At 46.3% G+C, this 72,089-nt stretch overlaps 2 protein-coding genes across 2 annotated transcripts; one reads left to right on the top strand and one right to left on the bottom strand.

Annotated features, from left to right (window-relative positions):
* The first annotated feature begins 15,213 nt into the window (after positions 1–15,213).
* LOC119459947 (ribonuclease P/MRP protein subunit POP5) lies at positions 15,214–15,985 on the top strand. Its single transcript, XM_037721388.2, has one exon. The coding sequence runs from the start codon at positions 15,249–15,251 to the stop codon at positions 15,723–15,725; it is 477 nt and encodes a 158-aa protein (XP_037577316.1). The 5' UTR covers positions 15,214–15,248; the 3' UTR covers positions 15,726–15,985.
* A 1,304-nt stretch (positions 15,986–17,289) lies between these two features.
* LOC119459926 (cytosolic 5'-nucleotidase 3) lies at positions 17,290–37,156 on the bottom strand. Its single transcript, XM_037721386.2, has 8 exons — positions 36,797–37,156; positions 36,013–36,111; positions 35,749–35,818; positions 35,332–35,378; positions 35,078–35,253; positions 34,838–35,000; positions 28,368–28,568; positions 17,290–20,333 (listed from the first exon to the last, which is right to left on the bottom strand). The coding sequence occupies exons 1-8, from the start codon at positions 36,920–36,922 to the stop codon at positions 20,229–20,231; spliced, it is 987 nt and encodes a 328-aa protein (XP_037577314.1). The 5' UTR covers positions 36,923–37,156; the 3' UTR covers positions 17,290–20,228.
* Positions 37,157–72,089: the final 34,933 nt, after the last annotated feature.

Here is a 72,089-nt window from a genome sequence, read left to right as displayed (position 1 = left end):
CATCGCCCTGCTCCCTCATACGAGAGGGTTGCATTTCCTGCGGCAAGTGCATGGGCCGCTGTGTGCGAGCGTGCAGCCGTCATTTGCCTTTACGTCAACAGATTCAGAATTGTACAGAATATTTCACCGCACAGCATAGATATGGCATGTGTACGCATTTTAAGTAGTGCGTGCAACTCATTTCTGCTTCACTTACGCCAGTGCAAACAGGAAGCGGCCTTGTACCTCACAGAATGTCGACTGATTGGTGTACTAGTGATGCAGGAATGAACTCCGGTCTTGTTCAGTGCATAGTGCACATAATCAATTTCTCAGGATGCGTGAACTCCGACAAGAACTGTCAGCGCCTGCAACAAGAGTTCACTTACGCTGTACAGCAGTAATTCATGCATGCTTGTCGGCTGTCTGTTTCATGCATTCTGTTGCGAGTCGGTGAAAAGCACGTGCATCGTGCTTTTCAGCATTAAACAAGTGAAGCCTTTTTGCATGTGATAAGAGCATTCTACCTTGCTGGCTGAGTGTTTTGTGCAACTTTCATGCTCAACTCCGGCATGAACACTATATGGTGTAGTTGGCTGCCAATTCTGAGGAAGGATTGCTTTAGGACAAGTCAGAGTGTAACAGGGTACCATGTACGCATGGGGGGGAGGTGCCTTTAGCACATGAAGAGATGTCACATCAGCGTCGATCTAACAAATTTTTCTATTTCCATTTAAAGGGCCCCTAAACCACCCAGAGGTCGAAATTTAGTTGTGGTGTTGCAGTTGTGCACTAGTCTACAACAAACACGTAGCCGCGAGAATTTTTCGAAATGGAGCCGTAATAGCAGAGTTACAGGCGTTTGATGATCGAAACACGGCCCTCGCTCGTTTCGCTCTTTTCTTCGCTACTCTCCTTCTCGCCGAGTGCTCCTCCAAATGTCACGTGACATACGTCATCGCCAACGCGCTTCTCTAAACACTGTCCACTTCCGGTTAAGGCACGTCCACGCTAGCGGCAAATATGCCGATGGCAAACCGGCCTCCAATGCCGTAGAACGTCTGCCGCGCGAGAGGTGTCCAAAGTGGACGGCAGTTCGGCCAGCGCACCGCCCGCAGCACGATCAACGGGCCAATCAACGACCGCGAAGCTGCGCGCCTCCGCCACCGGCGACGCAAACATCGGCTGGAGCTTCTGTTGCAAGCAAAATAATTTCCGCCAGATAAAGTGATGCATAAATTGTGCATTTTATGAAAAAATGTACAATTACAGTGCCTTACAAAAAATGTAAGGCACTGTACGGGCACACACTTTCTTCTCACTCTGCCACCCTTTCCTATTCACGTCCATCATCAACACCCCCTAGACTAGAGAAGGCCGAAGGAAGGATGGAAATCAACTTTATTAAAGGTCCCGCAGGCCACGAGAGCTTTGGGGCTCTCATGGAGCGGGCGTCTCCCACGACGGAACCGGGAGGTTGAGTTTCCTGGCGGCGTCGTGGACCTGCTGGACGGCCCAGAGTTGGGGAGCGAGTTCTTCGCTCCGGATTGCTTCTTCAAACTTGCGCTTATTGTTCGGTTCGGAGTTTATGTGAGCTTGCGAGCACGGCCAGAGAGAGAGAGAGAGAGATAAACGAAGAGGGAAAGGTAGGGAGGTTAACCAAGTACGTGCCCGGTTTGCTACCCTACACTTGGGGAGGGGAAAGGGGAAGAATAGATAAGGAGAGAAAAGGAAAAAAAAATTGGAGTCAGTCATTCGCAGAGACAGTCAAAGAAGAATCTCCGCTGTCACAAGCGTTCGTAAAATCCAGTACTCTTCACGAACTGCAGAAGGGCTTTTGTGGCCTTTTGCATGCAAAAATGCATAGGAGTAAATGATAGACGTTAAGGGTTGTATTACAATTGGTGCAATAAGAATTGTAGAGCTCAGGCATGTAGTGGTGTAGTCTGTTTTGCGTGGGGTATGTGTCTGTTTGTAGCATTCTGAGAGTAACCGCTTGAGCTCGAGTGAGCATGCGGTGTGGCGTGCTAAACTCTCTACGTTGCAGGTAGTAGTGTTTAGTGATTTTATTGTTTGTAGTGGGGGCGTCCTTGTTCTCCGAGTGGTCGGGTGAAGCCGCGCGGTCTGTAAGCGCGCGCGCAGCCTCGTGTGCCGCATCGTTAAGGTTGGGGACGTCGCCGATCTTTGGTCCTAAGTGTGCCGGGAACCAGTATATGACGTGGTGCTTAATCTCTTTCTTTGTGACAATTCTTAGAGCCTGTGCGCAGACCGTGCCCTTTTGAAAAGCTCTAATAGCGGCTATGGAGTCGCTGTAGATGTGAGAAATATTGTCATTGGTCAGCGCAACGGCGATCGCAACCTGTTCAGCCTGTTCAGGCTTCCTTGAGATTACCGTGGCTGCATGTCTTATGGATCGAAGCGCTGCCTCTGGTTACGTGATGCGCGTCATCATACGGAGGCGGCCGTGCATGCGAACGCGGGCACAACGCCAATGGCGTCGATATCAGTTCTGCGCGTTGTTGTGAAGCAGCGTTCGCCGAACTTTTTTTTTTTTTTAGTCAGTCTTTGAATGTTTCTCACTGTGTTAGGATGCCGGAGGCGTCGATCCGTAGGGCTCCGTGTGGTTGTGCTATTTTTTGTCTGTTGCTGGATTTTCTGTGCCTAACGTGACTTGACTGCCGACCACGAGTAGCTGCAGCGATGGCATTGTGACAGCACGTTGCCGAATAATTAGTGTTGTGCACCCCGCTGTCGCGGAAACTACACGGCAAAGTGCAACACCCACGTGTTCAGGTTCCCGCGAGATAAGGAACTGTTCAAGAAATGGATTCGTGCAATACCACGACAGGACTTCTTCCCTACGGGGAACTCGAGGTGAGTAATCTCCATATTCTTGATTACTATTTCATTTTGTGGAATAATGAGTAAAAAGCTATTTCGTTGCCGTGCTAACTGAATAGACGCATTTGTGTGAGCGTGGAGCAGGCTTTGTTGTAAGTCTCCGCAAAATCGCATCCTGGTGTGATCGTGCTTACATGGGGTCTTTGTCCGCGGCGGCTCCACTTTAAAAACAGCGCTTATCTCGTACGTGATTCTGGTTCGTAGACAGATGTTGTCTTTAATCACATTTATTATGATAGGTATTACAACTATATCCATTAAGCAACGTACTGATATCCTTCCTCTGTACACAGAGGAAGGGTCTGCATTTTTATATGTCGCGAATAACGAAAATTTTAGGTTCATTTATCTTTACGTTTTATAACTATATCGTTGTATTGTATTTAGCTTATGGCCCCAAACCAACTTCTTGCCTGCAATGAGGGAAGAGTTAAGAAAAGTGTGATTTTAAAAAATACTCCACTGGATGAATTCGCGTTTATGGTGTATTAGAGAGAGGGAATTTACTCATGCGTGGTGATATGTTTCCTCAGGTATGCGAAGCACATTTCTCCCCAGAGGACATCCTGAGGGAAACTTCATACTTGGATGATGCTTCAGGGCAAACAGTCACGGATCATTTGCCCTACCCTCGCCTTCGAAAAAGCGCAGTGCCATCGAGATTTCCAGACTGTCCGTCGTATTTGTCGACTGAGAGCACCACACGGGACAGCCCTGATACCAAGCGGATCCGTCTAGACGCTTTAGCTATACGCAAAGAGCTTTTGCGGAATCCGCTGAGACATTTCCTCAAGAGGAAGCCGATAAAATTGCGCGAACTGAGGACATAGTTGCTCACATGAGACTAAAGAAATCCACCTTCTGGCACACTATTCAGAGCAATGAGCGGATAATTCTCCTGTACATCGTTGAAGACGAGGCTGCGTGGATTACGTATTCTGTGACCATCAAAGCGGACTTGGTTGTTACGTTTCACTTCATGAAGTGCTTGACCACGAAGCTTGGGTCTATCTCACGCGTTCCATGCACTACGGCAAAGAGTAAGAGGGAACTAGACGAATTTCTTGATGGCGTCCAAAAATGGGACAGCTAGCTTGAATCAACTACTAAGAAATCGGAAGAAATCCTCAAAGCCATTTCTTTCGATCCTGCTCGATAAGCTGAGCGACACAACAACAGAAGAAAGAGTTTAATTGCACCCTCCAATTCATTCGTGAGCTGTTGAAGTCGCTCCCAAAGAACAAGGTTCGGAGGCGTTATTCGGCTGAATGGTGTTCTGTTGCCTTTTCTGCACAATTTCGCCCCATGCCTACACGTATACGTGCGCAACTACGGGAATGTCATCTTGCCACACCCCATAACGATTAGATCTATATGCTCATCATACGGCACGAACCCTCAGCTGGAGCATGAAAATTCGGCGTTCCTGAAATACATGGCTACAAGGATTTCCGACTTGGATGACTACCAGCGTACTGTCACACTGATGGTGGATGAAATCCACATTAAAGCCTTTTTTTGATTACAAAGATGGCGGTATCACTGGCGTGTCCTACAATTCAACTGAAGCTGCTAACAGTGCACTCGTCTTTATGGTGCAGAGCCTAACGTGCAAGTTCAAAGAAGTGGCCCACGTAGTGCCCGTCCGTGGCGCTGACGCGAACTTCTTGCACGAGTTGCTGAAGGACGTCATGTGTGGGCTGGAGATAATTGGGCTACAAAATAATGTGTCGTAACCGATAACAACAAAGTTAATTGAAAGGCTATGGAAAAGTTCTACAACTCTGTGCCTTGCCTATAGGCGACAATCACCCAACTTTTCTTTACCCACATCCATGTTCGGCTGAGAGGCCATTGTTCTTCATTATAGACACTGTGCATTTGTTGAAATGCATTCGGAACAACTGGCTCCGCCAACGCAATGACCAACACTGCTTCTCGTTCCCGGATTTCCACGAAGGAATGACTCAGCAAAGGTGCATGCTCTCGGCGTCTTTCGACACCCTGAGGGATGTGTACGACATTGAGCTCGGCCAGCTGCTTAGGCATGCGTATACATTGTCCCGAAAATATCTTTTCCCATCAGACCTCGAGAAACAGAACGTAAAGCTTGCGTTGCAAGTATTTAACGACACCGTGCCCCCCGCCCTTCGAGTCATTGCAGCCAAATATACGTTGAATCATGTTGAAGGGACCGCCAGTTTCATAGAAATAGTTGTTAAATGGTGGAAAATTGTTGTGAGAACTCCGTGCAAAGGCACAAGACTGAACAATCCGTTTCAAGAGCCAGTGTTTTCCATGAACGATCCCAAGATAGTTTTAGGGGCGAAGCTCCTTAGGGTGTGGGTCTGTCCCTCCTCTGTAATATGTAGTAATAGTAGGTAGCCACGTCTACTTTTATGGAAAAAAAAATTCCGAAATTTGTGTCCGTGGCGCGGAATCGAGCCAGGGACCCCTCGCTTCCGAACGCGCGGCGCTAATCACTACGCCACAAAGCGCACATGGACACACGCACCACGATGACAATAAATACCCAACATTAACGAAAGACTGCGCGTTTCTAACGCGTTTGTGCTAGCGTGTTACGGCCCGTGTAAGAAGCTGGTGTAAGACGCTGTGGCCTCTCCGCCTTACCCCCGTATTCATAAACGCTCCTCGACTTGAACTTGACTTGCCACCGCCTTGGGCAGCGCGTTCGAAACGCGTTGAAGGCGGTGGCAAGTCAAGTTCAAGTCGAGGAGCGTTTATGAATACGGAGGTTATACTCTCTCAGCAGTCATGTGATGGCGTCGGCAAACGCGGTGCACGTTCCGGCATGTGTAAACGGCTGCGTAAGACGCTGTGGCCTCTCCCCCTTACTAGAGAGTACTGCACGTTTCTAACGCGTTTGTGCTAGCGTCCTCTTAAGCGGGAGATGGTGCAATTATAATGAAGGGCGCTGTTATAAAATAGGAATGACGTCACATATGGCGCGTGTCATTGGTGGAAGTCAATCGTTTGATTTAGTGCGGCGAGACTGGGCGAATTACACGGAAGATTCACGGTTTACCGATGATTCCCTCCGGAGCTTCGCCCACTCATCATCATTCACCCCGTGGATATGCGGTGTTTTTTTTTTTTTTTTTTTTTTTTTTTACAACTTTCTTAACTGGCGGGACGAATGGAAGGAAAAGACCAAATAAGATTATGACAGTGGTAAGCTTACCAAAGAAACTCATGGTGCTCTTCATCAGACGACCTATGGCCTCACTGAACTTGCCAGGTACTGTCTTGATGAGCTCAAGCTGTCTTACGTGCTCCTTGGAAAAATCAAACTGATAGCCTTGAGCATCGCTTTGGGAAGTACAGGCAGCTTGCTGGAGCTCAATATCACGTATCCATTCGGCAAGTTTATGAATGTGATAATAAGTTGCGCCTTCAGAACACTTTGCCGCTGGTGGACAGAAAACCTAGAGGCTGTGTTGACGAGGACCATCAGTGGGATGGCCTTGAAGAAGAAGGTGAAATGTCGCGGCCTAACTGCAATGTGGTAGTCTCTGAGCAGACACTTACCAAAATAAAGGACATCATCCCGTTTTGGTATATGTCGCGGGATATATGCCGTTTACGCCACGCTTAAAAAGCTCAAGTGTGAGAGTTGCCGAGCAGCCTTGACTGTGAGCAAGGAAATAACAGTCAGCGTGGAGGAGAAGCACTATGACCTTATTAGACAGATAGATCGAGGAGGTCTAATGCAACCAGCCATCTTTGTGGTAAATTCGGTTGCCCATAACAACGCAGTAGTTGAGCAGCTTTCAAAAAAGAGCGAATTCCTCAGCATGCCCGGCCAGCGCAAGGTATCTATAGTGACAGAGCTCACGATAGAGCTCCTCATGAAGGAAGAGAGCCAAGATTTCGACGCCTGTGACAACGGACACACGAGTGAACTGGAGCTGAATCATGTGCTATGGTGCAGCACCAACATACCACTGAAAAATGTTTGCTGTAGGATGAACGATAACATTGCTGGCACCCGCTCGAAATCAAAACAGAGGAAATTGAAAACGCTAAGCAGCAAGTAGCTGGTCGGACCTATACAAACGAATAAAGTTTCATGTTCGGATTGCTCTACATGTGTATTTTGCATACCGTTAACTGTTAACTACTGCGCGCAGCATGTAAGCATGGGCGATCAAATAAAAAAAAGTAGACAAGCTTCCCCATCAGGCAGATCAAGCTTAATAAGCACCGTTAATTTAGAGAGGCGCTGGGCGACGGGACAAGAAAACACAAAACGTAGGCGCACTCCCGTCTGGTCGCCTATAGCGCCTCTCGGAATGAACGGTACAACGTGCCAACAGGCCCAGTCTTCAACCCTTCAGCTTAATAAGCAGTACATGTCTTAGAAGTCCATAATATGCTTGTATTTCTTGCGTAACTATACTCGCGGACAACCTTCTGTGGCAATGAAGGGAAAGCTACGGAGGCAAAGCGCGCACAAGTGAGAGCGCTTCTGAAAAGTCTCGCGTTTTAATCCACGTTGGTTAAGGCTGGGGAAGAAAAACATAAACTGCTTATTAGCAACAGTTAAATAAGGCAGAACACACCACTGAGTGTAAAAGTTCACTTATTTTGCGGTTTTTCCCTTCCACGTCTGGGCAAACGCGAAACCGTCGCACGTGGAAGCTGCGTCGATTCAGCGTCTGTTTAATTAAAGCACTGTCAAACGCTGCCACACTACTTGGCGCGGTAACACATGTGCAGCATCCACGCGCACGCGTAGCTTTCCCCTTCATTGCCACGAAAAGTTGTCCGCGAGTATGGGTACAAATTTGTGCGCGCTGTAGTCATCTGCGCGCGTTCCGCCGGCACGCACCCGCCTCCACCATAGAGTAACATACAAGGATCCGTATGTTACTCTATGCCTCCATGGACCTCGTGATGTCACGGAGCGAGCGCTGCGGTCTTCTATAGTCTAGGACTCTAGGTACAGTGCTAGGGGTGTTGCTATCATGCGTCTCTCCTCCTCTCTTCGCACCAGTTCTCCCCTGCCAAGAGTTTTGCGTCGATTTTAACCGCGAAGACTGTTCAGCGCTCTGTTAAACGTTGCATCTGTATGGGTAGAACAGATGGCTATCCTGTGTGAGAGATTATTGGCAAGCATGCAGCAACCACGATCAGCATAGTCCGGATGGGTTCACGTAGAAAGATTCGCTTTAGAATGTACTGTTATGATCGGCTTGGAACTGCACCTGTGAAATGTGGGAATCAAGCTCGAGCGCCTTTCCCGTGACGAGATAATCCTCTTTCATCCCCGGGAGAGCGTCTGACCTCTACGGAGCAGACGAAAACAGCGAGCTACCAAGAAGGAAGACCCGTGGGAGAGGAGGTCGCCAACTTGACCGCCCGACAGAGGTCTGACACTTCCACAAGTTCCCCGAAGAGGTCATCGGCAGGTTATGCCTGGAATCTGTATCTCTCCAATGTGGGAAGCAAGCCCCAGCGCTTTTCCCGTGACGAGATAATCCCCTTCAGCCCCGAGAGAGCTCTCACCTCTACGGAGCAGACGAAAACGGCGAGCTACCAAGAAGGAGGACCCGAGGGCGAGGAGGTCGTCAACTTGACCACCGGAGAGAGGACTTCCCCGAAGGAAATGCCGGCCACCACGAGGGGATTTAAGGCCGTCCTGGCCCCCGTGTTAATTAGAACCGCTCGAGACTCGGATAGAGTCAAAACCATGTAGCAATGAAGTGAATACAATCTTTTCTATTTTTCATCATCACGATGCCCGCCTTCATCGTCGTCTCCTGATTCCTGCGGTGACGACCCACCTCACCCGGTCGAGATTATATCAGTACCATCGACAAAAAAAAAAAAAAAAAAAAAAAGTTGCGGAGGAAAGAAACAAAACAAGAGAGGCCCTGACGCATGGAGGAAGGAAACCTGCCCGAGCGAGAGCGGCGGATTGAGCTCGAAACTCGGATCGGCGAGTTGCTTGACAGGGAGGCCTGTGCCGAGGCCAACCTGGTAAAGCGAATAGCTGGCGAGCTACAAGAAGAACGGGAAAAGCGGGCCGTGCTGGAAGAGCGGGTGGAGCTGCGTCAGGCGGGCGGCGGGGACAGCGCGGAGTCTCAGGCAGAAGCATGCTATGAGAGCAGGGAGGGACACCTAGGGGCCGTAGAACAGCGGGCGAGAGCTGGCGGCAACACGGGGGCACCAGAACGCTACAGCAATGTAGCGCGGCAGGCTTCGGGTGGGACGGCACGAGCGGCAGGGAGCCCGTCGCTGCGTGTCAGTGGCGCACGGCGGGTGGGGAACCAGCTAGCGCTAACTGGAGGACAGCAATCGCAGGCGGGAGGCGAACGTGTAGAGCGAAGGGTCCTGGTGGTGGGGGACTCCAACGTAGCGAGGGTTGAGGAGGGCGTCCTTACAAAAGTGAAGGCAGACAGTCGGGTGAGGGTGGAAGCGCAGTCAAGAAGTGCATGGTAAAACCCCTATATTTATAAAAGTAGCGCCATCCACTTCCCTCCTCCTCCGTTCCACTATCGCGCTCGGCGCGACCAGCGCGATCGAGGCGCGATATCGACAGTGGCGCCGCCTGCGTCGGGCCTGCCGTGGCAGACGACAGCTAACGCGCTACCAGAGGAAATCCGAGGAAAACTTCGATCGCGCCCTGCGGAGACGTTTTTGAGGCGCGATTTTGCTTCGTCAGTCAGTAACTGGTCTTAATAATGCCGTTTTGGAAGTAGCAACGCGACGATGCGAGACGGCGCAAATATCAAGTGTGCAGCAAGCGTTTGCGCACGCCGGATGGTAAACAAAAAAAGCCTTTTGCCCTCGCCTTGTCGGTTGCGGTAACTTAAGGCGCAGCAGCATGCCATCACAACGAAGTTCTTGTCCCTAACACGTTTGATCCGTTTGTGCGTACAGGGGCCGTATTCTGAAACGATCGCCTAGGCGAAATTTCGCCTAGGCGAAATCAGCATGCGCGCTGATTGGCTGGTTGAGCAAATTGAATGACGTCGGGCTCAACCACCCAATCAGCTCAACTAATTTTGCTAAAACAGCCAATCGGCGCACGCCTGAAAGCGAAAAAAGAAATTTCGCCTAGGCGAACGTTTCAGAATACGACCCCAGCGCTTTCGTAGCACAGGCCCGAGAATGGCAGTCGGAGCGCGCTGGAAAGAAAAAAAATATACAAAAGCGCGACGCGAACTTCCACGTGACACGGATTGGCCAATGGGGGAGCGGAGGAGGCTGGGGCGACAGGAGGCGGCTAAGAGAGGGCGAGGAGTAAGCGCCGGGGTGAGCGCGGTGGCGGCAAGACCTAAGAATGGCGCTACTTTTATAAATATAGGGGCTTTAGTGCATGGTTGACGCAATGGCAAAATCTCAGAAGGTGTTATGGGACAACATGGAGCACGAAAATCTGGTCGTTATCCATGCTGGTCTCAACAATGTGCTGAAGGGAAGGAGCCAGAACCTAAAGAGACAGTTAGAGTTTGGGTTGCACAAACTCAGAGAAACCTCTGCGAAGGTGCATGTGACCATATGCACAATCCCAGAGGTCCAGGGCCAGGCTAGCGGGATGGAACAGAGCGTGGTTGAGGCTAACCGGGTCATTAGGGGTCTGAGCCGACCACTTGGGTATGGCGTAATGGATGTAAACCGGGACGTGTACGAGTGTGGCTCCCACCCTTTTGCACAGGATGGCATTCACTACAGTGGTGCCACGGGCGGGAGGATCGGTAGTAGGATAGGGCGCCAAGCTACGGCTTTTTTGGGGGGACCCAGAGCCCTGAGGCCACCAGTGTAGAACAAGACGGACCCAGAGAGGCCCCAAGATTCAAGAAACATAGAGTTAGTTGCTAGGAGAAGAAATAGACGTAAGCACCAGGGCCAAGGTTATTCTGACATAGGGTATATTAACATGCAAGGTGGCAGGAATATGCTGAAGTGGGAGGAGATAGACGAGCAACTAAGGCAGGAAAAGCTGATGGTATACGGGTTTGTGGAGACACATCTTAGGGACATGGAGCAACCACCCTGTAATACTGACTATGCATGGGAATATTGCAATAGAACAGAGGGCAGCAGAAAAGGGGGTGGAATTGGGGCATTCATTCATAAACGTATGAATTGGCAAAGGGTCAAACAGAAATGCAAGGAGCATTTATGGCTAAAAGGGAAAGTGGCAGGAGAGCAGACACTCCTTGGCTTTGTATACCTGTGGACAGGAGCAAATGCCAACGAGGAAAACAAAAAAATGCTAAAATGCATATCAAGTGACATGAATGAGCTAGGAAGAGTGTGCGAGATTACTATACTAGGAGATATGAATGCACACATAGAAGACATGGACGGGTACACAGACTCAACAGGCAGCATGATGCTGGATATGTGTGAAAGGCATGACTTAGTTGCATGCAACAGTACTGAGAAGTGGGAAGTGAGAAGTGTAACATGGGAGGCAGGGAGCCTGCAGTCGACGATAGATTATGCACTAATGTCACATAGGATGCATGATAGGCTAAAGGTAATGAACATAGATGAATATGACTCCAGAAGGCTAGGTAGTGATCACGAAAGTATTAAGTTGAGTTTTAGAAGAGAAATGAAAGTAGGTAGGAGGCAAGATGAACAGCCAGGTGGGATATTTTACTCGGAAAAGCAGCTGGAAAAAGCAACCCAACAAATTGAGGGAGTAATTTCAGAGGATACTAAAACAGAATGGAAATATGCAAATTTAACAGGGCTATTTGAGCTGGAGCTTGCAAAGGTACGAGTCAGGCCCAAAGGGAACAGAAGACTTAAACCCAAGAGCTGGTGGGATGAGGAGGTTAAGAAGGCCATAGAGAAACGTCAGGAAGCATCCAGGGAACACAGATATTCAAAGCAGAGGGGTGAACCAGAAGCTGATGTAGATAGAAAATGGGATAACTTCTTAAACTGTAGAAGGGAAGCATCCCATTTGATCAATGAGAAGATTAGAAGAAAGGGGACCCAATGGTTGTCAGAAGTAAACAAAAAGGATAGAAAAGCAGCGAAGAAATTTTGGAAACATCTCAACTCCTTGAGTAATAAAACTAGCCTAGAGCAGAGGTTCATAGTTACAGCTCAAGGTGTTCGGCTAGAAGGAGATGAGGCAATGGAACATATACGAACAATGATGACAGAAAAATTTAAAGAATGAAATGTAGCATGTGCTCAATCAGGTGAAGATAGACTGGTTAGTGCAGTGGCTCCACTTGAACAAAGCGAGTGGGAAATGGGCAGAGAAGAGGGTTCTTAGTAGCACGTCGACAGGTCCTGATGGCATCCCAATTATGTTGATAAAGACATTGGGCCCAAAATCTAAGAAAGCATTAAAAGAGGCAGTGAGCAAAACGATAATGGACGGTAAAGCCCCCGACGGGTGGAGACCGAGCAGGATGAGCATGATATATAAGGGAAAGGGGGACAAAGCCGACATAAACAACTACCATCCCATAACAGTGACGTCAGTGGTTTACAGAGTGGTGATGCAGATTATAAAGGACAGACTGCAGACATGGATGGAGGGCGAGGAGGTGCTGAGGGAACTACAAAATGGGTTCCGGAAACAAAGAAGTTTAGAAGATAAAAATTGTTCTCATTGACGCAGTGTATTGAAATAGCAGAAAAGGAACACAGGCCCCTATGGCTCGCATTTCTGGATATCAAGGGAGCCTATGACAGTGTAATCCAAAAGGATTTGTGGGACATACTGGGCACTCTAGATGTAGAAGATGGAGTAAGTAATCTTTTAAAAGATATCTATAAAAGTAACAAGGTGCTTATAAAATGGGAAAACAACGTATCTGAGCCTATAGAGATACAGCAGGGGCTTAGGCAGGGGTGCCCTCTGTCACCTTTGTTGTTCGTGCTGTATTTACAAGGATTAGAGAAAAAATGAGAGAGGAGTGCACTTGGCTTCAACCTTTCCTTTTTCAAGCAAGGAGAATGTATTAAACAGTCATTACCAGGACTGATGTACGCAGATGACATTGTACTTATGGCTGACAGCATGGAAGACTTGCAGGGGTTAATGGACATATGCAGTAAAGAGGGAGAAAGCTTAGGTTTGAAGTTTAGTAAAGAAAAATTGGCAGTCATGATTTTTAATGATAATCAGGGCAGCAAGCATAGGATACGGGAGGTTACGCTGGAGGTAGTAGATAAGTACAAATAACTTGAAGTGTGGATAAACAATGGGGCTGAGTATCTAATGGAACATGAAAAATATGTAACGGCTAAAGGTAGCAGGAATGCAGCTGTGATGAAAAATAGGGCACTGTGGAATTACAATAGGTATGAAGTGGTGAGAAGGATTTGGAAAGGGGTGATGGTCCCTAGTTCGACTTTCGGCGGATCAGAGGTTCGAGCAAGGTGGGAAGTTAAGCAGCGAGGGGTAGGTAGGCTTGCTTTGGGAGCACACGGAAATACACCAAATCAGCGGGTACTGGGTGACATGGGATGGACGTCATTTGAGGGCAGGGAAGCTAGCAGCAAGATAGAATTTGAGGAGCGATTGAGAGAAATGGCAGAAAAGCAGTGGGCAAGGAGAGTTTTCAGTTATGTGTACATGAGGAATGCTGGCACAAATGGAGGAAGCTGACCAGAAAATTGTCAATCAAATATTTGGACAGCAGGAGGGGTGCAAACCAGGAAACAGCGGTTAAGAAAAAGGTTAAAGAAACAGAGAGGGGTCTATGGAAAAGATGGATGCAGACAAAATCAGCACTGTGAACATACAGAACTTTCAAGCAAGAAATTGCCAAAGAAAATATCTACTATGATAATTCTAGGGGAAGCTCTTTGTTGTTTGAAGCCAGGACGGGAGTATTGCGGACTAAGATGTACCGAGTCAAGTACCAAGGTATAGACACGTTGTGCGCTGCATGTGGAGAGGAAGAGGAATCGGCTGGACACCTCATACTTTTCTGTAAAGGGCTTAATCCTACAGTGCAAAGCAACGGGGCTGATTTTTTCAAAGCATTGGGGTTTAGGGACAGTGAAGGCAAAATAGACTTTCAGCGGGTAGAAATAACCAAACGGAGGTCATCTGATTGGTGGCTAAAATCAAGGCAGGGGTGAAATTTCACCCACCACAAAGTACAAAATATGTTAATAGTCACGGCTAGGTGGCGTATGCCACCGCCCAATTTAAAGGGTTCAGCCTCATCCATCCATCCAGTAGAAGGGAAGGAGAAAGCACTCGCGAAAGCGTGAAGAGATGAGCTAGACCCACGGTATAGTGAACTAGAATATTCTAGTTTGGCGCTGAGCCGTGCTCCCTCAAGGGCTGCAGAAGATAGCGTCAACCTTTCCCTTTCCCCACGAACCACTTACTACTATTCTAGTTGGTCTTTATTCTATGGTACCCCCGGCGTCCGCGTCACACGGTTTGTCCCGAGCGAATGCATTGCGCGGCGGCGGAGTCGGCGCTTCTGTTTATCTTACTCCGTGCTCCAATACGTCCGTGCTGTCCGGGGCCTCTCCCGGGTTTCCTTCCTCCATGAAAACAGTTTACAAACCACGGGATCTCAGAAAACGCTAAATATCCGAGCAGCCTTTAAAAGTAACCAGTAAAACCGTACATCACAATGTTGTTCGCATACGCCAGTGAGGCTGCGGAGATATTTAGCTTTTTGTCAATCCCTTGGTCCGTAAACGTTTTTGGTCGATAGTACAGTTAATGCACCTTTGTAGAACAAACCACTTTGGTATCTACACCAATACACTTGTAAGCTAATATTAGCTTACAAGGCCAACATTGATAACCAATATAGGCTATCAGTGTATCGGGCATATTATTTTATAGTCCAGTAGGCATCCTATCAGTATTATTAGTGTATCAGGTCTATCGTTCCATAATCGAATACGATGAAAAATATTTCTATTAGAATCTTTCCTAGGGTAATGACCGTAGTGACTACCAAGTTTTGCCGCTGTCTGATTCCGCCTGAATGATACGTGGCTTCAAGCTGAATTTTCTTGTTTTAACATAGCTATGCAGCAGTTCCAAGTGCTCCAGCTGTTGTTGCTGCGGTTCCAGATTGCACGCGAACGGAATGCCAGTACATGTGGTAAGTAAAATAAATGCCTGTCCTTAGACCGCGGTGGAATTGCTTTTCTTAATATATATATATTTAAATTTTGGCGCCTCCAAACAGTCCTGAGGCATGCGATTCACGGGTGAGCATCGAACATATTCTTGATGTCACTTTACTCATGTCCTAGCAGCTTGAGTTTCACTGTCAGAGTATTTTTTGAAAAACGAAAACACTTATCTGCCGTATATATTATTTGCCCATGCTAAGCACCTGAGCTCATCGGCGTTCGGATCGTCATTGCAATCGCTGTCAATCATGGTGCGCCTCAAGCACCGGTACGTTTTGGTAGAGATATTGTGGAAAGACTGGCAAAATCCACATATTCTCGAGCTCCCCGTCGCAGAAAAAGACATTTACGCGTGCGTGAGAAAAGCTGTGCACTCCTTGCACGGAAACTTCGGCCTCGGCGTCACGAAGTTCAACCTCGCCATCAAGTTTTTCAACCCACACACACGTGTCTTTTTGCTGCGGACCCGGAGAGGCGCGCACACTTTGACTTTGTCCGCGCTTCCATTTGTGAAGAAGATCAAAGACGAAGTGGCGACTTTGAGAGTTCTGAAGCTCACAGGAACCATCAGGTCATGTTTAAAATATCTCAAAAAGTACGACTGTAGCGTCTTGCTTAGCGTCCTGAACAGGTGCCACAGCGTCGAAGCAAAACGTGGAGTCAAGAAAAAGATTGCCGAAGTGTACGAGTCGCTGCAGACTAAAGGAGGCGTGCGCCCAAGCTAAATACAGAATGTCAACTGCTGCCTTATGAAGCTGATTTTGATGTGAACGTGTTGCATCGCGTGTTCTGCTGCTGTATTTTTTTCTTATTTGTGCGTGCGTCACGATAGCCACGGCCATGTATGTTCACGATAGTTCAGAACTAGCAACAGGCTTGCAATTTTCAGAAATGTTATTAATAATGGCAATCTAGAATGGCAATCTAGTGATCATAGTGCAACATTTTGTTTATCACAAAAATATACGACCATTTTGTTCATTCATTTTGACCATTCTTTATTGTCTGTTGGTTTTGAGGTGCACATTTCGTCGAACAAAGCTTTTGCAACACAAAAGAAATGACAGCTTGAACTGTGCAAGCACATGTAACCCACAGCATGCGTAAAGAAAGACAGTCAAACAAAGCGCCACTGTACTTTCTTTACGTGCCGTATGCTATAGGTTGCATGTGCATGTGTTTGTGCCCTTCACACTGCAATTATGATGTACAAACTCGACCAGTAACAAGTTCTCCTAGACATAAAATTAACAGTGAAAACGGCATCATTAATTTCCCAGCCAATGCAACCAACCTAACCATCAAGCTAGTACAGCACTCAAATGTGTTCATGGCAGTATTCACTTGTGCGTTAATCTCAACCTTGTGCGGCCAGATGCACCTGTGCAATGTAATAATTATGCATACAGAAATGAAAAGCTGCTACTAGGATCAAATGCAAAAATTGAGAAATGCAGGCAAAACAAATCTGCTCATGACAGTGTTCACAAGTATGTTAACCTCAACCTTGTGTGGACAGATGCATGTGCGCGTTGTTGGGATAACTATGCATACAAAAACACAAAGCTGCTACTGGGAACAAATGAAAAATTGGAAATATGCAGGTAAAACAATATGTGAATGAAACTTTCATCCTTTGAAGAAACATTGACAGCATAAAAGCCACATAAAATTCACTTAGATACGAATGTAAAGCTGCTGGCTTGGCACAAGACTCAGCAGTGTGTGCAAAGCAAAACTGCCCACAGATCATGATCTACAGGCAGGGCATGGCTCTTAAGCATTGAGCTAAACTACCTTGTGTTCATAGAGTTGTATCACTGCAAGAAACACATTTTTTTTTTTACTAAATTACTAATTTTTGTGCTATCCTATAATTCACATTAAATTTTAACAGGTAAGCCACACCTATACTACATGCTTTCAGAGCCTACAAGCTTGACCAAGCCTTGAAAACGCATCAGTAAGGGCAGAGTAAAAATGTTCTTGCTTCAGCAAACAAGACAAATTACTTAGGCACATACCTAAACCACGGCAGTTGGATAAAAAAAAAGGTGCGGCCTGCCGCGGCCGTAGTTGCATTGTCGGCCACTTGGCTGTGCCGAACGGCGCTAGCTGAGGGGGATGGAACGCTTCGGCTTGCACGTGCGACGGCGTTCCAAGCGCGTTCCGACGCATTTGCTATGCTGATGCCAGACAACAGACCCCGGCGTGTGGCGCCGCGGCGGATCACAACGTTTTCGCTGCATGCGGAAGGCCGCACTTTTTTTTTTTATCCAGCGGCCGTGCCTAAACTGTGCAGCACTTACAGCATCAGTGCAAATCACTTGGTGCAGAACTAAACGGACCAACAAGCACAATCAGTATGTCTCAGCAATTTATGGTTCAAATTAACATGTTTCCATTTATTTTGGCAGAGCCCATCATAATACAAATGGTTAAAAAAATGGTAGATTTATGATAACAAGATTTATGATAACAAGTTAGCTAGAAAACCTTCAGTTATAGCTTTCAATACTTGAGTACCACCTAGTTGCACATTCTAGGTGGCTCAGCTGTAGTAATATGCATTACATTTTCAAGCACAAAAATATTTCACTTCTTTCTATTACCACTTTATTCCTTTCTTGATGTGTGGCATTGCCATCATGCGACATCTGGATAAAACTCCAATATCAGTGCAACATGGCAGATGTGTCATGAGCAGTGTTGCAAGTTTCGTTCGCACTCCAGATGCAGTAGGCACAGCTTGTCACAGTATTGTAATGCTCCATTGCTGTCACACTCAGTGACAGTTTCCAAAATGCTTGACAGATTGAACTCCACCAAAAGTTTTCAAATAAATTGCTACATACTTAGCGGCATTTTCCAATTGGCTTTAAGAACACTGACCTTAATTTCAGTTGTCAAAGCTTTTAAAAAACATTAACAACATTAACAAAGGCAATGAAACACAGGTAACACAAGGGAAAAAAGCGATCAGAAATGGACATGCTAATATGCAGTACATTAGCATGCCGACGGTACCTGTCGACTGTGCTGCAAGCACAAAATAAAGATGAAGCAAAATAGCATGCGGTCTCTTGCACACTCATTAGTAGCATGCCGCAACATCTTGAAATGCAGTTCAGGGAAAAAAAGGTTCACTACGAATAGTCGGTAAAACATTCAACAGCTTCTCAATAATGTATACAGCATGTGCATTGGACATGGAGCAGGCTGAAGTGTGTCCAAGGTTGTATTGCCATAGCACTAAACAAAAGAAAGTGAGAGTACCATAAGAACATTTGTGCGTGGTAGGCATAACTGCTGTAGCTCCATATCAAAAATGCTGTATCAAAAATGCTGTAGCTCCATATCATCCAATACAGACGGACACCATTTTTCATTCTAGGAGTGTGCTCCAGCATAAGCTTGACATGGCAGGTCATGAAGGTGCGGTAGAACATAATGTGAATAACCTGCTTTCCACTCTTCACAGTGAAGTCAGGCAGCCATGGTCGTACACTGTGCAATTGATTGGGCTTTATCCTATACTGGGCTCACAGTCTATAAAGAGGACAACTTTTCCTTTTCAATGAAGTCTCAGCAGATGCTCCTTGCACTGTTCTGCAGTGCTGCCACATAGCTGCCGCAGATATCTTTGCAAATTATTGTTTTTCTTCTTTCTGGAGTTTTATGTGCCAAAACCAGTTCTGATTATGAGGCACGCTGTAGTGGAGGGCTCCGGATTAATTTTGACCGCCTGGGGTTCTTTAACGTGCACTACAACGCAAGCACACGGGCGTTTTTTGCATTTCGCCTCCATCGAAATACGGCCGTGGCGGCAGGGATTTGATCCCGCGATCTCGTGCTCAGCAGCGCAACGCCGTAGCTGACTGAGCCACCGTGGCAGGTGCAAATTATTGTTATGCTTCCTTGTGCATGAAGAAACATACATGAACCTGGTCTTGCAATAGACAGTACAACTCAAAGGTAAATGACTGCACATGAACATATATGTGCAAGGATACAGTACCAAGTCTCATTCACAGAGAAAGCTGTGAATGATGTAGCTGATATGAAGCTTCTTTTGGAGATTTTTCAAATTTAGAACATTTGACCAAACAATAAAAATCTGTGGAACAAAACATCTTTCACCACGTGCCTCAACAGAGTTTGTAAAACACTCTATAAAATGCATGAGGCAGAAAATACCACCTGGCACCAAAACAGTCTTAATAAAACCCAGCATAAACAGCCTTAATAAAACCCAGCACTCATGAATGGAAAAGCACGGCGGCCGCATTTCGATGGGGGCGAAATGCGAAAACACCCGTGTACCTAGATTTAGTAGGTGCACGTTAAAGAACCCCAGGTGGTCCAAATTTCTGGAGTCCCCCACTACGGCGTGCCTCATAATCAGAACTGGTTTTGGCACGTAAAACCCTATAATTTTAAATGAATGGAAAAGAACAGACAAACTTTGTGCGTTCCTACTATAAAAGCACAATAACATACACCAAGACTTGCTAGTACTTGCATCCACAAGTTTCACTGCTGTAGCGGGCAGACAGTGGAAAATGCAGCTCCACCAGATTTCTTTCTTGCAACATAATATATAGGCAGTCATAAAGGAGCATCCATTCTAGCAAAGAAATGTGCGGTATGAATACTAAAAGATGTAAGTAGCCTAAAAGATTTAAAAAGGATCAGAAACAACATGCTCAGTTGCACGCCCATTAGAAAGTTTGATGCAAGCTCATAAAATGTGGGACTAGACGGCCAACGCACTTGTGCTCAGAATAAAGGGGGAATGGGAAGGTCTCACCAGGCTTACACAGACTAAGCAAATAATTTACAAGAGTTCCAAAGAAATTGCCAAACTAACTTAAATTTGGTGTTAACAACAAGTGCAGCTTGCAAAAATGTGATGACAAATCAAGTTATGAAACTGAAACATGGTGTGGAAGAGCCACAGTATAAAGTTTTGCCACACAGTGTGACCATTTACGTTCACAGCTCTTCACCACAGGTGCAATGCATGGTTCACATGCACTGTGCTGGCAGCAGCTACCACAGATGACAATTCATGTGTTTTTTGAATTACTGTTGCATGCATTTTTCAAACTTGTTTCATGTTCTGCTGTTGAAGCCTCTTCAGAAGCACTTTCCCTCTGCCTGACACCACGCTGAGAAAAGAGTAGCAGCCCTTTGCAGCTGTCTTGCTCTTGTCTGGAGATATTGTGCTAGTAGATAATCTTTCTTAGTATTCCATTTACAACATCCATCGTTTGATCGTCGAGAAGTACAATGTCGAAACTATTTAAATATTGTGGAAGGCGTTCTTCAATCTGTAACAGAAGTAACAAGTTGCAGATTAGTACAACCTATGAGCTGAAGCAAGTAATATAGCAAGCATTTATGCATAAACTGCAAAATAATTGCTCCTAATAACATCAACAAAAAAACCATAACATAGGGTACCATTACTCAATGACTGTGGTGGTACAGTCAGTCGGTACAGTGTAATCAATCAACAGGGCCACTTATGACTTCACTAGAATTTCAGCTGATTTCCCTGAGCAATGCCCTTTCTTCATCACATTTCCACATGATTTTGACATTACATGGTCATAAATGGTGACAACAAAATGCATGCACATCAAGGAAGTACTACTACTGTGACACAGCAGTTTAATGAACAAATGTGTGGCTCGTGCAGCTATTCACAGAATCTGAATGATAAAGGCAAGGAAGCAGATGAGGAGGGTAACACGAGAATGACCCAGTAGATTGATTGGAATACAGTACCCGTGTGAGATACGTGCATCTGCTGATGACAGCCTAGTGTGACACAAAGAAATTGTGGGTTTGATACCTGCCAGTCACATGCTGTCTTTTTCTCTACTTTCAACATGACCGTCTATGACCCGGACTGTGACACAGAGGCGAAAACTGTTACTACGTTGGTGATATCCACAGCTGACTTTCTCTTGTTCTCTTAATCTTTCCTTCCCTTTTTCCCTTCCCCCAGTGCGGGGTAGCCAACCGGGCGCAGTCCTGCTTAACCTCCCTGCCTTTCATTTATCCTTTTCTCTCTCTCTCTCTCTCTATGCACGGTTGTATTTCTTTGCTTTGTTTGCTTCAGTTCCTGCAAAGCAAGCACAGTGCTCTATGCAAAATTTTCCCCAAGCGGTGCACCTCTGAAAAACCGCACATCTAGCCAAGGGGCTACTTAGTTTCACACATCAGCTTAGTTTCACACTTCAGTTAGAACATTTCTCTGCATGTTTCTCAGTGTCAACAAAAATTGGTCAAAATACAACAAAAAGGGTATCACATTCAAAATTGTAAGACAAGGTCTTCATTAGAGATTGATTTTTGGTTCCTGGGTATCTGGCTGCCACTTTCTGATCACTTTTGTCAAAATAAGGCAATCTGAGGCTTTCTAGTGCGCGTAGGACAACGAAAAAGACTCGCCAAGTTAGCGTAGAGCTATGTATGGAGCAGTATTAATACGCAATTAGTGCAAAAAGACCAAAATTAAGCTCAGATGCACCCGTTCAAACTGCACACGTCTAAAAGCAAAACCGGAAGTGTATCTTTACTTAACGAAAAATATGCGCTGATACCAGAGATAGTGCAGTTTAAAAACGTGGGCTGATTCTCAAGGTAGTGCAGCCTTAACAAAACAAACCACATGATACACTAATGCGTCCAAGAAAACGTTGTCTTTCTTCGATGTCAGTCGCTGTTGATTTGCCTTATATGTGTGAATGACACGTTAGAGATCATGTGTTTATCTCGCAAGATGTGAATGTGTAATAGTATACAGCGCATCCTAAATTGCCACTGGAAAAACACACACACACACACAATGTTAAAAGGGATAACAACATAGTTGTTTCACATGCAGTTCTGGCATGCAAGATCTCAGTGCTTACAAAGCTTGTTTTTAAATTTAAGGCAGTAGAGTTACGAGTCGGAACTTCTGCACAGATTTCTTCCACCTTGCTCTAGAACTTGCATAGTAGCAGAAAGAGGAAAGGGTGTTCACTTACAACATCAAGAAGAAAGCGAATTCCTCCCCCTCTCCACTCCTTTTTCTATCTAATTTCTTGCATTACAGCCTTCTGTAGTTCAGTCACACTGTAGGTGTCTCAAGCAACAATAAAAGAGAGGCTGTTTTGTTGCAGGTTTCAAAAAGGCACAGAAGAGAATGACTTAATCAGGTTAAATTGGTAGATTATTTTTTGAAACTCCTTCTGCAATTATTTGTGGAAAATATGGCTTGCTAGCAGAAAAAAAGATGGCCAAGCATCCCTGTTTTAAAATTCTGTACTTGAAACAAGGCACCAATGTCCCTCAATGTGCTGTCTTGTTTCAATGTGGATTAATTTCTGTGCTTCAAAAGTTTGCTAAGATCACCAGGTTGACTTATCTTCAAATGCAATTTAACTATTTTATTAATAAATCGATAACTAACACTGCTACAACGTACAATGCCATGGTGAGTTGGTGTGGGAATTTCACTGTGTTGTATCTGATTATGTGTCTTGTATTTTATCTGTATCTGCACTGTGTTGTATCTGTATCTGCGTATTTACTTCTATGCCAATTCTTGGGCACAGAAATCCTCCATCTTGGTAAAAGTCAGGCGTTAGGTATTCCCAGAAGTGCAATGAGCCAATATACTCAGCATTTTTCCTTGTGGTCTCTTTGAATTGAACAGAGTTTGACTTTCTGAAGTGATATGCTTCCATTCCCAAAATTTTACAGGTCCTTCAAGGTTAACTTTAGTAAAAAGGCTACGCTATCTATGTAAATGCTGCTTGCATAGGTGGTCTATATGCTTTGGTGGACACAAAGTCAGCAAATCCATAATTAACAAAAATTGTAATAATTTTCTTAATTTTATAATTATTGTATGTTTATACTGGGTGACCAAAAAGTCCTTGCATCTGATTTTTACAAAGCGTAACTTTAGTCGCAGTTGTTGGATAATATTGCAACTTTGTGTGTTTGTTCTTTACAGCTTTCTTCTTGAATTGGTAAAATATCATATTGCTTACTTTCGCACTGTAACAGTTTCTAAATGCATTCCGACCAAGATCATTCTGCTTTCCACGTCTGGGACCTGGCACAAGAAAATTGTGGAAATCACTGGTGTTTTCGACATGACAATCCAATTTGCTTTCTGATTCATTCAGGACACTAATACAGTCAGGCATCGAGCCAGGAATGGAAAACCTTGTACTGCACCATTTCCTACGATGGTCAGAATTGTGAATTAGCGGACTAAGCAGAATATGAAGAGAAGCTTGAGGAAATTGTCAAAGGAGTTTGGCACGAGTCAAGGTTCGGTTAGAAACATCATAAAATGCTATCTGAGCTTGCGTTCTATCACAGTCCAGAAGACGCATGTTTTGGATGACCTTAAGAAGCCAACCACACTAAGAAGGGTCATACGCTTCTCAAGCGTTTCTTGCAGGGACGCCAAGGTACAGTGCCATTCACTGACGAGAAACAATTAGACATTGAACACGTTTCAGCTGCCAAAATGACAGAAGTGAGATTCCACTGGTGAAAGAAGCGAATTAATGTGGTGTAGGTCATGGTATGCCAAATAGGCCATGGTTGACTGGCCTACCAGGAAGTTAAAGTTCACAGTCAGAATTACCTGAACAACATTCTGAAGAAGACACGGCATTGCCCTGGAGCCAGTCTCACTTCAAAGGTTGACTGTAGACATGCAAGCAAGATTCCGCATCTGCCCAAAGGGCCAAGGTGGTTCAACAATGGCGCAGCACCCAGTTTCCCAACTTCATCAGTTCGCAAGAGTGGCCTTCTTGTTTACCTGACTTACTCAACCTTTGTGTGTTGCCTGTGCTCAGAGCAAAGCCTGCGTTACTCCCCACAATAATTCAAATTGCCTGCAGCATTCCCTTCTGAAGACGTGGCACAAAATCGACAACCAATACCTCCGTTGCACGATGAATGTATTCTCGAAGTGCTGCAAGGCCTGAGCTAAGGCTAAGGGAGGGCTTTTGGACTCTGACCATTGTCTTGTTGTTCTCAGTGTTGAAACAATTTGTTGGTTAAGTTTAAATTCATATCCTCCTCCTTGTTTTGACAATGAAAACACCAGGTGCAATAACTTTTAGCCAACCGGTATTAAAAACTTGAAGACTATCATATTCAAACAGAACTCTATTTTGCTTGATACTTCTAAAGTGCTTGTGTTCCAAGATATTTGTAATTAAATTTGACACTAAGTGTGCCAATATGAAGCTCCAAACTTGCACAAGAGCTCAAGAGAATAGACTGGTGGGCTAGTTGGTACTGCATAACTTGAGTTGTCCTACGTGCTCTCTTGCGTTTAACCTCAAGTTTTGCTGAAGAGGCCATACTTCTTCCACCTCTCAGGGGGCACAGAAAGACAACTAAATAAGATTTTGATTAACTGAAAACATAAAAGGAATGAGACATTAAACTCTATACAATACATAAATTTCATCTAGTTAGCTTTACTATTAATGAAAACAGATTTTGAGGCGCTTCTCCCCTTAAAAATGTGCCAATTCTGCGGCAGTGCTGCACTAATGTATGTATACATGTGTTGCATTAACGAAAAATGGTCACCATTCTTCATTTGCTTGCAGTAGAAACAGCTGCAGAATGTTCTGAAATTTGCTAAATCGATGCCCATGCACTAAGAAAACACTGCAGGTTTGACTTGAATCTGATATCTAAATTAGTTCCCAGTCATCATCATCAGCAGCAGCCTATATTTATGTCCACTGTAGGACGAAGGCCTCTCCCTGCAATCTCCAATTACCCCTGTCTTGCGCTAGCCGATTCCAACTTGCGCCTGCGAATTTCCTAACTTCATCACTCCACCTAATTTTCTGTCGTCCTTGACTGCGCTTCCCTTCTCTTGGTATCCATTCTGTAACTCTAATGGTCCACCAATTATCCATCCTACGCATTACATGGCCTGCCCAGCTCCACTTTTTTCACTTAATGTCAACTAGAATATCGGCTATCCCCGTTTGTTCTCTGATCCACACCGCTCTCTTCCACTCTCTTAACATTAGGCCTAACATGTCTCGTTGTGCTGCTCCAAATTTTCAGCTATAGTCTGCATCAACTGTGATTTCTATAACAACCGAAAAATACAAACAAAGTACAAACTGTAGTTTCTATAACAGCAAAAAACGCAAACAAAAAAATTGAAGGACGCTTAAGTTTTGCCTTTAAGAGTGGAACGCGATAGCATTATCGGTCCCAGTTCGCATCGCATTTTAGATGCGAAGCATCTTATGCTCGAGGCTATGTCACTCCCTACCTCCCCCTCTATCCATCCAACCGCCGTGCATCCACACCACTACTGCGCATGCGCATCGTCCTCCCCCTCCTCTCGTTGTCTCATCTCCTCTCCTCTCGGCATTCATGCGCATCCTCCTCCCCCTCCTCTCCTCTCCGGATTGCGCAACGAATGGCAACACCTGCGGCTCCGCGCGCGATAATGCGAAGCAGCTTAGGTTAGAGGCGCGACGGTAGGTGCCCCAGAGGCACCGGCAACAGTCACCAACGCCGCGCGCGTTCGGTGCGAACGCGGGCAAAACGCCAACGGCGTCGACAACAGTTCTGCGCATTGCTGGTGCTGCTGCATGTCCAAGTTTATACAGCTGATAAAACTACCTTGAGTCGACCCCATGGCTGCTTCGCATACTACTCAGGGTTCCCCTACGGGAAGATGGTGTAATTTTTTTTCTTTCAGTGGGCTTCACTGCAACACAGAATGTGGGAAAGTCAGCTTACAAAGACCAAGCTTACACCGATCCCCTTAAAGTCGGCTTCACTTTTAAACAGAAACGCATTGCTGAGAAGACGTTTTTCTAGGGGCAATACAAGTCGTTTTATATTAAAATGTGAATGCCCTAGCACCTTTCTTTATTATTTTGTGAATTGTTTGCTATTGCCCGATGCGCACGTGTCGAAAACACATTAGGCAGGCGAAGCCCCAATTTGACCTGCCGAGGATGCGAGCGCCATCTGGATAGCATTTTCGCAAGTAAACTACCCGAGCGCGCCGCTGTTGGTATGGTAGAAATGCTGGAAAAGGGGTTTGTGTTTGAGTTTTTGTTACTCTGTTACGAGTTTTCTCGTAACAGAATGATGTTTTCTCGTACATTCAAATTACAATCCGATGCCACCATGTCTGTAGGTTGTGGTTAAGTCGTACTTTACCATTTTTCTGATGAATTTTACTGTGAGAAATTCAATTTTTGTTCACCAGAACCTTGCACCACATGGAGGGCCTGCATGGTCGGGATGGTTCAGGATGATTTTCTCCTTCGCTAACACCTTGCGCTATGCGGAGGGCCTGCGCGGTTGGGGATGATTTTCTCCACCACGAATGCCGACATCCACGCCGACGCCGGATTTTCTGCGACACGGGGCCCTTAACGCTCTTGCATTAAAACAAAAATCAATAGAGTGGGATAGCTTCTATACACAAGGAAAAGTGAAGGTGCCGACTTAGAGATTAAGATGACTGCTTAGATATGTACATGTAAAACTGCATACAAAGAAGGACTGCATACAAAGAAGGACAAAATTTCAGGTATAAAAATTGATGGCTGCTTTTAGGATTAATAAGCAGAGAGCCCCCAATTGGGTCTTTTCTACAATACATCCAGAATTTGTGCTTTCCCAAGTAATTTTTACCAATGAAAGTCACTAACAATTACAAGCACTTGTCTTTTGTAGTCATTTTTTTTTTGCGCTCCCGTGTGTCACTTCGTGTCCACTTCATATTCAGTGTCCGTTTCGTCCCTGTCGCGTCCTACTGTACTTAGCACAAGAAAAAAAAAATGAATGCACTAGCCCAATTCATAGCTCTTCTAAATATCTTTTGTAGGGCACAATGTACTATTTCATTTTCATGGGGAAGTCATGAGCATTCTAACAAGTATTTCTCAGCTGCCATTTCTCTTTTTTATTTGTTTCTCACTGCTTTTGCCCACATACCTGGTCACTGATCCCAAAAGGTTTAGTCATCAAGCAAGTAGCTCAGGTAGCTTTCTTGAAATGGTTGCTAATTTTTATACGTAAACTAATTTACCTCTTGGTGCTAGACATTCTGCTAGACCTTTAGTATTGCCCCATTTGGGCACTACTTATGAAAGGCATCTTAAGAGGCAACCACGAGGTCACGACATTGATTGCGAAAACAAGTAGCGACAAATTTCCCCTTTTACCCGATTCAGTAAAACTATACGCCCATAAAAAAAATGCAAACGTACCACAACGCGAATGTTTTAACCAGTGTATACTACATCTAGTTTAAGTATGCTGTTATTGCCAGTGAAAAAAAAAAAAAAAAAAACGGTCCACATCACTAGCGTTCGATGCTGTGGTCATTTGAATCATCTGGTTATTTCAAATCACAACACTTGGGCAGCTTTCGCTTGAGCCTTAGGCCTATGACGTCAGAACAAACATTTGATAAAAAAAAAGAAATATCGCAAATTGTTTGTACTAAGCGTGAGATGAGACTAAGCAAAGCCTGATTTTGCCATTTATTTCTTGCTGACATGTTGGAGAGCAAGTAGCAATAGCGCATTCAGATTGAAGCGGGTGGCCTGGGTGCTGACATGTTGCCACTTGTTGCTGAAAGCCACTGCGCAGACTTACGAGCAACAAGCGAAATTTTCTGGCTGGCCAGAAACCGGCGACAGACTGCCCTTCGTGACGGCCAAACTTGTCACTCGTCGCAGTTGCTTGTTGCCGTCACTCAAAAATCGCGTGCATGTGGTTGCGGCTTCACTCGTACCATGGCACTATTCGATAACAGTTGTGAATAAGCCCTGCCTTAAACACCTTATGTAGATGTCATCGGGAGCTTGCCGAGATTATTTTATGCCATGGCACTATTCGATAACAGTTGTGAATAAGCCCTGCCTTAAACACCTTATGTAGATGTCATCGGGAGCTTGCCGAGATTATTTTATGTAGCATTATGTTGATAAGGTGGCCAAAGTGAGGCAGCGGCAAAATTATACCGTTCTGATGTCTTGTCTGTGTTTTGTCTGAAGCCCATCTCTGACAAAGGCATCAATAGACATTTATGTGCTTTCACTGTGTTAACGTGCCAGATGACAACAATGCTTACCGGAAGACACATTTAGGGGAGAAGACTGGTTCAACTCAATTTTCATCAAACCAGATCAGGGTGGCAAAAATCAGGAGAAATCAGGTTGTATCTGAAAGCAAAGGGCCCTACCCATATGCAACATCCAACTAAGCCTTCTTTGGTTCCCTATTAAGTATGAGTTGGTCTAGGTTTAACAATAACAGTAGCATTAATAGTTACATACTCTGCTGTTAAGGAAGCCAATGCGAAGAACCACTTCCTGCAGCTGACTACCAGCAAGCATGTCAAGGTCACCAAGAGAGTCTCCTAAGAGAAGGATGCTGGTCTTCTCCTTCACTGCCTGGTAGTACTCGGGACTGCTCACATGGCTCCGGTTCTTGTTGTACATGTGAATCAGCTCACCCTTAAAGCCAACGATGTTGCCCTAGAGGAAGGAAGAGCCAGATAAGCTCATTGTGTATTCCACATTGACAACTGAAAAGAGACAGCATGACCACATTCTGAATACAGCTCCTTCACTTATTCCACTGCCATTAATTAAACATGGTTAAATTTAATGTGGTCATTTCTATTTAAATAAACGCCATGAAACAAACCATAAAACTATGCCAGGAAGTGCCCTGAGCAGCAAGAACACAGCTAACATACTTCCATGAACGTATACGGGTCAGTAACGTCTCCACGTATAGGATCTCACACATAGATAAATACATACATGCACAAGTATGTTACCACACTGTGTCTGCCATGTATTATGGCACATTCAAGGCAATCCCCCACTGACACATGAGATAATGGCCCCTGCTTCAGGCTATGCTAGTCACAGTGCTCGTGGAAGTAATGTTGCACTACACAGGAGCAAGGTGTGGAACTAGCACTACCAGCATCATGTTGTCTGCTAGAGAGCAAGGTGCTTCCAAGTCCTGTCAGAGGGGGGCATGTGTTTGCTCACGTGCTGTGGCCAGTCACTTCGTAACCGCTAGAATCTGACAGAAAGTCTGCTGCAGACCAGCATTGTATAATAAATTGAACTGTCACTGATGTGACAAGCACATTGCTCTCTGTGGCAAGTCATGAAGAAACATGCTTTGTGGGAGACATTGTGGCTCAGTCAGAGCTGTTTCAGCTGTTCATACTTTTGCAGTGCATAGTGGCTGCTCCCGATATAGCTCCAATGGTTGGTGTGGCACAAGCATGAGCCACAACTTCAAATGTGTGCACACTATCAGTGGACCAGCCTTATCAGAGAACATGTAGCTGCTATGTTGTATGATGTGTGAAAGAAGTCTTTCAAGCTATTGCAATCGGTTGTAGATACATCTGAACAGCTTATATGCAAAGAAATATATATATATGTGCAGTGTGTTTCACCTAACACGGAGCAAGATAAGATAAGAAAAAAAGAATTGAAGCATCCGATATAGATGAAACTGACTGTTTTGTTAGCAGCCGCCCCCATAATTTGTGTTATCTTTAAGTATTTAATATGACTTTTTACTTATTAGCTTTGTGGCCAGAATGTAAATATAACAGATTTTTAGAGCACATTTGAAAACATGCACTTTGTGTTGACTTTTTACATAGACTTTTCTTATATAAAATGAAATCTTATGAATGTTTAAGAAAGATGACAGGGCTTGTTACTTGCACACCACAGGAACGCTGCTCTCAAACGCACCAATCTACCAGTGAAGTAGCCAAGTTGGCCCATACATGCGAAATGCTGCCTTTCTTCGAAGTGGCAAATTAAAAGCGTCTCCTGCTGATTCTTGATAACTTTCATTTCACAGACTGCTTAGTGCCATCTCAAGCAGTCAGATGCATTGACACAGGCTAGACGTGAGGCTCACCACTAGCAGGAACTTGGTGGCTACTTCAAGATGAAACGCTCTGTCAAATTGGTGCAAGGGCTCCATTACACATGGAATCTATTTAGTAACGTGTTTGAGAGCAGCACCGCTGTGGCATGCAAGTGTTAGGCTCTGTAAGCTTTAAAAAAAAGTCGCTTTCTTCCAAATGGAAAAAAAGTTATATATATATATATATATATAATGATCATATATAGCTATACATAAATACACAGTAAGTAAAACCTCGTTGACCTGAAGTTGTACACACCGGGACAAATTTCGAGATAAGCGAATGCGAATTCAGAAAAAAAAGCTACAAAGTGAATGAGCTATCAGGAACGCCACAGCGAAGATGTCAGTTTTAATTTTTACCATCCGGGGTTCTTTGACGTACACCAAAAGCACGGTACATGAGTGCTTTTACCGTCGCAATGCGGCCACCACAGGCTGAAATCTAACCCTCGACTTCGTGCTTCAGAAACAAAGCGCCATAGTCCCTGAACCCCACCATAGTGGGTATAAGCTCCAATACCCTCACAGATTTGACTAAGGTTTAAGCGCGAAGTACTTTAGGGGACCGGGCTGTCAGCGTCTGTCGCGTGATCACGCTCGAAAACAAGTGCTCACTTCAAAACATGGTCAAAACAAGTGCAGAATTGATCAAAACCGGTTCAAAATAAACTAACATAATTCAGAATTTAAAATACAGGAGTAATCAAGCATTAAGCACATTAATTAACAGAAATTCGTTAAAATCGCTTCTAACTATCATGAGCAAAGGCTTTGGCTCCATGTGTGTGGCGGTTTCCCACTAGTTGTGCCTTAGCACAGGTGTCAACGGATGATGAATTGCTAAACACAAGATAAACACAGGATAAACACAGGATAAAACAAGATAAACACAAGGGAAACACCGGCGAATCACTGCTCCGCACTTCCCCAGCTTTCACGTTGAGTGGAACTGCATGTTCTTTTGGTCCTGTTGGTGTGCCACTGATACACAGTGGTGGATGCGAAGTCATGTCCCATAAGTGCACAGTTATCGAGAGAAAAAAAAAAAAAATCACCGCCCAAGCACCCTGTACAGATGATTAACCAGCGAAGCTGAAACGTGCAGCCCCAGTGTTTATCACTGGGTTAATCCTGACACTTCATTAAAGTCTTTCTTAATTACTGCTGCTTGGCAGTGTTGTACGGAACGGTGTTCCTGGAACTAGTTCCTTTTGGGAGGAACGGAGAAATGCCACCGTTCCGTTAAGGGTCGGTGGAACTGTAACTGTAACTCGTTAGATTTACGATGGAACGGCAGAGGGAACGGCAATACTTTTGTAAACGTTCGACGGCATTGAACAGACACACGCACGTACGCAGCACATCATGTAGGGCAGATGGGCGACCGCATAAGGCGCGAAGAACTACCGCTTGCCTGTCACGCCACTATGGTGCATTTTTAAGCATGAAATGCTTTTAGCTCTCGTTGTCGGCGACCTTCAAGTGACCTTGAGCCAAAATCCAGAACCGTTACCCGAGTACTCAAACGAGAACATCTGGGCGTCGTTGCGAGAACAAAACGAGATCATCTGGACAACTATTCAAAAGTTAAGAAAATGCGGTCTGGCTCCCAACCCTTTGTACAGGACTGCATTACACATGCTAGTTAGTGCCTAAACAAGTTACAAAAAATATTGCTTCAGAGTTCTTCCTAATGTTTGTTCACAATATCACTCAAGCTGTAACTTCTAGTACGCTGAAGTTTTACAGTGAAGCTGTATATGGCTAGGCGAAACCAAAATTCATCCGTGCGATGTGCGCAGAAATGTGGACCAATGCTGGTGATAGTGCAGAAAGAGTCCAAACGCAATGGCACACAGCCCTGTAGACTCCGGGTGGTGGGCTCCGGGACCTGTAACGCGCCCTCGAACTACCGTATAAACCGGAATATAAGTCGAGATTTTTTCATTAAAAAATCAAGCTAAAGTCACCCCTCGTCTTATATAGCGGTGTTTAGCCGAATGTGAGTCGTCGTCTGGCAACATGTGGTGTGTGTGTTTGTCAAAGCCTCGTAAGGCCGTATCCAAAGCCAATACCGGTCATTCCTCCATGATTTTTTTTATCGTTGCCGTGTTCTTTGTGTGCTTTTGCGTCCGACCTGTCCCAACATTTCTGTTTGGATCAACGCTTCGTGCGATTTGTTTGCACGGACATCCAAGAGTGGATGTCCGGCGACAACTTGAAGACGCCGACGGGACGCCTGCAGAGACCTCCGCTTGGAACCGTCTGCGGCTGGGTGCTCTCCGCCTGGCGTTCTTTGCCAGACGTGATGGTGCAGAATGCATTTAAGAAATGCTGCATTAGTAACTCTCTCGATGGTACTGAAGACGACGCACTGTGGGAGGAGGCCAGCAACAAGCGGTCGTCTTCTGAGGATAGCGACACTTCCGATGAATGAGACGGCGGCTCCGATGGCGGGTGAGCGGTGCCGTTCGAGAATAAATGTATATCGGTGATTTTCGGTCGTTTCATTTTTTTTCTTCTTTTTTTCATCTAAACTTAGGGGGTCGACCTATATTCCCACTCGACCTATAATCCGGTTTATACGGTACCCTTGTCACACGTAAAGAGAAAGAGAGGCACGCCATTGGCTGCGCTGTCAATGACGTCGGTCTCTCCGTCGCAGCAGAGCGTGCGTACAGCAGTTTGTCTCCGACTTCAACAGGGGTATGCCACGCATCGTACGAACTCTCGAACAGCAGGCAGCTTACGAAGAATAGCGCCGACAGCAGCACCGCGAGAGAGCTCATGTTCACCGTGCCGATTTTGCAGTCCGGGCACAAGAACAGGCCCGGGTGGCTGAGCGCAAGCAGCAATAGCGTACCAAGGATCTGGCAGCCTACCAAGCAGTCGTTTAATGAACCGTAAGATTAACCTAGCGATAAACACCGGGGCCGCATGTTTCAGCTTCGCTGGTTAACCATCTGTACGGAGTGCTTGGGCGATGAATTTTTTTTCATTTGTCATTTCCAATAGCGACGTTCAAAAGGCAGTTACAGGCAACCTTAGACTTGATTGTCATCTTTTGGTGCTGAGACAGGGTTGCCTGTGCTCTTCTGAACGCCAGTGGTCCGTGAGACCTGCGGCGCGGGTTTTGCGTCGCCTTGAGATGGCGCCACGCCGCGTGATGCCTCCTTCAGGCGCTTTTCTTATTGTAGCTGGGCAGTGCGCTCTGTCTCTCTGGCGTCTTTCGCTGCCGGTCGTGTTGCCTTCAGCCGGTTTTCTTCTAGCTGGGCAGCATCTATATGGACCAGTGCACAGCATGGCGTGCTGCAGTGTGGTCCGGTGGGGTGTGTTGTTGCGAACATGCACTACACCCATTTTAAGATTGTGGCTAGTATCATCTCCAACCAATCTGCTTTGCCGGTGGCTATTTCATGCTTACATCTACTCTCGATTATGGGAGAGCCACTCCTGGGGCGGTATTCTGCAAGAGTCTACCTAGTGGACTGTCCATTTCGCCACTTCTACGACCGTTGATTCGCTGCAGCTTGACGTGCAGGAAGGTGCCAGCCAGTCTCCTTCCTGCACATCAAGCTGCAGTGAATCAACAGTCGCCGAAATGGACAGTCCACTAGGTAGACTCTTACAGAATACCGCCCCTGGTCCCTTGCCACTGTGCCTCAGCACAGTGGCAAGTACCGTACCTGTACCGTACCGTACCATCAGTACCGTCTCCTGTGGTGTATGATTCTGACCCTAGATGGAAACCGGACTCTACACTACATGGTGAATTAAAAACAATGTCATGAGTCCCAGTGTGGAGAAATGCACAATGGAACCTGCCTTCATGCCTGCTAGAATGAGATCAATTGTAACCTTGGCACCTTTCTTGGCATGTAGAACACCTTGTCTCTGACTCCAGGAGGGGCTTTGCTTAAGGAAAAAGCAGTGTGCTGAGTGCTTCTGGTGCAGGTGTCTTCTTGTCAAAGTCCTTCTTGGGTGATGTTAACTAGCTATGTCAAAATATGAAGACCTAGTCAAGCTGAAAGCATCATACTGCAATAAACATCACCTGCACTCTGCTCATGGTTGGCTTATATTGACTTGCAACCTAGAACGCGGGAAGTAAATTCGGCTTACTTCAACTCCTATTTTTCAAGGGAGATGTGCTTGTACAGATGTAGAACCTGTGAAATGTGGCACAGGAAACCTGGCCTTGGGATTTTTGGAAGCGTATCAATGAAGTACACAACCATATTTAGTGTCCCTTTAAGTGCTCACGAAATAAATGGAGTTTTACGGTAATTTTACATTTGCCAATGTGATTCAAGCCGCTCAAAACAATAGTACAGTAGACCGCCTCTGTGTTTACGAACAAAAGAGCTGCAACATCTCTGATACACGACTATGAAGGCAGGAGAAGCTGCTCATTTCGAACCCTACCAGTCACTAATTCTGGTGATGTCACTTAACTTAATAAATTGAATGTTTCTCTACTCAGACAGGAAGCCTCGTAAATTTTTTTTCCTTGTGTCATTGGTGTAAGCTAAAGTGACAAACACCATTAAATTATATATAATTAAAAGAGAATTGCATCCTACTGGCACTGCAAGGCTATCCATCACTAGCAGCAGGCAATGTCACCTGCACCACTCTCACAGCTTTGTCACATTACAGAGTGAAAGATTGTATGTGACACACAATGACTTTTCCATGCATTTTTCCACAATACTTTCCACGCAAATACCCAATTTGTGTCAGAAGTTATTCTTGTAACATTTTTTTTCCCCATGAAAGGGCTCATTCTAAAGCAGCTAGAAAAACTTTCAGAATAAAAGACAAAACTTGCCTCTTCATCAAACTGCATGTAATTGGAGATGAACTTCAGGTTGGGAAAGTGGCACTGGAAATGCCTCAATGCTTCTTCCAAAATGTCACCAAGGCCAGCAGAAAACACCAGAGTGGGTATCTGGTGCTCGTGCAGCATCTCAAAAAATGACTCGCAGCCATCCCTGCAAGAATGAGCAATTCAATCAAAATGGATACCAAAGCAGTACAAGCATGACCTTTAATAGTTATTATGTCTAACCTCAACATAATCGATGAGTCTGCCACAAGCTTAGGAAAATCATGCTTCTTCATGCCGCAGCTGACTAAAATGGCGTGCGACCGCGAGTACCATTCCACCATTTGAGGTATTTTCTCCTCTGTCGAAATATGAGGATTAATTTCGATTGGGTAGTACTTGTCGTGCAATTTCTGCGCCTGGAACAAGAAAAATGTTGCAAGAATGAGAATGAGACCAGCATACCAACTCGCTTGAACTGGCTACCTGCATCTTACCTGTAGGCGGTACTCCTCGTTGATGATTCGACTGGATTCAAGAACTCCTGCACATCATAAAATATAAATATCATGCACCTGTTCAAAGTGCAACTTGCAACACCCTTGCAATTTTTTAATAATATCACGCGAGCGTCAACCGCACAGCGTGGCAGTGGCCTTGTAGCGGCGAGGGGCACTCCTGAAGTGAACGTTGTAGCATATTATATTCGAACTGGAAATCGCCTTGCACGCCCGCGCGTACTGGCACCGATCCTGTTGCCCCTCACCGCTACAAGGCAACTGACACGCAGCGCGGTTGACGCTTGCGTGATATTAAAACATTGCAAGGGTGTACATTAATTTGCACGTTTGTTGGTGCAGTGTAAACACAGAAACACGATTCTTCATCAATGTAGAAGTCTACTGGCCACTTACCATGAGTTGAACAGCAAGGTTTTCCATTGAAATGTGACCTCGAAATTGTGTTGTCGAAATCTGTAACAACCTGAGCCACCGAAAATAAAATTAGCCTAACTGTGCGCAGCTATTTTCTCTCTTCAACCAGGCATATACTTCATGAGAAGAAAAGCAAAAATAATAATAAAAAAAATAATGGCAATAAGTGTGCAGATATTTGTGTGTAACAACATATTACCAACTGATTCATTTCATGTAGACTACAAGAAAGGATTCTTATACCTGGAGTTTCTTTGGGCCCCCTTTAATCAATTTGCAGACAAGTTCTTCAACACGCTCAGGGTCTTTCATTCGTACACAGGGCTTCTGGAGTTCCAATACCTAAATATCAAAATATCAAAATAAAGAGAGGTTCCCCTTATCCACTTACACACACTTAAAAAGTCACCTAAGAAAAAAAAAATTACGTTACGCACATTTTATTTTCTCCGATATTCATCAGTAAGACATATAGTAAAAAACTGCCTGTTGACTGCCTTAAGAAGCAAAATCAGGAATAGGTACACGATGTAATTCTGGTCTGTGTTGCTTTAGGACTTTGCTGGCAGCTCACACTTTCACCCAGTCAAGTCACGTACAACGATCGCAGCGCTCAGTGAAAACCGGCTTGTCAGTAGGGGATTTATTTGATGGTACCCTGACACCGTTAACTTCATCAGAACAACTAATAAAGCATAATTGTCAGTCCTGTCGTGAACGAAACAATCACCAACTAGAAACGAGACAATGCCCGCAATTTCGGTCGCAAATTGATCCTCTCTTCTGGAAAATTATAGGTCGATCCTACGCCATTTACTGCAACCAGGAGCAGTTGCAACCGCAGTAGTGACTTAGGGACTGCAGAAAGAAATGTACACACATATTAGTGTTCTTGGCCCTCGTGAAGGGCGTACAGTGCACCGGTCATTCTCCCGGGACAGTACTAGACGGGTGTGCCGGCTTTTTCATTTTTTTTTTGTACGAGAGCGCAGAGCAATGAATCACCTGGAATGAGTAACTCTCTTACCGTGTCTATCACTCGCTTCGCCTTCGCTCTCTTTCGCTTCCGTAAAAGTGCTGTTGTAGCAAAGGAAACCACGACGACAGTGCCGATACCTAATGCTGTCCACATCACGACAGTTTTCCGCGACATGTCCTCGCTTGGCTTCCACCACGCAGGCAGTAACTTTTGGAATTGCCTAGTGAATACAGAGTAACGTGGTGACGACCGTGGCGACGTGCTCGTTGAATCTTTTTCTTCTGTGTCTGGTGCCACCGTGGACTTCGCCGCTTTCGGTCACTTGTGCCCTGTGCCGTGCCGGTGCCTGTGCGAAGCTAATTTTGCGCGGATGCAGCGGCTTCCTGCCATTCAGTGTGACCCCCGAGACCCCCGCTTTAGTTTGCCTTGTTGCGACCTCTAGCAGCGCCGCACGCTGGCCCGCTCGCGCGTTCACAGCCGCCTAGATCGGCGCGCGCGCCAGGCGTCCAGGCGGCTACGGTGAGGCTATACTGAACAGGGTTGCCTGCCGGTTTATAACGAGACGCTGAATTTGAGCGCATGAACGCTGGCGACGTTGCGCACACGCACGCGTAGGCCTTCCTCCATGCGCTCATCACCCCCCTTCTTTTCAGCCTCCGCAAATGTTTTGAAGCCCCAGAGTAACTGAAACGCCCATGAACGAGAGAAGAGGAAGCCGCGGGGCCCGATTTGTATTAGTCGTCATATCATGAGAAGCCAACATGCATTTCGTCGCCAACTTTGGGAGTGAATATCTCGAAACTCTGCCATCCTGAAAATTCGTTCCAAGTAGTTGTGCCTTGCGAACTTACCGGCTACAATTGTTAAGTTACAATATGTACCGCAAAGTAAATAAAAAAAAAACGTAATCAGTGTTTTTTTTTTAATTTTGATGTTTCGCGCAAGTGATGTCCGCCTCTTTCAGTAATCCAGCTCAATCACTAAAATTAGGCTATCTGCCACAGGCAATTTTTAACAATTCTGTATGTCTGAAAAAAAAAAAAAAACGGTTATATATATATATATATATATATATATATATATATATATAGTAGTAACTGGATTTTTCAATGGGCCAAGCGTATTAAGGAAAATCAGAAGCACAACTTCGCGGTTATCTTAGGTTTATTATTTACCCAACAGTTTCGGCCGGTGGACCGACCTTTTTCAAGGGATACAGGAAATTTCCTCTATCCCTTGAAAAAGGTCGGTCCACCGACCGAAACTGTTGGGTAAATAATAAACCTAAGATAACCGCGAAGTTGTGTTTCTGATTTTCCATATATATATATATATATATATATATATATATATATATATATATATATGCACGGCTTTCCTGAGGCCTTCCTCGAGCGCGAATGCTCACGCCACCCCACCCCTCACGCCCAGTTGCGTTTCCACGTCAGAGCGCACGGTCGTGATGAGTGCTGTGGGTCGCCTATGTTTTCGCATTCTTTGCGGTTTGCTTTCTCCGCCGCCGCGCTCGCTAATCACGGCTCTTGCTGCTCGCGAGCCGGCACTGATTAGCCGTGGCATCCAAGGGAGCCTAGCCATTTGCCCACGTGTGACCTCGTGACGTCATGGAGCCACACAAAGGACGTAGGGAATTTAGGAAAGCCGTAAAAAAAAGGACAAGGAATTCTTCAAAGCGACAATGTATGTCCCCTGCCGCGTGCAGGCAAGCAGTACGGTTCAAGTGTTCATGACAGCACCGACTGTCGACTGGGTGAGAACGTTTCTCGCTTTTCTTGATAATAAACGCATCCATAAATATTGTTCTCTCATGGTTCTCAGTAGACTTGTTGTGACGGGAAACTAATTTCTGATTGAGCCTGTTCGGGATACTTCGTCGAAACAGGAACGTTAAAGTAATAAGAGTAATTTATTTACTTGTCAAAGCCACTTCAGCTATAGGGATGTTTCAGCACTCGATCTTTTATTTATATTTTACCAGGACCGCAGACTTAAAGAGACACTAAAAAAGGAACACTAAAGTTCGTTTACTATGATTAGGTATTGTTTAAAAGATTATATTTGCATTAATTTGGCGGGAAGGGTTAGTTAATAGAAGACAAGATGAAGGGCGAAGCCTTCTCTTTTGAATTTTGCGCCTGAACCGCAGCGCTGGATTCAAAGTACTTTTGCATGCTTCAGCCATTTTTATTTAACAAAAGTCTTCTAAAACTCACTAGGGTTGAGTTTTTGGTTCCTTTTTGTGATGTAGTGCTTGTTAATTGATAAAATATTCCCTAGCAGACGCTGTCCAAATGTGATAAAGCACTGGCGTAGTCAGATTTTTTTTTTTTTTTTCTTGGGGGGGGGGGGGGGGGGGGGGGGGGCTGGGCAGGCTGCATACAAGCAAAAATTTCGGGGAGGGAGGGGGGATGTCACGTGCCCGGTGTGCTACCCCTGGCTACGCCACTGTAATGTAGTCACGAGGAGTTAGCTCGTGAACTTCAAGCCTGTCCTAAAGAGACCGACAATCAATTTTTCCGGTACCTGTTTTCTTTTTTTTTTTTTTAGTGCAACGCAAAGCTTACGGTCAGAGTGTCCAATTCTGCAGTAGTAATGCGGAAAACATCGTGGAACATTTTTTATCAGAAATTTTCGATGTGCAGTAGCGATCGAGTTTATGAAGTACGCTGGAAACATGCACACATGGATTCTACGCCGGCACTGGTGGGAAGTAGACAAGTGCGGCCCCTAGCTATATTAAATAAATATTTTGTTTATGAAGCCGATGTTCCATGCAATGCCATTGCGTATTTCACAAGGAGGCCACAGAACTCGAGGTACTCACTCGCAAGCTCGCGCACGTACAAAAGCATTCAAGTGCGCCGCCATGCAACGAGGGACGCCACAGATCGTCATTGTTCTGCAGTTCCACTCGGTGCCACGAAGGCGGCGCCGCTTGATAACGTCAACTTATTTAAAGATCGCAATACGCACAGAATAAAGCACAAACGCCTGTATAAATGCTGCAATAATAAACAATTTGTATGGTGCAATTAATAACAGCCGACGTATACGTGCAGTAATCTGCGGGTACGTGGTTTGCATCTAGCTCTAGTGGCAAGGCTTCACCGCAAAGTGGCGCGGTGTAGCGTTTTGCGCGACTTTCGAAAACTTTCGAATACGAATCGAATACGAATACTTGGCTTCGAATATCGAATAATGATATGCCCATGCATGTATTAACAGGTTGGGTTAATTTGGTATGTTGGAACATTGCAATTACATTGTCAGTGTTAAAAAAGTCACAGGCCTGCGCGGCACACGCAGCACAGTCACAGCGTAAGCTGGTGCAGCGGCTCAATAAATAGTAGCTCCAATTTCGGAACCACGCCCAACAGGGTCTTCGCGACAAAGTCTCTTCGCCTCGTTTTGACGAGAACGATCTGACCTGTCCGCCCGGCGTCGACTGCGAACTGCGGCTTGTAATGCTTTCTGCACAGCAGTCTGCTGAGCCCGATGATGCCTGGTTGTGTAGCCGTGCACGTAGCTCTACGTTTGTAGGCGCCTTAACTAGATGGCGCCACCATACTGGCGGAGGCTCGGGATCGCGTTGATTGCGCGCCTCGTCTGAATCGCATTTCGTCGTCTGCTCCTGCGCGCCTGCCTAGGGCGCGTTTATAGGGCATTTTCCCGCTGCCTGATAGCAAGCGCTTGTGTGGCTCAGTGGTAGAGTATCTGACTCCCGCGCAGCGGGCCCGGGTTCGATCCCGGCGGAAACAGGGTACTTTTTTTCGTCTTTCCGGCGATAGCGGTTACGGTCACCGGACACCGTCGTCGGCGGTCACCATCGCGAACCGAAACGGCTATTGGAATGAGCCCATAACAGCTTACGCTGTAAAACTGGACTAGTAAGCCGTTATATTAAAACACTGTGTATTTGGCTCATGTTAACTTGGAAAATTCAGTAATTCCCACTAGCTGTCCTCGCCAGCCTGTCTGTGCCTAATTATACCGCATCAAATTCCCGTAAACTCGAAGGCATAGGCATTTGACCCTGTGCCAGTCGTCACTTATCGAACTTTCTGTCAAGCAATAAGCTCAGAATTGAGGGTGACACTGCAAAAAGAAAAAAATGTCGAACCTTTCATTCTGTGAAATGTTGAAATGTGCGGCACCCGTGTTTATCACTTGGTTAATCCCGATGGTTCATTAAAGTATTTCTCAATTATGAGGTTGTGTACACACACGTTCGGCTGCGACGGAGAGAACGACGCCACTGACGGTATGCCCGCCGTCCGTCGTTGTCGCTTGCGTTCGATGTCTCGAGTTTGCTCAGCGACGTGGTTAGCAGCTTTCGCCCGCCATTGCCACTTGTGATTCTTAGACATTAAATTGATTCAAAATTAAATCTGTCCGTTACGTAAGACAATGAATGGCTCATACCCCCTTAAGCAATGGCTCATACCCTCGTAACCGCGGCCTCCCCATTACGACGACAGAAGAGTAGTGAAATTCCACGCTGGAATGATGAGCGGCAACGCAGCCAGCTGTGGAAGCAGACGACAACCAACGCGGGAACAGTGGCACGAGCGCGTGCCGAGCATGAGCACGAGCGCAACCCGAGGGGCGCCAACGAGCCAGCTGCGGAAGAAGACGACGATGCTCGAGCCAATGCTGGTAATGATAGCTTTCTGTACACAGGCGATTTCGCCTAGCCGTATACGAGTTCGCCTAGACATATGAAGCTTCGCTTCAAAAAGTGCACCCTCGCTGTCCGCAAACCCGTGCCCCTTGCGACTGCGAGGCTGGCTTTCTCGCAAAGTTTAGACGTTAGTGGCTAAGTGGGCTTTACAGGCAAAATTTCGCTAGCAGCACGAAATGATTTCAAAATTCAGCACAAGGTCACCCCAGTATTCTTAGATTAGATAGAAGCAAATTCCAAAAACCGTGTTTGCTCCCGTACAGCCAGAAATATATTAGATTTGATTCAAATATTCGTACCAAATCGAATATTCAAACATTTGCGAATATTCATTTTTTGAATTGAATACGAATTTTAAAGATATAATATTCGGACTTTTCGAATATTCACACACACCTACTATAAAGCATGGTCTTTTCATACCTATAAATTTATAGGTATATGCCACGCCCTGCTATATGACATGCGGTATACGCGGGTTGTATTGCCACACCATTCTATCACTAAAGTTGCTCATACCTTGTCTTCCATTCTTGACAAAGTTATTTCTCGGAATTTTGAGAATGACAGCTCACAAACAAATGTCATGAAACAAAACACTGACAGCGCATGCCTTTTGTGTTAAATCTTCCCAGACCGAAATATTAAAAGTGCGAAACAACAGCGTAAACCTGGAAGTGATGTAATTTTTTTGCCGCGGCTGTGCACTATCCCCGGAATCGGCCCACGCAAGAGGCCGCGTTTCTACCAGAAAGCTCGCCTTCGTGCACAGCGTTCGCCGCCAGCATTTCCCGGCAAACATTACGGTTACATAAGCTGCAGTTGCAGGAACGCGTGAGAACCAGTCAGGGATCTTTGAACGCTATCGCGTTCCACTCTTAAAGGCAAAGCTTAAGCGTCCTCCAAGTTTTTGCTTGAGTTAGTGGCATGAAGCGGCTTCGATCGCGTTTGTATTGAATGTCGCTTCCCCACCTCCTTTGCACTCAGCAAACGCACGCCGTTTTCTTATGTTTGCGGGCGGGACATTTCAGTGCATCGGTTTGTGCCGCAAGCCGGCTCTCTCTACCCGCCAGGCATGTAGAAGCGTTTGTCAGCGCGCCGGTATGAGAGTCCAAGTGTTGCATGCTCGTGTGCGCTGCAGCGACTGAAAAAGTTGCTGAGAAGTGCAAGATTTTTTTCATTCCCAAAGGTGAAACTGCTTTTGAAGAAATGGAATCATGCTAATCTCTGCAAGAATTTGTAGTAAAAAAATTACAAAGCAAGGCACTGTGTTTTATCCCTATATTGAATAACAAGTAGTCAGATCACTCGACCAAACAAGTGTTTGAGAGAAAATAATGTGAACCGCTCAGTCTTGCGACATGAAGTGAACATTTGGTTCTCGCGCCAACAAAATTTTGTACAGCTAACATGATCCCAAAAGTCCGGACTCAAGGAATGAAAGCATACGAAACTTAATTCTTCTACAATAGAATTTAGTCATAAATATTGCGGCTCGGACTATACTTACCACATCGCAAGCTTTTCAAGGCTTTCTTGAATTAAAAGTACGTTCGAATAATGTACAACGATAATGCCACTTAGTTGTTCGTCTTGCTTAAGAGGTGGTTTTACCTCGGGAGCTAAACACATGGTAACGGATAAATCGTAATGCTCGGTACCAACTGCACTAAATTTGTGAGGTTTGCTGCAGTTAAATTAAAAACGTTAAACTATATACTGACAACAGGGAACAAATTCTTATTTAGGGCAAGAGTTGTTTAAGGTAGCAAAATTAGGGAAACTCAAGCATGAAATTTACAACTCTGTAACTCAGCACAAAAAAAGAAAAAGAAAACCTGGTATCACGATTTTGTAAACAGGAACTATTGAGGCAACTAAAGCGGACAAAATTTATGCATTATATGCTGCTGTGAAATCTACCACAAATTTGTGAGTTTGGCTTTTTCAAAGCCCTCATAAACGCTGTAAAAATTTCACCGAAGTCGTGACATCGCATTAAGATGCTCTAACAGGCGTATTTTAGAGAACTGTCATGTCCGCTTTTGGTGCAGAGTTAAGAATTTGCGAACCCGTGCTTCGTTTACTTTTAAACTTACCGATTCTTGACAATTTTCGTGAAAAGATATTGAAGCCTTAAAAAAAATTCTGTTTCATACAGTCCGCAGAATTCAGTCCACAGAATTTCTAAGTGCAGCAAATTTCATTTAAATCGGTTCGGTGGTTGTCTAGTAAATACATCTATGCGTATCAGATGTATTTGAGTAGGGCAATGCAAACACGTTCATTTCAATACACATTTTTTCTCTAACAAAGTGTACATCTACACGACGCGTGTTGCCCGTCACTTTCATCATTCGTAATACTTGCAACTCTAGAGGAACGTCGCTAAAGATGCCTATCCAGACATCGGACGGCCCCACAAAACGAGTTTGTTTTTTGACACACACACACACACACACACACACACACACACACACCACACACAACACACACACACACACACACCACACACACACACAACAGCACACGCACACACACACACACACACACACAAACACACACACACACACACACACACACACACACCACACACGAACACGCACGCAGCACACAACACCACACAGCACACACACACACACACACACACACGCACGCACGCACTCAACACACACACACACGCACGCACGCATCTCACACACACACACACGCACGCACATCACACACACACACACACACACACACACACACACACACACACACCACACACCACACACACACACACAACACACCACACCACACACACCCAACACACACAACGCACACACACACCACACACACACACACACACACACACAACCACACACACACACACACACACCACACACACAACACACACCACACACACACACACACGCACACGACACACACGCACACACGCACACACACACACACACACACACACGCACACACACACACACACACACACACACACACACACACACACACACACACACACACACACACACACACACACGCACGCACGCACGCACAAAAAAAAAGCCGTGGCCTAGTGGTAGAGCGTCCGCCTCGGCTGCGGGAGGTTGTGGGCTCGATTCCCACCGCCGGGCACCCACTGGTTCAAATTGGCACAAGCGTACCCTGGCATGGCGTATCACCCCTCAGGGGTGATACATTTGGGAAAGGAGCCTGCGCTCTAAATTCCACATCGAAACCCTCGTGAGCACAGAAAAAAGTGATGTTTGGGCCGCTCCCACGTGGCACCCCAAGCACCTATTGAGGTGGGGACGCCTTTGAGTTGAGGACAAACACCTCTTCCCAAGCGTTGAGGTCCCATAATGGCCGAGCACCAGGGCGGGAGCGCGCTTGTACCTATTTTACCGGTAGGTACCGGCGGCAGCACTTGCCTCCCACAGCCGCGGCGGATGCTCTTCAACAAGGCCGTCGGTGGTTGGACAAGAGGCGCCCAGAGACAAGTCCTGAGATCTCTATTGGGCCCTCTTTCGAGATGTGAACCCCTACGAGAGCCGAGCACCAGGCCAGAGAACATCTCTACCCATTAGAAAGAAACCGGTGGGTTCCAGGCGGCACCGCGGGATTTGGACTCGGTACCTTCCGCATACAAGGCGGATGCTCTACCGCTAGGCCACCGCTGCGGTGGCCTAGCGGTAGAGCATCGGTTACGGCAAACAAAACATGGCAGTACCGCTGCTTTGAAAGTAAATTCGTTTAAACTACAAAGAGAATGTATTCATTGGGTAATGTAAAAATGCGCTGAATGCTGCTGCAGCGTGTTTCCTTTTGCACGTTATAAAACGAGCACCATTTACAATTACATAAAGCTGTACATAATACTCGAGTTCAGAAAGCGACTCAGTTTTTGTTTACGCATATGCCGAAGTGCCGGTGTCCTTTTCTTCTTATTTTTTATAATCCCTAACAAATGCTTATTCAATGTGTTTACGCGCTAGCTATGTGGTGCGCCGTAGACAAGGGCTAGATAATTTACATCATATTGACTTTTTAATGTCGTCGGTTGTCGAGTGCACAGATGTTGAAATCAACCATTAAAGGTTGTGCAAAATGTTGTCGCCTGTCTCGTACGCGCGCTACTGCTTTTTGTCTTCATCGTGCTAAATTATGCAAATAAATATGTTCTTGTTCAACAACTGTGTGTTCTGTAATCAGCGGCTGCCTTTTCTGTCATATTACCCAAATGTCAGTAATATATATGTATGTTGCCTCCATATTGATGGTCGCATACGAAGAAAGCGAATGATCATTCTCTGCAAAGCAATAAAGCTTATAGACACGTTGCATTGCTGAGCTCGAGGTCGCGGGTCCGATACCGGCTGCGGCGACCGCATTTCGGTGGGGGCGAAATGCAAAAACACTCATGTACTTAAATTTAAGCGTGCGTTACAGAACCCCGGTTACAATTAATCCGGAGTCTCCCACTACGGCGTGCATAAGATTCTGATTCTGGCACCTAAGTTTATAATTTAATTTAAAGCTGGCGGAAGGAGCCAAGTAAACCGCGCTTGCAAGCGAGTGTGAAAGAGAAGCCGTGCGGAAAATGGTCAGGGGAAAAAGCGCAAAGGACTGCGGCTGGTGACGTACGTAGCTGACGCCACGTCACGTGATGTTCAAGCTTTGTCTTATTTAGGAGGCTGAGTCGGGTGCACGCGACATTGTACGACGCAACGAGCCATGTCGCGTTGCGTTTCCCCGCAAATGGGGGAATTACTCGCTATTTTCAGCCGGAGCTCTCTCTCCCGAAGACCGACCGAAGGGTGCCAAATACTAGCCTCGAACGATCAGCGTCCTTGTGGAGTTTATGCCGAGGCCAAAGAGCGCGGTATATAACGTTGCATGAATGATCGAGCGGCTAGACGAGCACGCGTTGGATGCCTGTGCCAACAAATAAATGCAGGCGTCCGTAAAGCTGGATGCCCACGCATTGTAAGAAATGTGGGTCTACGTCTGTTTTCGAGCATACGCTAGACCGTTACAAAAGAAGAAAGACGTTACTCAAGAGATACGTGGGAAGCCTTCCGTATTGCAAAAAAAAAAAAATTGCTTGCGTGAGCCTAGCATTTAAGGTGATTTGCGCATACCACCAAAATCATGCGCTGACCAAGCGTGGCGCAGGAATCCGCGCTGTATCAATCCCAATTTCATGCTTTTTTTTCTTTGCTTTTTACCATAAAATCAATTGATAGGTTGGCGCTCGTCGTTGTACGGTTGTATTTCCTTCGTGCATTGTGTTCGTCTATTGCCAAGCGTAATTTGTAGCGCGCGAAATTTTCTGCCGGACAGCGACTGGACGCTGCCTACGAGGCGAGGCGACTGCAGTGTAATGCAGACGCTGAACGTCGTTAGACCCCCCCCCCCCCCCCCCCTTTTTTTTTTTTGATTACCCCCAAGAAAAAGAAAAAGAAAGCAGTAATTGATGGAATATTGGCTGTGCTGTTCTTGTCTTGGTGTGTTAGGTAGTGTGATATTGTGATAACTATCAAGTGTATACACAATGCAGCAGGATGGCGGGGCGCGCGAGTTGTTTAAAACTCACCAGGAGTACTCTAAAGCGCTAAAATAGACACGAATAGACCATGATTGCCATTCCTTTTTACTGTTGCGCTTCAATGGAGCTCGTGATGTACACACAGCTTATATACCCCATCTTAGGGAGGATGATTCCACCCGAATGGCGTCGCCCTATAGACCAGTTCCAGGCCATGACGTCACACAGACAGCTACATGCCGTTGCCTATCCCGAACCTGCTGGTTCTGTTGGTCCTGAGCTTTTTTATCATCGTACAGGAAAACAAGATATAAGTCACAGATTACTGCGGCCAGCAATAAAGTGGCTCGAAGAAAGATCGCAAAAAGTGTTTCTTCTTTATTCTGCCCATGCGCCTGTGCGCTTAGCAGCGTCATAGGTTTCCTGTTTACATACATGAAGCTCAATTGTTTATACTGTAGGATCGTTCACGTCATCTTACTGTGAGTCTCGTGCTCCGTGCGTTCCGTACTTGCAGGGCTACGACGGTCAAACATCCGAAGTGTTATAATAACGATTCTCGCGCTTGGCGCGAACGCATTTTGGGCATCAGAATGTCGACTTCCGGTATCTGATAACGCGCCAGTGAATATCAATCGACACACTTACAAGACGGGCACGAGTCAAAAAGAGTGGCAGAAGTCGAAAAGTACGAGGAAGAGAACTTACCACAGGTTGCTTAAGCTGCCGTCCGAATCTTGCACGCATGGCGTACCCGGAGAGCCCGGGCCGTCCCAAGCTGTGGGTGCTGCTTGGTCGGGTTTCGACCTCCTCGCCCTCCTCTTCTAGGAACGAAGACAGGTCACTCGCTCGCCCGCGTCCGCGAGCCCCACGTGACCGAGTCACCATAGAGGTCTCGAGGTCGCCTCCCAACGGAGGCCGCCCGAGCGTTCCACGCATGGCTCACGCTTTCCCTGTGCTTTTCTCTCCGACCTCAGACGGCCCCGAGTGGTCTGTATGCTCGTGAGCTCGCAATTTTGATCATAGCTTAAACGGCTGACCTTCAAGCCTGTGGCCCATACCTGCTGTCGGGAATTGGCTATGAACCTGGCAGGTAATAGAAAATGATAGTATACAGTACATTACAAAATAAAATTCTATTATCGATAAAAATTGTGTGGTCTCTAAAAGGCTTGAAAAAGAATTGACGGCAAAGAAAGAAAAAAAAATTACCTTTGTTGGCAGGTTCAAGAATTTAGCAAACAATGTGGATTATTGCATTTTTCTTCGTACTTCCTGCTCCTGCATGACTATATACACGGACCTTTTACGCCTTTTGAGAGCAACTGCGAACAACGAGAATTCGTGGAAGAAGGCAACAAAGAAAAGGAAAGCAAGGGTTATATTGAAGGAAAGTGACGGGGCTGGTTGTTAAATTGTTTCCAATCCCACAAATAAATTATCCCTCGAGTGGATTCACTGAAATACTTGGCTCTCATATACGACGGCAAGCTTCACTGGCGCAGTCACATTGAGCACATTATAGGCTGTGGCGGCCATTAGGAAACATAATTACCTAGTCTCTAGACTGTAAATTCTGCATTGCCACGGCTCAGGCGTTTTAAAAACGTTGTTATTCCTCTCAGATACGATTACAATTAACGTGTATTATCCATGAGCCACCAGCGCTTTTTGGCGTGCGGTCGTGGCTACAGGTACATCACGATGAAGACAAGACGCACAGGAGTAGATGCGCGCAGCGCTGACTTATAACACATTTCAATATTAAAAAAAACGACCCCCCCCCCCCCCCCTCCCCACCCGACAACAACGACGGCGTGCAGCACAAATATTACACGCTCATGATCACACCGGGCTGCATGTAACAACCATGATGCGGCACCCCACAAAGATTAATCAGACTGCATGTGTAGACCCAAGTGTGCCGATAAAAGACCACGAACAGCTTGGGTCTACACATGCTGTCTGATGAATCTTTGTATGTTTCTGCGCCACGGTTGTGATATGCTGATGTGATTGACATGCTGCGCGCCGTTTTTAATCTGAAGCACTCTTTTCCGAGTCAACCCAGTTTTGTCTTGTATCTGACCTATTTCGCAAATCAATAAAAAGAAGGAAACCGCGGTTTACATAGTCATTGTAGACGACTACTTCCCGAATTAAATTAAAAGCTTTGTGTATCGGAAGAAAGTGCGTAGAAATGCTTAACTAACCATGACGTTAATGCGCATCTTGAGAAGATACTTTGCATCAAAGGCTGGACATTCTTACTCGCACCTTTAATATTGCGAAGGTCTGCTCGAGTTCGGTCACTCTCTGCACAAGTTGCTCTCAGAATGCTCTTGAGTACCAAAACTATTGTGGTTAAAACATGTGGGGCAGCTTATGCGTTTTATGTCGCGCAAATTGCTGTCCTGCCTAGAAAGTTTGCCGTTAAGTTGGCCTCTTTAATAGGAACATTATCTTGCAATATTTTTTCTTGAATAAAACGTGTTGAAAGTCAGCGCTGTGTGCGTCTACTGTCCGTCTTGTCTTCCTTGCGCTGCACCTATATTCTTAAACCACCAACATGCGGAACTTTCCACTCTCGATAGTGGTCGCCGTTATACACAGCGCTCAACTTATTTTTGTGCCACCACAATCCAAACTTTAAAATAAGAACAGCGCGAGAGACAGGGACAAACGAAGAAAGACACGCACAGCGCTGACTTCCAACAAATTTCAGTCAGCGCTGTGTATGTTTTTCTTCGTCTGTCTCCGTCTCCCGCGCCGTTCTTAGTTTAAACATGGACTTCTAACATGGCCAAGTCTCTACACTTCACAATTCGAACCGTTAAATTTGTGAATCTGTCGAGTCGCGCCTTCGGATGTTTTCTTGCCAACTCTCAAAATTAAGTTTGAATAAATATTTCCAGGTCATGCCCAGCATACATTTAAATGACATTTTACAAACCCGCCTAAAACACCTCGCTACTGACAACGTAATGGCTAGTGATGGTTCTTTGTGCAATGAGAAGGCAGGCGTGGATATCTTTCCTGAATTTCTTCAGTAGTCTTACCCTTTTTGCATTTATGACTTCACATTCATAGCTCAGGCAGGATTACTAGCTATTGTCTTAGTATTACGAAACCTTCCCTTGCTTTAATGATTAATTAGTGGTTAACAGCGGTCGAAAAAAAGATGGGGCTGCTAGGCATGAGGTTGCGGGATCAAATCCCGGCCACGGCGGCCGCATTTCAATGGGTGTGAAATGCAGAAAAACACCCATGTACTTAGATTTGGGTGCATGTTAAAGAACCTCAGGTGGTCCAAATTATTCCGGAGTCCCCCACTACGGCGTGCCTCATAATCAGATGGTGGTCTGGGCACGTAAAACTCCATAATTTAAAATTTAGCAAAAGATGTCGCTGGAGTCAACGTTTCGAGAAGGGGACTTGTGTTAGTCAGGGTCGAAGCTGCTTTCTTTAGATGCGTTTAAGTGCTCGATGCTCACTCTACTCCCCACCCCCCTCAATGGGAGAGGAGAAGGATACGCTGGTGCGCAGAGTAGGGTGAGGGTAGTCAAAGTGTACAAAAAAAAAAAAACAGAGAGAGAGAGAGAGAAAGAGAGAGAGAGCTGGAAGAAAAAAAAAGTTAGGCAGATGCAACGCACATTTTGGAATCTATGTGAAGCGAAGCTTTCGGGAAGCGGATAACAAAATGCTATAAATTTGCCCATTTCATTACCGCGTGTTTATTACCTTTATCCCCACTGCTGTTCTGCTTATATTTATAACCATTATGCAGCCGTATCCTACTAGAGCAAAACTTTCACGTCTTCAAACAGCCATCAAATGAGGTTCGTGTGTTGGCATATGCCGATGACCTTGCCTATTTATGCGTCGATAAAACTAGTGTGCAGGTTGCCCTTGCCATTACTCAGGCGTTTTGTAAAGTATACGGGGCCTGCATGCGTTAATTTTGATAAATGTTTAGGATTTTGGTTCGGCCAATGGTACACGATGCCAACTAGTTTCAGGAATTCAGTGGCAGCAGGACCTTCGGTATCGGGGGGTACCTATCTCAGTACCGTAATAGCAACTCACTTCTTAGCAGAAGTCAAAGAAATACGTCGCAAAAATATTTCATGGCAGGGGCGACACTCGTCCGTATTCAGCCGTGCTGAAGCTTGTAATACATTTCTTGTGAACCGACTCATATATGTCCTTCAAGTATTGCGTTGCCCACACCTGCGGTTGCAAGAGATAGAGTATTTGCTATGTTCGTTTGGAGCTCGCGATATGAATCTATGAGGCGGCATAACCATCTCATTCCGCTTGAACGTGTTGGCCTGGGACTTGCCCACCTCTTTGTTAGGCAACTTATTTCCCGCTTGTTTTTCTTTAGTGAAGTCCAAAACCCATTTTTGCGTGAAATGTTGCAACTTTGTTTACCTTCCAGACATTGTGTTGTCATCAACTCCCAGAGAGCTGTCGGCAGAACCTTGGGTTTTTCTCAAGGAAATGGTTGAAATAGTTAATTTTTGAAGGTGCGATTTAGCCCTGAGTTTACTTTCAGTGCTTCCCGCAAAGCAATCTCTGATGCATTTGTGGAAGTGTCAGGTTCCCTTATGTCGCCCACCTTGTGTTCCGTGTCGTTATCAGGATGTTTTTATGCGAGTCCGACTGATGTGCATTCCTCCTGGGACAAAAACATTCTTTTATAGCGCATCTCTTAGGCGACTGTTCCCGCGGCGAGCGTGGCGTCGGCGTTGTCCCTGGTAAACGAGTGAACGAACACAGCGAAGGATGAAAGTGAACGCGGAGCGCAGCGGGAGATGAAAGATGGTGACATCGAAGAGAGGGCGAGGAGGAAAGAGTAGGAGGAGGTTATGGTGAAAGCGTCAGAAGAAAAACGTAGTGCCGCGAAAGAACAGCTTTACGGCGACGATGGCTACGAGATGGCGCCAGAGTAGCGCGCGTAGTCTGTATAGAAACAAAGCGCTGCATTAGCGGAGGTCTGTCTGCAGCTGCTGCTGCGAATCGCGCTCACGCGTCACCCACGTGCCGCCTCTCACGATCTCCCGATTAGCGAGGCATTCTCGCCACACTTCGCTGCGTTTGCAACGTGCCGCAGGAGACAGATTGTCAGCGCCAGCCAACATATCGCGAAATGAAAACACGTTATACATCTGCGCTCAAATTTCGCATTAGGGAGTACAGTATCGTCGGCGAATTAAAAAAAAATCTACATTCAGCAACACTTCCAGTTAAAGTGGGGTTACAAGCAAATAACTGTTTTGTCCTATGGTCGACAAATTGACACATGTGTCCTTGGTCATGAAACAATTGATCACTGTTTTGTAGATAGTCAGGATGATGTGTTCTTTTGGGACGTACTACAGAGAACACCAATGAAAGATATAGCCATAACACAATACACAATTCGCTATCTGCTATTTATGAATCACGGTGACCTGCCTTGTGATATGATTGTACTCCTTGGCTTGCATAGCCTCTGGCGAAGCAGGATGTGTGATAGGCATGCTGAAAGCCCGATATCTACATGATCCTGAACAGAAAAGAAAGACTTGGTAAGAAAAGTAGGAAACGATAGGTCAGGCGCTACCAAGTCTTTCTTTCCTGTTCGCGCAACCATGCTTTCCTCAGATGTCGACCAACTCGCCCAGCAACAAGTTCTACTCTACTGATATTGAATTTCTGTTTGTGCTGTTTTCAAGTGTAGTTTCCCATGTAATAAAGGAAAAAAAAAACGATTGTGGTCTAATGGTTAAAGCATAGGGCTGCTATGCTGGGGAACCGAGGTTTGATCCCTGAATCAGGCACGCAATTCAATTTTTTTTTTTTACATATCCAGTCACCCAAGTTGGTCCGACGGTTGGTTTCAAAGTCCCATTACCTCAGCACAGCAGTCCAATACTCTACCCGTTCGCCCATGAACTACCTTGTGATTCAAGTTGTAATCAAGTGAGTCAAGTTGTAGCCTCATAATGAAATCGTGGTTTTGGCACGTAAAACCCCAGAATGCATTCAAGTTGTGGGCTATTTGGCAAGCCAGCAGCAGCACACAGCCACTGCTGTTGGTTCCTCCAAGTAACAGAGGTGAAATCTTGGAACAACAAACAGCAGTACCCCTACCTGTTGCGTCTCTATTGTGGGGAATTCCAATGGCCGATTCGTAGCAGCATACCGACTACACGCGCGAGCACTCTTTCCTCGGGCCGAGCAACGTCTCCTAATCGGCGATTGAAACACAACGCACGCCACCAGAGCATAGCGTGAGAGCGGAAGAAGTGCTCTATCACATCTAGAGTTATCCTGGATAATCAGCGTGTGGTCATCTGCTTCCGCTGTTCGCTGCCAGAGCAGGTGAAACATCCTGTCAAATGTCCGCTCGTAAGCGATGGCTTCATCGTCGCTGTCTGTGTCCGATTCGTCGCACGCATCAGAACTGTCCAAGTCAGAGCTGTCATTATCGAGCAGCAAAAAGCAACGCCGCGCGCCGCGACGAGTCGTCCATGGTGTCCGCCATTATTACGAGAACCGCGACTACCACGGCTCCACCAAGCGCGGCGAGCAGTAAAAGAACGAAAATGCACGCGTCAAGGGAGGAAATACGCCACGCAGAGTTCTGGTCCACCCCGCCGGTTCTCGTGGAGCAGCTTCGACTGCTCCGCGGTGTGGTCGCGGCTAGAAATATGCTTTCGGTCTCTCATTCCAACACGCGACTTCCGCCCTCACTTTGTCATTGGAACACACTTGCTCCAAAAAGAGTAGAAGTGGTTGTGCCGACTCCACTATTGAATTCACTATCATCAGCATCGGCCTATATTTATGCCCACTGCAGGACGAAGGCTTCTCCCTGCGATCTCCAATTACCCCTGTCTAGCGCTAACTGATTCCAAGTTGCGCCTGCAAATTTCCCAACTTCATCAACCCACCTAGTTTTCTGCCGTCCTCGACGGCGCTTCCCTTCTCTTGGTATCCATTCTGTAACTCTAATGGTCCACCCGTTATCCATCCTACGCATTAAATGGCCTGCCTAGCTGCATTTTTTCTTCTTAATGTCAACTAGAATATCGGCTATCCCCGTTTGCTCTCTGATCCACTCCGCTTTCTTTTTGTCTCTTAACGTTAGGCCTAACATTTTTTGTTCTATCGCTTTTTGTGTGGTCCTTAACTTGTTCTCGAGCGTTAAAGAACCCCAGGTGGTCCAAATTTCCGGAGTCCCCCACTACGGCGTGCCTCATAATCAGAACTGGTTTTGGCACGTAAAACCCCATAATTTCTTAAACTTGTTCTCGAGCTTCTTTGTTAACCTCGAAATTTCTGCCCCATAGGTTAGCACCGGTAGAATGCAATGATTGTACACTTTTCTTTTCAACGACAGTGATAAGCTCTCAGTTAGGATTTGGCAATGCCTGCCGTATGCTCTCCAACCCAATTTTATTCTTCTGTAGATTTCCTTCTCATGATCAGGGTCCCGTGTCAGTAATTGACCTAGATAGACGTACTCCTTTACATACCCTAGAGGCTGACTGGCGATCCTGAATTCTTGTTCCCTTGCGAGGCTATTGAACATTATCTTTGTCTTCTGCATAATAATCTTCAACCCCACTATTACACTTTCTCGGTTAAGGGCCTCAATCATTTATTGTAATTCGTCTCCATTGTTGCTGAATAGGACAATGTCATCTGCAAACCGAAGGTTCCTGAGATATTCGCCGTTGATTCTCACTCCCAAGCCTTCCCAGTCTAAGAGCTTAAATAATTCTAAGCAAGCAGTGAATATCATTGGAGAGATTGTGTCACCTTGCCTGACCCCTTTCTCGATAGTTAACTTTCTACTTTTCTTGTGGAGAAATAAGGTAGCTGTGGACTCCTTGTAGATATTTGCGAAGATAATCACGTAGGGCTAAAGTCAAGTGTTGCCCTAATTCTATAATGTCGAGTATAATGTTAGCGCTCTTCCAGCTTTCTGGTACACTTGAAATCGTGAGGCATTGCGTATAAAGGGCCGCAAGCTTTTCAACCATGATATCTCTACATTCACTATAAACAACTATAAATCAGTAGTAACGGGGACTCCTGATAGGTGACTCCAGCGACAGTTCTTGTTCTATGTCACTGTTAATCCCTTTAAGCCTCCATCTTGATGTGAACGTCTGTCTTGTTTGGATAATTACCGGTTAGTGTGACTGACTCTTTACACGTGCGCAGCACTATAGGCTTTGAATTTCACCATTTTGCTGGCACTATATGTTCATTGAGATTCCTCTACAGCTTATGCAAGCTAGCTTGCTTTGGGTACCGGGTCACCGTGGATTGTATTTAAATGATATGGAGGATTCGCTCGCTCGAACATCCCTCGGTCACAGAGGGAAACATGGCGCTTGTGTCTACGCGATCTGCAAGTATGGGTGTTCTCCTAGCATGGGAATGATGGGCGTAGTGTACATGGATTTGCCTAAACTTGGTCCTTATGGCTTCAAACGGCTTCAAACTGCTCGTGACTTTGCAGATTGATAATTTTTAACAAAATACTGCATTATAAATGCAACCATTCGCAATGGTTATGCATGTGCGCAGAAACTTATTGCCTTCCCGCGTTTAGAAAAAAAAATGATTTCTTGGAAATTTAGTAAGATGAAGTGTTATAAATAAGGTCACAACAACGACTGAAGCCACAAGCACAAATTTTAGACCAATCCATGTAATACACATTATTTCCATGGTAGCTGATCAATCCCAGCGCCAGAGTTTCCTCTAGCTTTACAGGAGACTTGTCTCTGTTCTGCCGACTTTGTCCTATCTGATCGCGGCTATAGGTACAATGGTTTGCCCCCGTCTCAACATTTCCAAGCCTACTGTCTTGTCGTTTCCGGACTTTCATCATGCGTGTTTCTCCTGGAATTGTTTGGTCTCTTTCAAGACCTTCTGATGTTTCACTTACAAAACCGCGCTTCTGGATTCCACCATAATATTTCTGTTTATTCAGGTATGGTCTGGTGGTGTCCCCTTTTTGTCGATCGCGCAATAACCCGAGTCTATTACGCATTTTGTTTTGTCCATTTTGCCGCAAATATATACAAACAAGAGCGTTGTCTAGAAGATCTGTTTCGCCAGCTAGGGCTTCCCCTAATGTCAGCCGTCATTTTCGCCATTGTTGCGTTTTCGCTGGGCACAAGCAATGGGAATGGTTGCACGAGTAGCGCTAAACTGACATGGGACGAAAGAAAGACACAATGCGACGGACAGAGCGTTGACTTTCAATTGAAAGATTTCATTATAAATAAGTTTATAATCCTTGAGTTGAATAAAAACCGTCAGTTGAAAGTCAGCACTTTGTCCTTCGTATTGTGTCTTTTTGAATTTATTCTCCCAATAATTACTTATCCTGACTCTCCTCACATAAGCATCTATTTAATATCTCACTAGCAACTGTGTGCACTCACACTTTAATATTTTAAGCTTTTATCTGAATAAGACTTTATTTACTATAAGATTTTATTTATGTAAATAATTTATAGCTGCCTGCTTGTTAGCAAATAGACCGCAGTGGTTAAACTGGAAACAAGCAAAATGCAGTGCTACTGTGAAGTGCAAGACGAGTGGGAAAGAAAGCGGATAAAGCGTTTCAAAGACAATTGCAACTGTAAAATAATTGAAAACACACATACAAACGCCAATATCCCTGACAAATTCTTTGAGCCGAACGCGCGCGCGCGCGCGCGCGCGCGCACACACACAACACACACACACACACACACACACACACACACACACACACACACACACTCACACACACACACACACACACACACACACACACACACCACACACACACACACACACACACACCACACACACACACACACACACACACACCACACACACACACCACACACACACACACACACACACACACACACACACACACACACACACACACACACACACACACACACACACACACACACCACACACACACACACACACACACACACACCACACACACACACACACACACACACACACACACACACACACACACACACACACACACACACACACACACACACACACACACACACACACACACACACACACACACACACACACACACACACACACACACACACACACACACACACACACACACACCACACACACACACACACACACACACACACACACACACACACACACACACACACACACACACACACACACACACACACACACACACACACACACACACACACACACACACACACACACACACCACACACACACACACACACACACACACACACACACACACACACACACACACACACACACACACACACACACACACACACACACACACACACACACACACACACACACACACACACACACACACACACACACACACACACACACACCACACACACACACACACACACACACACACACACACACACACACACACACACACACACACACACACACACACACACACACACACACACACACACACACACACACACACACACACACACACACACACAGTTTAAGGTCTCACCGAGGAAGTCATTCGGTGTGTCTTGACTCATCGGTGCGCTGGTTCGACGGACTGGCATCGGGCACTGGCGGCGACGGGTTTAGGACACACACATTTGAGGAGAGAAGTCATGTCCTCATCGCCGACCCACCGGCCGGGGACTGCACTCGGCACCGAGGCACCGAGCAGTCCTCCGTACCGATGGCGGCCAGTGGCTTTCTTCGAATGCTACAGTCACCCACCGACCACGCTTCGCACGTGCACTGCGGCCGTCGTCCCCGGATTCTTCTTCTTCCTTCAAGTTGTGGCACGTACCCACGAGGGGGGGGGGGGGGGGGGGATTGACCATGGTTTGCAATGGAAACATGATATGAAGTCCTTGCTTCCTGTTAACTCATTCATTATAAATTATTTTTCTTTTGCTTTCTTTTCTTGAAAAGGGTCGCGCCAATTTCGACGACGATGCTAGATTATGAAAATAATGCGATCTAGTCTTAATCAGGAAAAGGTGTTTCTCTTTAGACATGGCGGTAGCACGCGCACTCATCACGTTCTGTCCAACGTCACCGTCGTCTTTTTCTTTCGGATCGCAGCATGAAACATTTTCTCGCGCTGTTGACAACGAGCACAGGATTTAGAAATAATCTTTGGCTTTGGTTCAACTCCTGTTTCTTGAGCCAAATAAATGAGAGGCGCGAATATATACACATTATGGGCAACCAATCAATTAATTTATTTACTTATTTTGAATACTTCTGCTCTCCTTTATGCAGCTTTTACTACCGCCATCCTTCATGTATGATACATGAAAATAAAGATTCAATTCAATTCAATTCAACCGAGAGCATAGCAGGAGGGCAATACAAAAAGCCAATAGAAAAATAGGAAAGGGCTACAAATAGGCAGACATGCAATTATTACAAGTATAATGAGTGTAGGAAAAAAGAGGAAGGAGCAGTAACGAAAACAAAAAGAGTTGTTACATAAATACAGACAATGCATTTTTCATAAATTTGTGTACAGCACACTGGTGTATTTGGCAGAGATTCAAGTGCATTCTGATATTAACGACAGCGATTTCACGTTCCACAAAGTATTCTAAACGGAACAAATGAGGGAAAGAACTGAAATTTCATTCAAATTTGTTGCGTTGAAGCAATAAGTCAATCTCTTGTGGTTGCTAGAAATAGAAATTTTATTTTGGTCCTCAGAATAATAAAAAGAAAGATAAATGTGGCAAAGAAAGGAAACGATTGTATCATCAAGCTTATCAGTTCATGTAAGCTTAGAACAAAAGCTGATATGAAAAAAATGGGGGCAGCTTGCACTAGTAGTGCAAGGGGGGAGTAAACAGCGGAGCTGGTGATGGACCTAGCTTCTTCCAGGTTTTACTAGGCTTGGCTAAGTTTTGCTAGGAAATGCTAAGTGCTGCTAGGCACGGTATTCCGAATCGGCTCGCGCCGACGCGCAAATTCTCGCTTGGCCGCGCTGCGCGCTTCAAGATGAGCGGCTTCTTCTTCGGGTGTCCGGATCTTCTTTGGTCGTCCCATGTCAAGGCTACATACATGTACTCGCCACAGAGTCAACGAGAGTTCTGCCGCCGTCGCGGCGGCTCCGAGCTTTATCTTCCCGGTGACGTCAGGGCCAAGCTGCGCCTCCTCACTTGCCTGGGCGTGGCTGGTCGAAACATGCTGAGCCGCTGCCAGAGGCGCCTGCTGCAGTCACGGACACCGCGCGCGTTCGGCGCAAACGCGGGGAAACGGGGAAACGCGGACGGTGTCGGCAGCAGCTCTGCGCATTGCCTCGTTTGTGCTGATACAATTTCTTTCTCTTTCTCTCTCGCTGTCATTTTTTATTTCTCTCTCCCGAGCATAGCGCGCGCCGCGCATGCTCTCCTTCCCTCTCCTTCACGTCCCATGTCAAGGCAACATGTGCACGGCAGGGAGAGGAGGCGAAGCACACGCCGCTCCGCGAGGTGGTTGCTAGACAACGCAGGTGACGTCATCGCTCAGCGAAGTTTTGTTCGCGACACACGGACTGACGGTCGGCTTAAACAGCTCCGCTGTTAAAATTCCGACTCCAACAGCTGTTAAAGTTTCTGAAGCGCACAAAGCTGATTTATTATGCGTGGCTCTAGAACATACTGATATATTCAAAACAATTTTTTTTCTAGTCACGTAACAGTGATATGGAGACGTGTGTTGGGGAACGCCCTTTGGGCGCGCGCCAGAGAGCAAGGGCAAAAGCACAACTCTGTCACACCCAAGCCCGCTGTTTTCAGTCACCGCAACAACCAATACTGACGTTGACCTGTAGGCCTGGGTGTGTTTGTTAACAGCTGGTGATACCTGCGAATGCGCTGGTAAGATTTAGATTCTCGTCGAAGAATTCGGCTTCCACGATCCTCTTGCCAAAGCACGTAGAGCTCGAGCGATCTCATTCCCCTCTTCGCGGACCTTTCGAGCAGGGATGCAGCCCGCCTGCACTGCGTGACTACGGTCCTTGCTTTAACGCGATAGCGTTAAGGGCTCCGTGTCGTAGAAAATCCGGCAGTTGGCTACGGCGTCGGCGTTAAGCATAGACGTCTGGCGGAAATAATCATGCCGAACCACATCATGCCGAACGACCCCGACCACACAGGCCCTCCGCGTGGCGCAAGGTGTTAGTGAACATAAATTGAATTTCTCAAAGTAAGATATGTCAGAAAAATCGCAAAGTACGACTTAACCACAACCTACAGGCGTGATAGCATCGGATTGTAATTTGAATATATGAGAAAAAAGCCTGATAAGCAGCCGGGGATCTTTGAATGCTATCGCGTTGCACTATTAAAGGCGAAGCTTAAGCGTCCTCCAATTCTGATGGTGTTTCTCTGTACTTTGGTTCTAGGCATCATTGATAGGAATGTTCAAAACCGAGCCTTTCTCAATTTTGGACACGCGCGCGCCTCGGGGCAACAGCAAACAATTAATAAAATAATATAAAAACGTCCCAGGGCCTTCACATTTTGATATAAGACGGCTTAAATTGCTCCTGTAAAAATGTCTTCCCAGCAATGCATTTGTGTTCAAAAGTGAAGCCGACTTTAAGGGGATCAGTGTAAGGTTGGTCTTTGTAAGCTGCCTTTCCCATGTTGTGTGTTGCAGTGACGCCTACTCAAAGAAAAATGTGATGCGAACGGAGCCGGATAGCTTAAGCGTCCTCCAATTCTTGTGCGTTCCTTGAAGGCTCGCGGCCTCGGTTCTCTTCTCTGAGATGCTAGCATACGTTCTTTTCGCTTCCTCAGCCTTCCAGCTTTAGACGAGGACCAGCACACCGACACTTCCTGACGACCTTTGCGGCGTGCTGCCTCCTTTCGCGCTGGTTACTCGGAATGTCTTTCTTTTAAACAGATAAACCAGAGTCGCGCCTGAGTTAAAATATTCTATTTAATCTCTAATGCTTTTCTGCCAATCACCGCCGCATCAGTTGCGCCGACCATGAAAATCAGTGCCGTGCACATGTGACGACTTCATTGCGGCCTTGTACCGCGCGATAGTACCGCTCCTTACAGTCTCGGTTGGCAACACGGAGCAGTCTCGCTGTAGGTTTCTCAAGTCTGCTGCGTCACCAGAAAGAAATTTCGTTGGTCGAGCGGACATGCACTGTCAGATATGCTTGCTCATTTTCTCGCTGGTGGGTAACGCTCTACCTGTCGTCACTTGCGCTGGCGATTATGTTGCGTATACAATTTAGCGCTATTATAATGTTGCCAGTCACCTGCAACCGGTGAACGTAGACAGCAACGGGCCTCCTGCTGGCACAATTATCCCCGTTAATGACGACTAACACGGATCTTCGAGAGATGAGTAGGCTACATGGTATTTTGAAGCGTCCACAGAGGCACGAAAGTAGAACAGACGCTCTGAAGTATGTTATCCCTTTTCTACCTGCGTTTTCTTGCAGGCGCTTCAAATACGACTGCTGAAGTGTTTCATCAGGTGGGCAAAACCTGGAACGTGAATCATGCTCGTAAAAAAAAAAAAAAAAAAATCCGAGGACACGTAAGCACTTCTTAGGAGTTGTGAATGCGAAAGCATTAATGTCCGATTGAACACCGCTGAGCGGCTCTTCGAGTTATGAACTCCTCGCGGGCAAGCGAGCGCGTTGAGAAGCTTGGCCCGTTTTGATTTGGCCTTACCAAGGCACAGTTAGAACGCATGCGAGAGCTTGCGCGGGCAAGGAACGCGCGGATAACACAGGCTTCCGAGAGCGAGGGCGTGCCCTCTCTCCTCACGCAACACCTGGCAGCAGCTATTCCCATTCGCCCGCTCTGCTCTGTCCAGCCGCGCTGGTGACGTGGCGTCGCAGCCAATGGGAATTTATCGGCCATTTTGCTGCTACCGACGACAGACGCCGGATTTTACGCTCAATGGGCCATTTGACGCTTTCGCATCAATAAGGGTTTATCTGGCAACATAGTGACCCACCAAGAGCACGTGTCTTTTCGACGAAGAGACCGACGAAGAGACCATCTCCTGTAATAAGGCTGTATGCCGTTAGACGCATGACAAGGATTAGATAACATCAATGGTTCCCTAATGACGCAACCGCTGATGATAACCAATCTAGTTTGCTTTCGTTTGTTTCGTTATTTTTTGTTCTTTTTGTTTGATGAGTGCTCGCGTTTGTCAGTAATGGCATTTTATGAGCGGCGGGTGTCTTAGGCTTACTCTTAGTGTTTGAATGGTCGCTATGGTATAAATGAATGAATGAATGAATGAATGAATGAATGAATGAATGAATGAATGAATGAATGAATAAATAAATAAATAAATAAATAAATAAATAATAAATAAATAAATATTCCCGTTGTATATATAGCCCTACAGCATTCCTTGCTGCAAGTCCTTCGCCTGAGTGAAACCCGCATTGTGAAGAGCTTCCTTCGAGGGGACGCCATTAGAAAAGACAATGCCATTTTTAGGTTGATTTAGGGGCACTCGACGCGCTTCGTTGTAAGTACGCCGCTAATAGTAAGCAGGGTGTTTTTTTTAGACAAGGAGATTTCTTAACAAAAGGCTATAAGCACAGCGAACGTGGCGTTCTTGTAGACGAGTTCCTAGGCGAGGCGGACATACTTTGCCGCTAATAACGTGAGCTTCAGAAGACGAATTACCAAAAATTTATTAAATAAATTTTTTATTAGTGCCTTAGGGGCAGTTTAAATGGCCGAGCGCCGCGGGATCACGTTAAAGGCGGCCCCGCTATCATATCAGACCGAAACGCCCCGTGACGACAAGCGCGAAGAAGTTAGAAACCGAACGTCTCGGCCAGACGCGACGCCGACTGATACGGCACGTTTTGCCTGGCGAGCATGTGCAGCTGGGTGTCGGGTCAGGATTTTCTGCGGCATCCTGTCATTCAAACTTGACCCCACACTTCTTTACAGGGCATTGCTGTCTGCCGCGCAGCGGGACGCGCTCAATCTCGATACTGCCTTGATTGAGCTTTGTAATTTGATGATGAATATCTCGAATCAAGTGTGATTTTTAAGATTTTTAAAAGATGGGCGTGCATGCAAATGTCACTTTCTCCAAATCTGTCACATAGACAACTGCCCCCAAGGCACTTATAAAAAAGTTAATTAATAAATTTTTCTTAATTAGTCGTCTGAAGCTCACGTTATTAGTGGCATAATATGTCCGCCTCGCCTAGGAAATCGTCTGCAAAAACGCCACGTTCGCTGCGCTTATGATCTTTCATAAAAACCTGTATAGTCTAAGGAAGACTATACAGGTATATGGCTTTGGAACACTTGAATCAGGAAGATCCTTACTGATCAATGCATGACAAAATGAATATTTGAGCGGATATACGATATTTTCTCAACTCCTGCGTTCTTCGAGGTCAGTTGAAGCGGCGTTAGCTTGGCTGACCGCGTGGATCGAATGGCGCCTAGCACCGTTGCCGAGTCTGTGATTTTAAGGCCAGCTCCTAAAGGTTGAAGGATACCAAGGTGCTGCTTGCCGCCGACTCAAAACCAAGAGTGCGGCACTTTCAGAAAGGAAGTGACGAATCAGTTTTGTGCAGCGTCTCTGCGATTAGCACAAACCACGTAGAACATTTGTTTCTCTCTATTCTTCCAGTAGATACATTGGAAGATACATGTATCAACGATAAGAATAGGAAGTTTTTTTGTGGTGCATGACGACCTCGCTGTGCCTGTGTCGGTTAAAGCTCAAGTAGACTCTCAGGCAGTGAAGGAGCGTTTCATTGAAGTTGTAAGAAGCTGCGTCCTATTTCACACTAACCGTGCATACAACAAAGACTGCGGCGAGCTGAGCTACACTTCTCCTTCGGCTTCATACGAACTCGGCGTCCGTTCTCGCTTGGTTGTGCGAGACGAGCCCGCTCTTGTGCGCCCTGTGTAAATATTGCCTCGTAGAATTGGACATTGGCCATCTGCTGGGGACGTGCCCAACGGATACACAGGAAAAGGGGGCCCTTCAACGCAACATGCGAAAGTGAGGGCTTTCGATGCGACAGCGTTCAGGTGTGTTATTTTTCCTCGCGGACCTAGATTTGCGAAAAATGAGCTGTCGCATTTGCTGCTCTTGTTTCCGGGTGAAACGGAGTTATGCCAGTGTGATTGTTAGTTTTCAAATAGTGGATTTCATCGTCTCTTTACACGTTACGTGGGACTCACGGCGAGGGGGTGGGGGATTCTGACATGAGGTTCCGTGGTGTTTTAGGGGCTATGACGTTTTGTTGCAAAGCACGAGTTTGCGGGTGCGATTCCCGACATCCATAGTCGCATAGAGATGGGGCCGGAGAGCCAAAAACGCGGGGTTTGCTGAGCTTTGAGCTCACGCGAAAGAACCTCAGGTGTTCATAATTAATCCGGATTCCTCCACTACGGCGCCCTTGCGGCAGTAAAAAAAAAGTGTTCGGTAATGCTCACCGTGTGTATACATCGATCAACTCATTGCCAATTACATTCTCTCAGTGCCCAGTATTCGTAGAGCTCACGAATATAACCATAAAGCTGAAACAAAGCTGCGTGTGGCTAGCAAAGCTGCAGTTTCATCATTATCATCATCATCATTTATTGTACCGTTAAAGGTCCCGTCGGGGACATTATATAAGGGGGGGGGGGGGCAGGCAGGGGTGTGAAGCGGTCATGCATAGGCATGGGAAAATAGAATGTGAAAAACAGCATAATAATAATCAAAACAATAACAAAAGGGGTAAGTATGACAAGCAAAGCACCAATATATAAAAGTAAAAATGTGGTGCGCAAAGAAAACAACACACACACACAAACACACGCACGCACACACGCACGCACACACACACACACACACACACACGCACACGCAGGCACACACGCACACACACACACAGACACACACGCACACACACACACGCACGCACACGCACACGCACACGCACACGCACGCACACACACACACGCACGCACACACACACACACACACACACACACACACACACACACACACACACACACACACACACACACACACACACACACACACACACACACACACACACACACACACACACACACACACACACACACACACACACACACACACACACACACACACACACACACACTCGGCATAGGTGGGAGGCGGTCATACATAGGCGTGGGAAAACAGAGGTGAACGAGTTTGAGCCGAATAGGATAAAATATTTTTAATACAAGCGATACTGCGGCAAAAGCAGCGTTCTTGGCATTGCACACACACAAAAAGTAAGAGAAAGGATCGTGCTTACTTACTCCTTCGTGAGGAAAGTGATCAGGTGAAGCTCGCAAAGGGTGACGGCGCGTAACTGGAGCCCGATATGTATCGCATAATTATTCAGGCGGTCAATACACAATCCCTCCGCCTATGCGCCGCCTCAGCGAAGCGGGGCCGAGTGCTCCGAAAGCCTACCGAGATTGAGATTTGCTCGAAGGAGAATCGTATCTTCAGCCACTTTCTTTACTTTTAACATTTCTTACTTTTCTCGTTTTTTTTTCCCTTCTCAGTTTACTTCATCGTCTTCGCCGTATATGTATACACAGCTCCGGACGAAACAAATTTGAACGAGACAAGATCGCGAAAATTCCCCTCTAGAGGTCCTTCACGCAGCGGCGGGGAAAATGCGAGCGCGCCTTGCTTTGCCTGCGACAGTAGCTCGAGCGGTCCTCATGCATTTCTATGACTTGGAGGCAATCTCTCCCGGGACGAGATCGTCCCCGGAGCACCGGACGCCGAGAACGTAAGAAGAGAACGGGGTACGGTGAAAGAGAAAAGGAAACGTCGGAAGCTCTAGTGGCAGCAGTATGGGCAAAGGATGGAGGCGCGGAAAGGTCGAGAGTTGCAGGAATAAGAGTGACGCTTTTTTTCGCCACGCGGCCCGGTACGCTCGAGGGGCTCTAACGAGGACGGCACCTTTTGGCGGTTGATAATGCTTTCGGCCTTACGTTGCAAGGCCAACGACCTTTCGCTCCAGAGAAAGTAAGCCGCTTGCAGGTCAGACCTGATGTCGCTGCAGAATGGGGCCTGTTTAAAACACCTTCCTTCACTTGAGCCCTTTCGTGCTTCGTTCTCTGCCTTGCTTCATTCGATTGCGGAGACTGTTATTAGTTGGGCCGACTTTGTGCAGGTATTCAAACCACTCCTGCGCGCGCGTCGTACTTCGGCCAGGGCGCACCTATTGCTTTTGCAGCAAGGGGGGGAAAGGGTTGGTGTAAGGTAGGGCTGGCGGCTACACGTGGGAGATGCGCCATCCTAAATGTTGTTACTGAACGAGGTTGCTAATCTGAACGGGGATATCTGCGGCTATAGCATTATGATACTGCACATGAGGTCGCGCATTCAATAACCTCTACGGAGACGCTCGCAATTCGGGAGGGGTACGATCCAGAAGCGCCCGTGTAGCCAATCCCGTGCAGTCAAATACGAAGCAAATTTGGTGGACGCTAAGAATCGCAAGGTAGTCCAAGTCAACCGGGAGTCCCTGCTACGCGCTCTCATATATCAAAAGCGTAGCCTGGGGACGTTAAAGTTAACCAGTAATAAGCAAATATTCACTTTGCAAGATGTATTCACTGAAAGGTAAGCAAGGTAATATCATCAGCAATTTCGATGACATAGTAGGAACAGCGGAATAATTCTATACTGACCTGTACAGTACCCAGAGCAGCCAAGCTACTTTCATTCGTAGTAGTGATGAACTGCAGGATACATAGGCTCCTTCTATAACGAGCGATGAAGTTATAAGGGCATTGCAAGACATGACCAGGGGAAAAGCTGCTGGCGAATATGGAATAACAGTTGATTTAATCGAAGATGAAGGAGAATATCATGCTTGAAAAGCTCGCGGCCCTTTATACGCAGTGCCTCAAGATTTCAAGTATACCAGAGAGCTGGAAAAACGCCAACATTATACTAATCCATAAGAAGGGAGACGTTAAAGAATTGAAGAACTATGGACCCATCAGCTTGCTGTCAGTATTGTATAAAATATTCATCAAGATAATTTTCAATAGAATCAGGGCAACACTTGACTTCAGTCAACCAAGAGAACAGGCTGGCTTCAGGAAGGGATATTATACGATGGATTATATCCATGTCATCAATCAGGTAATTGAGAAATCTGCGGAGTACAATCAACCTCTCTATATGGCTTTCATAGATTATGAAAATGCATTTGATTCAGTAGAGATATCAGCAGTCATAGAGGAATTGCACAATCAAAGAGTACACGAGGCATACGTGAATATCTTGGCAAATATCTACAAAGTTTCCACAGCTACCTTGGTTCTCCACAAGAAAAGTAGAAAGTTACCTATCAAGAAAGGGGTCAGGCAAGAAGACACAATCTCTCCAATGCTATTACTCCATGCTTAGAAGAAGTATTCAATCGCTTAGACTGGGAAAGCTTAGGGTTGAGAATAAACAGCGAATATCTCAGCTACCTTCGGTTTGCAGATGACGTTGTCCTGTTCAGCAATAATGGGGACGAATTACAGCAAATGATTGAGGCCCTTAACCGAGAAAATGGAAGAATTTGGTTGAAGATTAATATGCAGAAGACAAAGATCATGTTCAATATCCTGGCAAGGGAACAAGAATTCAGGATCGCCAGTCAGCCTCTTGAGTCTGTAAAGGAGTACGTTTATCCAGGTCAATTACTCACAAGGGACCCTGATCATGAGAAAGAAATTTACAGAAGAATAAAGTTGGGTTGGAGTGCATACGGCAGACATTGCCAAATCCTTACAGGGCGCTTACCACTGTCATTGAAAAGAAAAGTGCACAATCAGTGCATTCTACCGGTGCTAACATACGGGACAGAAACTTGGAGGTTAACAAAAAAGATCGAGAACAAGTTAAGCACCGCACAAAGAGCGATGGAATGAAAAATGTTAGGTCTAGCGTTAAGAGACAAGAAGAGAGCGGTGTGGATCAGAGAGCAAACGGGGATAGCCGATATTCTAATTGACACTAAGAGAAAAACATGGAGCTGGACAGGCCATGTAATGTGTAGGATGGATAACTGGTGGACCATTAGAGTTACAGAATGGATACCAAGAGAAGGGAAGCGCAGTAGAGGAGGGTAGAATACTATGTGGAGTGATGAAGTTAGGAAATTTGCAGGCGCAAATTGGAATCAGCTAGCGCAAGACAGGGTAATTGGAGATCGCAGGGAGAGGCCTTCGTCCTGCAGTGGACATAAATATAGGCTGATGATGATCAAGCTAATATTCTGTGAGAATGTTTTCGAAACCCGCTTGAAGCAATCATACGTCGGTAGATGCATTTATTGTCGTTAGGGTTGTTTCCTCACGCAAGACAATATTGTTTGGCCTTGTAGCGACACCGCCACCTGCTTGGCTTGGAGGTGTCGGCAGTAGGGGCCCTGCTGTACAAAATACGACTAGACTGGCGAACGTGCCAGCTATAACATCTGGATGCCAACTACCTGGGGTGGTATTTTGGGATGATCATCTTCGGGATGCTTTAATTTTCGCAAGGTTTCGCGTGACAAACGCCAGACGCGTCGGCGTTCCTGGTACTATGAGAGCGTGCTTGGTATTGTGCTAAGAATGCTGCTGCTCGCAGACGCCGATACGTCCGGTGCTATAGTCATGCGAACTCTCACCAAAGTGAAAGTGTCGTTTGAAAATACGGCCCTCGGACAACGGCTGCATTGTTCCACTGGACCTACGCCATCAAGCGACATCTGCTCTTTAAATGAAAGTTGACGACTGACCGGCTGCCTACAAGAGGTGAAACCTTGAAATGTCTTTGAGAAGTAAAGAAGGTGAAACAGGAAAATTTGATTATGTTATATATAATTGGGAAAAATTCGTTCAGAGAAATAACGAATTGCGATGAACTTCTAAGGCTGAGCATAATGCGATAGAATTTTCGAAACAGAAGGTAACCTGGGCATGATAGTAGTGCGTTTTAGCTTTGCGTGATACGTATACGTTAGGCCAACTATGTATGGGCCGCCTATCTGCGGAACCGCTGTAGTCATGCTGCGAGATCAACTTTTTAGCATACTGTGATTACGTGTCGTGCTTGAACGAATTAAATAAGGGAAGCCATCAACATATTTGCTTTTAAAGCGTTCCGCATCACCAACGCCTGACCAACGCTAGATGTTGTGGCACTGTTTGGTATGGATTGAAATCAAAACACTTTTGCTGGGGCTCGTGGAAGTGGCGCCATTTTGTAGGCTTAACACTATCAAAACAAACGGCTGATCTCAATAATAACGACAAAACATAAGTAATACTTCGTCGTCAGCGTGAAATATGAGACTGAGCGAAGGTTGATTTTGCCATTTCTTTCTTGCTGTCACAGCGGGGAGCAAGCATTAAGGGCGAATTCGGACCGGAATGGGTGGTCTAGCGCCTCCATGTTGTTACGAAAAGACGCAATTACGGAAACCAGCGGTGTCCGCCAAGGTAATCCAGTGTATAAGGCGCGTATGCGTGCAGATTCTCTGACGGCAACGTATTACGGTAGCGCATCGCGTATCGCACACAGCTAAAGCTATGCAGCGAGTCAGCTGTGTGCGATACGCGATGCGCTACCGTAATACGTTGCTAAAGCTATGCAGCGAGTCAGGAGGAAGAAGAAGACGACCGAGGCGTGCAGACGTGCTTCGCATCGGCTCCGTGACTTTTGGAATTTTACAAGCGGCCAAAATTTCCTGGCGCCGCTGGGATCAGCGGAATATCTTCGTAAACATCAAGGCGACTCTGCGAAACCACACCTTCGGTGAGCCGCAGTTTTCACGACGAACGAGCGCCCCATTCGTTCGGCCACGCCGACAGGAGGGTTAGCCCTAACGCCCAACGCTGGCGTGCGGGAGGCCGGGGACCCACAAGCAGCCGCCGCATCGTCGGTGAGCTGCGGAGGCGACCCAACCCGCAACGCTACGATCGCCCGAAACCCAGGCACCATGGCCCATCAGCCCACCACCACGGAAACTATGGAAATTGCATCGGAGAGTCACCCGACACACCTGCCTGACGAGGCCCTGCACGGGCCGTCTGCGGTTCTCTCTGAGCAGCTCCACCATCAAGAATCCCAGTGGCAAACGGTCGTTTCCCTTCATCGGAAACGCCGCCTGCAAAAACAACAAACCCCGGGTAAGCAGGACCCAGTCGGGCAAACCGCGGCATCGAAAACCCAGGCGTCAGCCACCGACGCGAAATCCAGTTCGCCAGCTACCTGCGAGGAGCGTGGAGCCCGAACACCCATTTCTGAAGACGCGACTGCAAGGAGCAGGCCTCGCCGACGCGCGCCTCCGCTCCCGCGCACCGACATGAAAATCATCATCCGCCCGGCCCCGGGCCTCATACTTCGAAAACTACAGACCCATCAAGTGGCCAGGGCGATCGTCCAAGCCACCGGAGGGGCGCCGACCTGCAAGGGGGACGATTTCATCACCCGCCTGCGACCCGGCTCGAATATCATCATCGTGAGCACCCCTCACGAGGGTACGGCGGCCACCCTCATGAAAATTATGAGCCTCACGTTCCACGGACGATCACACCCTGTGAAGGTGTATCTATCAACACCCGAGGACCTGCTTAAAGGTGTCGTACACGGCATCGACGTAGGCACCAGCGAAGAAGAGCTTATGACGAATCTTCGAGTTCGCACACATGGAGTCCGCATCGTGCGGGCCCGTATGCTTGGTCAATCTCAGACAGCCCTGCTCCACTTTGAGGGACCCCAGGTGCCTAGATTTGTGTACTTCTACGGAGGGGAGATGCCTTGCCGAGACTACCAGCCGACAAGGCAGTTCTGCCCCATCTGCAGAACCACCGGACATCGACCAGACGTCTGCCCCAACCCAACGGTTCGCGCGTGCAATACCTGCAACCACCCTAACCCAGAAGCCGGTCACACTTGTGTTCCGAAGTGCGCCCTGTGCGGAGGGGCCCATCTCACGGCCGCAAAAGACTGCAACAATAAACTAAAGCGCATTCGCCCCCGAGGCAAACCAGCCTCCACCACCGCCCCCAAAACCCAACGACATCCCCGCCCACGGTGGTTCAGCTCCGAGCGGGAAGACTCCGACTCCGACTACTCGGAGTCGTCGATGACCTGCAGATCCCGGTCCGGTTCCAGCCCGAGGTCCAGGTCCCGCTCCTGTTCGCGGCCCCGGCCTCATTTCCGGTCGCCCAGACGGCGATCTCAGTCGACGTCCAAGCAACAGCAGCAGGGTACACCCATCATAGCGGCACCCAAAGATAAGGGGTCCCAGCAAAACCAACGGAAGACCAAGGAAGCCTCACCCAAGAGGACCAACACCAAAGAACAAGAGGTAAGCTGGGCAGCAGTAGCCTCCCCCTCGTACAAAAAACCACAGACGCCACCGCCCACGAAATTCGAACAGGAACTCGCGAGCATGCGCGCACAGATACAAACACTCGCACAAGAAAACAGACAACTCAAACAACAAGTGATACAGCTCACACAAAAACCACAAGAGATGGCACCACACCAGGCCATCATTGACCTACAAACCAATGTCGATGCTATCCAAACCCAGATGCAAGCCTTCATGGATGCTACACGCGCCCAGATGGAACAAATAACACAGACTGCCCTACAACGCACAGAGGCCGCAATCAAGCACATGGAAGCCGCTGTAGACAGCAAGCTTAAGGGCCAGCTTCACTCCATAAAACTGCGAAAAACACTACGACAGAACCTCTGCAAAGTCACACCTGCGGCAGGACATAACCGACACCAAAACCCATCACCGATCATAACATCACCGACCACAACACCCAACAATGCCTAGACCACACAAGCAAGTCAAAGAAAACTTAGAAATTTGGCAATGGAACTGCCATGGGTACCGAAGGAAAAAAGGGCTACTGACACAATTGATCGCTCAATCCTCAAAGCCGCCAGGGGTCATAGCCCTACAAGAGCCCGGTACCCGACCAACACTACATGGCTATGAGGAATACCACGCAAGTCAAGACGACAAATGGAAGGTAGCCACACTCGTAGAC

Source organism: Dermacentor silvarum, chromosome 1, assembly GCF_013339745.2.
Source record: "Dermacentor silvarum isolate Dsil-2018 chromosome 1, BIME_Dsil_1.4, whole genome shotgun sequence".
Taxonomy (NCBI): domain Eukaryota; kingdom Metazoa; phylum Arthropoda; class Arachnida; order Ixodida; family Ixodidae; genus Dermacentor; species Dermacentor silvarum.
This window is presented reverse-complemented; position numbering and strand designations above follow the sequence as displayed.

What these genes read in the sequence shown, in the direction of transcription:
- LOC119459947 (XM_037721388.2), top strand. Translation starts at nt 15,249, where the DNA reads ATGGTGCGCCTCAAGCACCGGTACGTTTTGGTAGAGATATTGTGGAAA.
- LOC119459926 (XM_037721386.2), bottom strand. Translation starts at nt 36,922, where the DNA reads ATGTCGCGGAAAACTGTCGTGATGTGGACAGCATTAGGTATCGGCACT. An exon ending in CGAAGCGAGTGATAGACACG is followed by an intron (nt 36,112 to 36,796) that starts GTAAGAGAGTTA and finishes TTTGATATTTAG; the next exon opens with GTATTGGAACTCCAGAAGCC. An exon ending in GGGGCCCAAAGAAACTCCAG is followed by an intron (nt 35,819 to 36,012) that starts GTATAAGAATCC and finishes TCGGTGGCTCAG; the next exon opens with GTTGTTACAGATTTCGACAA.